General features: G+C 46.5%; 1 protein-coding gene, 1 non-coding gene and 1 pseudogene across 3 annotated transcripts; all 3 read left to right on the forward strand.

The window, feature by feature from the left end:
- Positions 1-6,317: 6,317 nt before the first annotated feature.
- TMEM242 (transmembrane protein 242) lies at positions 6,318-36,138 on the forward strand. Of its 2 annotated transcripts, XM_064360517.1 has the most exons (5): positions 6,318-6,455; positions 7,072-7,172; positions 11,859-11,996; positions 32,096-32,144; positions 35,615-35,710. In XM_064360517.1, the coding sequence occupies exons 1-5, from the start codon at positions 6,368-6,370 to the stop codon at positions 35,632-35,634; spliced, it is 396 nt and encodes a 131-aa protein (XP_064216587.1). In that variant the 5' UTR covers positions 6,318-6,367; the 3' UTR covers positions 35,635-35,710. The 2 variants fall into 2 exon arrangements, with proteins under 2 accessions (XP_064216587.1, XP_012307119.2); XM_012451696.3 differs by lacking the exon at positions 32,096-32,144 and having other exon boundaries at positions 6,328-6,455; positions 35,615-36,138.
- On the forward strand, positions 19,670-19,776 carry LOC135268475 (U6 spliceosomal RNA). Its single transcript, XR_010336792.1, has one exon. It is a non-coding gene; the product is annotated as a U6 spliceosomal RNA (small nuclear RNA).
- LOC105716856 (L-lactate dehydrogenase A-like 6B) lies at positions 27,322-32,088 on the forward strand (annotated as a pseudogene).
- Positions 36,139-71,250: the final 35,112 nt, after the last annotated feature.

Here is a 71,250-nt window from a genome sequence, read left to right on the forward strand (position 1 = left end):
TGTGACCCCTGGGAGATGTGCCTCTTGCTTTTGAAGTTTTTTTGTCTGGGCCTCAGTTGCTGAGCCTACTTCCAGAAACTAGTCCCTGCCCGACAGGCCCCCTCTGAATTCCGAGACAGGACAGTCTGACTTCCGCATATGTGCAGACCAACCTCTTAAGCCCTCTATATCCACATTTACAGTAACAGCTGATATTCAGAGAAGTGACTTAAAGCACTGCATATTTTTTAAGCAAGAATTAAACCATATTTTACCTTTTAAAGCAGAAAGTAGAAGACCTAGAAAGAATATCAACCACAAAGATTCAAACAAAAAGATATTTTGATGAAATTCTTACTTAGAAAATTAAGGGTTATGGAACTATAAGCTCCAATAAGCCAAGGATTGTTCCTCTTTACTTCACTAGAGTAAAACAGCCCCTAAGACCATAAGAGGTGCTCAGTAAATACTTGCTGTATCAATAAAAAATAAAGTCAATCTAAACATGGTATTTGGTCAGAAAAGGTCTTACTACTTTATATGGTCATGCTTTCATCATATATGTGACAATGCCTGTTTTTAAATCATTTTCTATTTTACAGTCTTTACATATCAGAATAGGATAGATTAATAAAATACAATAAATATAATATGCATTTAATGACGCAAGTGGTTGATATCACAGATTTCAATAGTAAATGTGAGTATAACATATGTCCTTGTATATTAAATACTAGCAAAATGATAATGCATAGATGGAAATATGTTTGGCTTTTGGGAATGCTAAGAGTCTTTTCTATAACTGGGACACACACAGGACTAAAAATAACAATGCTTTACATTGCCAGAATACTCAACAGTTTACAAAATGCTTGAACATCTGTGATCTTATTTGATCCTCACAAGAAGATAGAGAAACACAGTTAAAGGAAATTATATGCATCACTCTTTTGTGAAACGATTCTAGTGGCTTATGAAATATAACAGCTCTCAAAAAGATTTCTAGTCTGTCATTAACAGTAACAATTCAACTGATAGCACAGAAAGAGATAGGAAAGATACACTCTACAATAAGAAAAATGGAATGGAGGAATATATAATGGCAACTCTCATTTACTGTGATAAAGACAGACATATTATTCAACCTGAGACAGTTACAGAATATGATTCTAAAGGATAAGTAATGAGATACCAGAAATGAGTAATGAGACTCAAGCTTTGCACTCAAGCTAGTTTCAGCTCACTCCAGAGGAATTATTACCATATTTCGCATTTCTACAGCGCAGTATTGATCGTACTAATGCCATTTCAAAGGAGCTGTAGCTCTGGGGATTCAGAGCAGATACTGGGAAGAATTCAAGAGGCCCAAGAGCAGCAAACTGGAGGGGGCAGATATCACGTGGGCTCTCAGGCCAGCTGAGAGCTTCTCCTTATGACATAATGCATCTTGCTCTCTCGTACCCTTGCTCTCCAAGAATGTTGTCACTGGGTATCCTGCTGGAGAGTTTGATGAGTTACCCTGGAAACCTACATAATATTTCTATTTAAACAGAAATCCATCTTTTAAACAGGTGATACATTTTTAAAGTATTTTATTGTTTTCCTTCCCTTTTTCCCTTTTTTCTCACAGAAGTAATACATATCCCTTATTAAAAATGTTGCAAATATTATAGAAATATATGAAAATGTGGCTTTGGTCGGCATTTTACTTACTAAGGCAGAAAGCAGAAGAGATACAGATAGAACACTCACTTCCTCCTTTCTGTCAAAGTGGTCTCTGTTAATAATTTAGTATAAAGTCCAGATTTTTTCTACACACACACTTAATCTGGCAATAACTTTTAAAGATCTCTGCACCATATATATATATATATTTTTTTTTCTTTTTCTTTTAGACAGAGTCTCACTCCGTCACCCGGGCTAGAGTGTAATGGCACGATCTCAGCTCACTGTAACCTCTACTTCCTGGGTTCAAGCGATTCTTGTGCCTCAGCCTCCTGAGTAGCTGGGATTACAGGCACCACCACCATGCTTGGCTAATTTTTATATTTTTAGTAGAGATGGGGGTTCACCATGTTGGTCAGGCTGGTCTCAAACTCCTGAACTCAGGTGATCCGCCTGCCTCAGCCTCCCAAAGTTCTGGGATTACTGGCATGAGTCACCACACCCAGCCTATACTTTTGACAACTATCTTATATCAAACAGGAGTGAGAATGATTTGACCCTTATCAGATTTTAAAAATCAGTCAGCCTCATACATTAAACATGGAGAGATTGAAGATCTGAAGAAATGTTTTAAAAAGTGACGGGGACAAAGTCCATCAGAGTTCAAAACCAGCGAGAGCTCGGGCTATCCAAATTCTGGGAACTGTAAAGCTAACAGGTTTCTAGCTGTCAAAATTTGAAATAGAATCTACAGGAGCCAGAAAGTTTGAAGTAAGAATGTGGTCAAATGTGTCCCTGATATGAACTTTCCGCTGACTAAAACAAACACCAAAATAGCAACAGCATCCGTCTCAGATAAACCTGCTTTCCCAGCAGCCTCCTTTGCTTGCAAGAGATTTCCGTTACATTTTTCTAGAAGAGCACCATGCTTCCATGGAAACATCAGTCCTGCTGCTGCTGCATGAAGCACCAAAGCTCTGCGACTTTCTAACCTCTGGTTTCCACGCTTGGAAATGCTGCCCTGCTGTTTCAGAACTCAAGCCCCTATCTTGCAAAGAAACTGTGCGTGGAAGGTCTGCAACTCACCTGTTTGGAGCCTATGTCATATCTTTCTATAGAAATGAGTCTAGGTGGGATTGTGGAATTCTTAGAGCAGTGCAGTTAATCAAATTGTACCCAAAGTACCCAACTGGGTGTCCTGTAGAGATATGAGACCTTGGGAAACATTGCCTTTTTTTTTTTTTTGAGACAGAGTCTCACTCTGTCACCCAGGCTGGGGGTGGTGCAATCTTGGCTCACTGTAACCTCTGCCTCCTGGGTTCAAGTGATTCTTCTACCTCAGCCTCCCAAGTAGCTGGGACTACAGGCACATGCCACTCCACCTGGCTATTTTTTGTATTTTTAGTAGAGACAGGGTTTCAATATATTGGTCAGGCTGGTCTTGAACTCCTGACCTCATGATCCACCCGCCTCGGCCTCTCAAAGTGCTGGGATTACAGGCTGGGATTACCCTGACTGGCCCGGGAAACATTATTTTTAAAAAATGTTTTCTTTCGGCATTCCAACTTGCGATGCCTGAAATTTGGTCTTATCTCAGGGCCAGGGACTTCCCGTCCTAGTGCATGGCAGGCTTCCAAGGCTCTGGAAACACCATCTCCCAGGATCTGGCACAGAGTAAGTCACAGGGTAGGCGCTGGGGGCTAGTGAGAAATGGGGTCGCAATACTCTCCACCAACAGGTCTCGACCAAGGAGCTCGCCTCAAAATGCAAATTGCTCACCTAAGGCTGAAGTGTAAACCATTGTTTGTGTCAGTTGCCTTTTCAGCCCTGTGTATATTTGGAAAACAAGCTTTCAAGTAGAAAAAAGAGATTGTCTTTTACTTTGGGGATTTCGAAAGAAGGAAGAGGTTTGTGAGCTGCAACATCCAGAACAAAGCAGACACCAGTCTCAGGATGTGCAGTTACTTTCAGTGGAGATGGGCTTCAGAATGCAGGACTCTGTAACTTCCCTAGATTTAAAGATCTATCATCTTCCTTCTGTTCCTTACTGTAAATAGTGATATAACCTTTAAATATTATTATTATTATTATTATTTTGAGACAGAGTCTTGCTCTGTCATCCAGGCCGGAGTGCAGCAGTGCGATCTTGGCTCACTGCAACCTCTGCCTCCTGGGTTCAAGCGATTCTCCTGCCTCAGTCTCCTGAGTAGCTGAAATTACAGGTGCTGCCATCACACTCAGCTAATTGTTGTGGTTTTAGTAGAGACAGGGTTTTGCTGTGTTGGCCAGGATGGTCTCAAACTCCTGACCTCAAGAGATCTGCCCTCCTCAACCTCCCAAAGTGCTGGGATTACAGGTTTGAGCCACTGCACCTAGCCTAAACCTTAAAATAAAATAAAAAGTTTCTGTCCTTTTCTAGGGGGATAGCAAAAAGGGAAAGTGGAGGAGTCTGCACTTTTTTCCCTAAGCAGACTTGGGAAAGCAGATTTCCAAGTGTCAAAGTGTACGGTGTGGATTTTAAGAGGTGTCATTGTGAGAGGAAGGCACAGAGAAGACGTTCTCCAAGTGGAACCAGTGGCAACAGCATCACCTGGGAACTGAGACATACACGCTCTCAGGCCCCACTGAGTCACAGGCTCTGGGAATGGGGCCCAGTAAGCTGAGTGCAATAAGTCTTCCAGGTGATCCCAATATTCAAGCTCACACTTGAGGATCACTGGCACAGTGGATAAGGAAGGACCTGCTTTTAAATCCTGTCTCTGCCACTTAACAGCTGTGTGAGCTTGAGCAAGGCAGTCTTTCTGAGTTTCTGGAGAGGAGTGAGATAACGTACCTGAAGCACTTGGTGCAATGTCAGATACATAGAAAGCGCTCAATACATGTTAGCAGCTATGGTCACTATTACATATGAGGGGGAGGAAAAAGGAAAGGTCCTTCAACAAATTAGCACAGCATTTACCAGCTTAAATGCCCTTTCAGATACTGACATTGTGTTTCCAGGAAATCCAAAGGTCACATACATTCTGTGTGATCTCATCCACACAAAAACTGGAACAGAGCAGTCATTCTTTATCATCAGAACCCCCATGGAGCTTTTACATTCTGCCCTGCCGCCTGCCAGTCTTCAGAGCCGTCATCTCCCGTGGCAGACCCTGGTCAGCCATCATTTAAAAAAATCCCCATAGGCAATGCTGCAAAACAGCTGCTGGAATCAATGGTGGTAATAGTTAGAGCTAACATGTATTGAATATTTATGTGTGCCAGGTACTGTGCTAACTTCTTTATAGATGTTGCTAAATTTCATTCTCACAGCAATCCTATGAGATAGGTACTATCAGTTTTGGGGCAAGGTCAGGGGAATGGAGTTTTGCTCTAGTTGCCCAAGCTGGAGTGCAATGGCCCGATCTTGGCTCCCTGCAATCGCTGCCTCCCGAGTTCAAGCGATTCTCCTGCCTCAGCCTCTGGAGTAGCTGGGATTACAGGCGAGCACCACTAGGCCCCACTAATTTTTGTATTTTTAGTAGAAATGGAATTTCACCATGTTGGCCAGGCTGGTCTCGAATTCCTGACCTCAGGTGATCAGCCTGCCTCAGTCTCCCAAAGCGCTGGGATTACAGGCGTGAGCCGCCGCATGGGGCCTACTATCAGTTTTTAAATTTTACACATGAGGAAACTGAGATACAGAGGGGCTAACCCCAAGTTCACACACCTGAGAAGCGGTTTAGGCCCTGAGCCAGGTTTGAGCTATTAACTGCACTTCACTGATGCAAAAACAGATGCATTCATTTACTCATTCATCCAGCATGCATTTATTGTTCGTGGCCAAGTAATACCTGAAAGCTGGGGGATATAAACTGAGCAGAGTCCCATCTCCAACCTCAGGGAGCTCATGCCCTCCAGGGATGGGGGACGGGACAAATAGCAGAGAGATCATTTCAAAAGATGAGGCTGTAAAGATTTTCCATGGCCACTAGCCTCCTCCTCTCCATGGCCATTTACAGAATGGGCAAATCAGACTGAAGACCAGGCCTGCTAGCGATCAACGTTCCCGGCAACTCTGCAGGCCCTTCCAGCGGGCCTCGCTCTCCTCGCGGGAGTGTAGCTTCATTCGGTCATCCCGTGTGTATTCCACTTTCAGAGGGAGGCCGAGCAATCTCACCGGGACGACGGGGGCCCTCGTCAAAGAGCCGGGCGGCTGGCTCTCCTCCAGGGAGAAACCCTGTCACTTACATCTTTCCTCACCACTGTTAGGAAGTTTCCCAGAAAAGTACAGACAGAAGACTGAGGCCTGCGTTTTAGAATCGTGGAATGTTAGCGTTGGCCAAATCGTTGGACATAATGTAAGTTTGGTCGGGAAAATGAGCTCCAGGTCTCACAGCAGGCGGGGCCTGGAATCCTGGCGCAATCTGCGAACCTCACTGCCTCCTGTAGTCGGGGCTGAGCGTTCTTTAAAACAAAGTAATCCCTTAAGTCCAGCAATGACTACCTTGGAGAAAGCAAGTGATCCTCCCTGGGAGACGGCCTTGGAGGGCAGCCCCCACGGTGCTGGGCACACCACGTCTTCCCCGCCCCGGCGCGGGAGGAGGGTTTGGGGACAGCGGCCTCACCCCGGACTCTTCTTGAGGTTGCACTGGAGGAGGCGGCGCGGAACCTTTCTCTTGCGTCTCGCTCTCGCTTCCACCCGGGCCCAGTTGGAGCCGGACGCGATAAAGGCGACCTAAACATGGAGACAGCGGGCGCTGCGACTGGGCAGCCAGTTTCTCGACTGGAGGCTCCGGGGTCCACGGATGACCGGCTTTTCCTGGTTAAAGGTAAGGTGTGCTGTGGTGAGGTGCAGGCGTCGGGGCGAGCTAACCCCGGGCCCTGGCTTGCGCTGGAGCGGGCATTCCCACACCCATCCCGCTCTGAGTGCCCTTAGCTTGGGCTTGCACCTGAGTTTAGCCCGCGGAGTCGGGCAGCCCGGGACGGGTAAGTCGCTTGCTGGGTGGAGTCTCCCTTTGGGCGGGGCGGGGGGCAGATCCCGCGAGCTATTACTATCCCTGGCGTGCCATATTTTCCCTTCACCTCTGCAGTTGTTCTCGAACCTTGCCTTTTCTGATTGCCACCGTCTCTCTTTTCCTCCCTGTGAGAAACTTCACACCGTGGTCCCCTGGGGAGAGGTGAAGGGAACCTGAGCCTGTTCTCTGCGCTTGGGAATAATAACTCGGAATGATCCCAGGAACCAGAGGTCGTGAGGTCACGCGGGTTTCTCAGCCACTGTCATTTACTAACTGTTAGCAAGAGCTGCTTAGCCATGGTTTCTTGAATTTCAAAAAGTGATTTTGATTGTAACTCGAATAGTATTTTAAACTTACTTTTCTACATCTTTTTAACCTCTTTTTATTTAATTTTTTAAATATCCCCCCTCCTCCCCGAAACTCTTGGCAGGTGGAATTTTCCTTGGTACTGTTGCTGCAGCGGGAATGCTTGCAGGATTTATTACAACATTATCATTGACGAAAAAGAAAAGCCCTGAATGGTTCAATAAGGTTGGTGACACTGAAATCCATTCATAACATTGTTATTGTTGTTTACAATATGTGGCAGCTTTTGCATAGAAAAAAATAAGGAAAATATTGATGGCCTTTCACATTGCTTTAAGATGTGAATTTATATACGCTCATGGATTCTAGAAATATACAAATTAACCAACGGTCTTTATTTTCATTTAGAAAAATATGTGCTTTCTTAAATTTTAGCAGAACAAGACTGAAAGCTTATCTGGTACATTTCCTATTCACAACATGACTTTAAATCTAAATCTGGGCCAGGCGTCTGGCTGACGCCTGTAATCCCAGCACTTTAGGAGGCCAAACGGATCACCTGAGGTCGGGAATTTTAAGACCAGCCTGGCCAACAATGCGAAAACCCCTCTCTACTAAAAATACAAAAATAGCCAGGTAGCTGAGCATGGTGGCACACTCCTGTAGTCCCAGCTACTTGGGAGGCTGAGTCAGTAGAATCACCTGAACCTAGGAGGCTGAGGTTGTAGCGAGCCCAGATCGCACCACTGCACTTCAGCCTGGGCGACAGAGCAAGACTGTCTCAGAAATAAATAAATATTCACACAAATAACTGTGTAATTACAGTTTGATGTGTGCTGTGGAGGAAAGTTGTTATGTAAAACATAAAACAGTCAAGTTTCCTTTCCACTTACATTTATCTTTAATAATCATACTTAAGCCTTATTGATACCATAATGGCAAGAGACCGCCTTTAAAATGTGCTTGGATCCCCTCTGAATGGTCTAAGCTTAGTTGGAGCTTCCTAAATCACTGCTATGGACCTTGTGGATCATTTTCTCTCCATGTTATAGAATGTTTTTCAGAATAGAAATAATATTTTGTGGCAGAAATCAGAGTAGTGCTTTAACAGTAGAGTTTTGGTTGATTTCTAAGCCTAAGTTATCATGTTAATCCTTGGCTCACTGATCCTTTTTAATAATCTGATGAAAACTAGGGATTCTCAGGGGCTGGGGGAGCACATACACATATTCACAACTTTCCATCCTATTTTTTTGTTCTGAGATTTGATCATCACAGATACCCTTCAGGGTCTAACAGTGGTTTTCAAACTGTGGTCCACAGAACCCTGCTAATCCTTGATCCTTGGGTCCATGAAGTCAAAACTATTTTCATAATGATACTAAGATGCTTGCGCTAATGGTACAGAGGCAATGGAGAGTAAAACTGCTGATACCTTGATATAACCAAGGCAGTAGCTCCAAACTGTGCTGGAAGTCATTGTGTTCTCCATTACTAAGCACCTGTATTTTTTAGAGCCAGCATTACTTAAGAATATCCTCGCTGAAGAAATAAAATAGTTAATTTATTAAAACATGACTCGATTAAACCTCTTTTTAATATACTATGTAAAGGGAAATATATAGAGCATTTCTATTTTATACTGAAGTAAGATGTTTTTCTCTAGGAAAGCAATTGAATTGCAAGCTAAATTAGCCCCTTTTTTCCTATAGAATATCATTTTTACTTGAAAGAACAACTGACCAACTGTGGTTATTCAGAAGTGGGTATTTGACAGACATTTTGATAATGAACAAAAAGCCTGTCTTTTCAAGCAAGCGATTGTCAGTATTTATTGCCCCTGATAAAAATCAGGCTTTCATGTGAAAATTAGATTTTAGAAAACTTTTATCTGCCATCATGAGCTTCACAGTTGCTCAATATTTAATGGTTTTTCCAATGAGATTTTATGGTGATATTAATGATGTGTTTTTTAAAATACTGTTTTAACAGTGTCAACAATTGAAAATCTATGTAACTTGAAAGACCTGTATGACCAGTATCTTCTGAATGAGCATGATACATGGAATAAAAGTTCATTCAAAGTACAAAATAGACTAATGGATTTTAATGTAATAAATTACAAAAAAAATTATTGTTCGACTTCATGTTCCACGTTGCAACTAATATTTATTAAGTTATTTGTTTTGGTATATTATCAGAGAAGGAAAGCTATTACAATATTCTTCCATTTTCCAAAGACGTGACCATATATCTCTGTGAGGCCAGGTTTTATTCATTTATTTTCACAAAAGATAATATCTTGCAACAGATTGACTATAAAAGCAGATATGAAGATTCATCTCTCTTTTGTTAAGCTAGATCTTTAAAAGAGTAACAGGCCAGGTTTGGTGGCTCATGCCTGTAATCCCAGCACTTTGGGAGGCTGAGGCGGGCAGATCACTTTAAGCAGGAGTTTGAGACCAGCCTGGGCAACATGGTGAAATCCCGTCTCTACTAAAAATACAGAAATATACAGAAATTAGCGGGGTATGGTGGCATCCACCTGTAATCCCAGCTACTTGGGAAGCTGAGGCATGAGAATTGCCTGAACCTGGGAGGTGGAAGTTTTTCAGTGAGCTGAGATCATGCCTCTGCACTCCAGCCTGGGAGACAGAGTGAGACTCCATCTCAAAAAATAGAAAAAATTAAAAACAAAAATAAAGAGTAACAAAAATGTAAAACATTGTCTCTCTTTGCACAGTTTTGTTTTGGAAAAGTTATTTTTCATAAAAAAAAGGCCTATATTAGTCTAGAATGATTTACTATTTTTAAATTACTAATACAATTTAAGAATTTCTTAATTTTAATTTTGAATACATTAAATGTTGATAAATACAACCCACCTAATTGAAAGTCTTTAGGGTCCAAATATAAAGGGATCCTGAGAGCAGGGAGTTTGAGAACCACTGTTTTAGATGCTTCGGTCTCCCTCTGGGAAAACATTGGAATTAGAGTATTATCACTTACCCAGACTTTGTTTCAGAGGTAAAAATGGTTTGTAGGAGCACTCAGAGACTTTGGAGCACACAGTTAATGCATTTATACTGAGCAAGCACCAGTTTACAAATCTCACTTAGGCAGTGTACTTCACAGTTGCCACCTGGGAAGTTATAAAAATAAATATTTTAAAAATGTATTGTACATGTTATGAAAACACAGCCAGATATTTTGGTGATCCAAATACATCAAAATATTGTATCAGATAAGAGTGTTCTCTGTAGGGGAAATAATTAGATTGAACATTCATTTTAAAAATTCATTTGATTGCCAGGCACGGTGGCTCACGCCTGTGATCCCAGCACTTTGGGAGGCCAAGGCAGGCAGATCACCTGAGGTCAGGAGTTCAAGACCAGCCTGACCAACATGGAGAAACCCTGTCTCTACTAAAAATCTAAAATTAGCCATGTATGGTGGTGCATGCCTGTAATCCCAGCTACTTGGGAGGCCGAGGCAGAAGAATTGCCTGAACCCAGGAGGCGGAGGTTGCAGTGAGCTGGGATCGTACCATTGCTCTCCAGCCTGGGCAACAAGAGTGAAACTCCCTCTCAAAAAAACCAAAAAACATAAAATTCACTTGATTTAAATAAAATTCATCTCAGGATTAAACTGAAGAAAAGCTAAAATTGCGAACCATATTTGTAAGTATATAGTTGACCTCTGACAAACTGAACACTTAGGTTAATTTTGTCACCTGCTTTTTCAAGGGTTCTGGTAAGTGGTAGAAGATAAGGGGCACTTGTATCTTCAGGCCCAAGAGGTATTATAAATACAGAGTTCTCATTTAGAAAATAATTTTTCTGTTTCATCTTCGGGATTCTATATACCCTAATTGCAATGTGATTTGTTAATTTCAATTTCCATATACAGATGCCTTAATTTTAATTTAAATTAAAAAAAAGAATGGGTCAGTGAGGAATAGTGTAGCCATATATACATATATGCACATGTATGCTAGCATGTGTGTATGTGTCTAAAGATCTTTTAAAACAATGTTATTTTTTGGCAAGTCAGTCTTTTCCTGCAGCAAGTCAGCCAGTGTTCATTTTGAAAATTTTGAACATGGTATCTGAATGTCATGTGGCATTCTTCCTCAGAGAATAAAGCTTGTGACTAGCTTTTTAAAAACTTAATGGAACTTAAAAAAAACTAAAATAATGTAGAAAAAAACTTGATGACAGATCAACGTTTAACAATCAAGTTTCCACTAAAATTCATTTTGGATATAGGCAATAGCTAATAATAACTCATTTCAGGCTGAGGTGGGAGAATTGCTTCAGGCCAGGAGTTGGTACAAGAAAACAAAAATTAGCCAGATGTGGTGGTGCACACCTTTAGTTCTAGCAACTTGAGAGGCTGAGGTGGTGGGGGCGGGGGTTGCTGGAGCCCAGGAGTTTGAGGCTACAATGAGCTGTGATCATGCCACTGCACTCTAGCCTAGGTAACAGAGTGAGACTCTCTCAAAATAAATAAATAAGAACAATATAAAGAAAGTTATTGTAAAAAAGAAAACACTCTAGTAAATGGAAATGTATTTCCAGATGGAAGACAGGATGTTATAAATTTGCTATCTCTTATCGGATTAGGATTAATGTCATTCTGCGAAAATGCCAATGAATGGGGGATAGAGAGATCTTGACAAAATGGTCTAGGATTTTTCTGGAAGAATTAACAGGCAGTGTCTTGCATAATCAAATATTTGTGAGTCAGAAAGCATGCAGTTATTAAGTAGTAAAGCTAGAATTTGACCTTGGGTTGATCTAGCTTCCCAATATCATGTTGCTTGCACAGGGAGAAATTTGCAAACACTCCCAGAATGCTTATTCTTTCTGCACTGATTGTTTTTACCTGAACCTTTCTGTCTCATTTCAGGGAAGTATGGCCACGGCTGCATTACCGGAGAGCGGGTCTTCCCTTGCCTTACGAGCTCTGGGCTGGGGCTCACTGTATGCTTGGTGTGGGGTTGGTGTAATTAGCTTCGCAGTCTGGAAAGCTTTAGGAGTTCACAGTGTGAGTAACTACAGTTTTGTCACTGGTATCTAGATGTTTATTCTGCTTTCTGTGTTCTAAATTCTCCTGGTTTTCAAAGTTGCATGTAGTTTGGCCACTGTCTTGGGAAATGATGACAGAGTATGTGACTAAATTCTTACTAATAACTGGACAACTTCTTATTACTAATAAATCAGCCAGCTAAATTTTTGAAGGTGGTAAAACTTCAAATATTATTAATGACTAATTTATAGCTAATGTCCTATATAAATTGACATTAGGGCAGGTGCAGTGGGTTATGCCTATAATAACCCACTTAGGAGCCTGTGACAGGCAAATCAGTTGAGCTCCAGAGTCCAAGACCAGCCTGAACAACGTGATGAAACCCTGTCTCTACAAAAAAAGTAGCTGAGTATGGTGGAATAGACATGTAGTCCCAGCTACTCAGGAGGCTGAAGCAAGAGGATCACCTGAGCCTCGTAGGCTGAGACTGCAGTGAGCAAGATCACTGTACTTCAGGCTTGGCGATGGAGTAAGACCCTGTCTCAAATAAATAAATAAATAAATTGACATTAGCTATTTGTTTAATAGAATTATTAATTTGGAGCAACTTTCTATGCTGTTTGACATCATATATATAAAATCTTAGTAAAAAAGTTAAAACATTTTAAAAATAATTATTTAAATTATTAATGTGTTATTTACACATTTTTGGAAAAAAATCCTAAAAGCTTGTGTGTGTGTGTTGTGTGTCTATGTTGTGTATATATGTAAAATTTATGCCTCAAGCTACAGAGCATTACATAAAGAATTGACTGCCTTCTTTTTTTTTTTAAACAACTGGTTGCAAGTTCTGTGGACTGGGCCCTTCGTGACCGGTGAGAATTGGCAGTAGTTTGAGATAGGTGGTGGCGGTAACGTTGATGAAAAGAAATTCTGGATGTATTTTGAAGGTCAAGTCAGCAAAGATTTGTTGTCGATTAGATGTGGAATGTGAGAAAGAGTGAAGTTAGGCTGTCATCAAGACTTTTGGCCTGAGCAACTGGAGGATGGGTGGGGAGCAGTGTGAGGAACAGGCATTGGGGGATAACGTCAGGAGCTCGATCTGCGACTTGTGAGGTTGACACATCTGTTTTATAGCGAGATGGAGAGCAGTAAGCAGTTAGACATAGAAGCTGAGAGTTAGGGGAGAAGTACAAGGTAAGATTTAAATTTGAGACTCATTTAAAGCGATGAGACTAGATTAACTCACCAAGGCAGTGAAGGTTGAAAGAAAGAAGAGGTCTGAGGAAGGAACTCTTGGTTAGAGGTTGGGGAATGAGGGGAAAGTACCCTTGAAGAGGGAAATCTCCTTGGCTTGGTGACATAGACACCAGATAAAGAAAACATTTCAAGAAGTGAGTGTGCTGTATGCTGACAATAAGTTACATAAGAGGAGAACTGAGAATTCACTGGTTCTGGCAGTGTGACAGCCATTGGTGAAATGGTGGAGTAAAGCCTGAGAGATTCAAGAGAATAGACGAGAATCAGAGGCACTGTGTCTAGGTGAGTCTTGAGTTCTGCCACAAAGTGAAGGACGGAAATGGGATCATAGATGGAAAAAAGAAAGGGATCAAGAGATAGTTTTTTACTTGTTGTATTTTAAATTGGGAGAATTAGCAGCATATATATGCTGATGGGAATGATTCAGCAGGGAGGAAGAAACTGGGGCGAGTTGGCAGGGTTGCAGGAACAACCTCACAGGCATTATTGAGCTTTTCATATTTTGTTTAATTGTAAACAAACATTACTGTGCTTTTCACTCAGAATACATGGATAGACAGATGAGGGTGCTTTTCTCCTAGTCTAACCTTTTTTTTTTTTAATTGATTTTTATTTTTTTATTTTTTGGAGACAGAGAACTTCCTCTGTCGCCCAGGATGGAGTACAGTGGCGCAATCTCGGCTCACTGCAGCCTCCTGGGCTCAAGCCGCCCTCCCACTTCAGCCTCCTGAGTAGCTGGGACCACAGGTGCATGCCACTATGTCTGGCCAGTTTTTTTTATTTTTCCTGGACTCAAGCAGTCTTCTGCCTCAGCCTCCCAAAGTGCTATGATTAAAGGTGTGAGCCACCACACCTGGCCCTAACCTTTATTTTTGAGTTAACTTTGCTGGCTAGTCATTGTAATGCTGAATTAGAGATTTCTTGAAAAAACAGAAAATCTATGACTGAAAATTTTTTCATGATTTTTGCTGTTAACCTCAATTTTGCTTTTGACCAATATAAAATCTCTTCCTCCATTTCAGTCATTGTACAGACATTTTAGACATAGCAGATTATTTAATCTTCATAATATATAGCAGATATTAATATCCCCCATTTTATAAATGAGGAAATTGGGGCTCAAAGAAGTTAAATCACTTGCCCAAGATCACACAGCTTGTGATTGGCAGTGTCAAGATGTAAACCCAGGTCTGAATCTTCAGATTATTAAGTAGTACTTAGTAATAAAGTTATTGAGCTTCTACTTCCTATAAAAATGACAATTTGCTAGCACTTTGCATGAACTGTGTGGAATTGATACATAGTATTTTCAGTGCTTAGTAATGTGGCTCACAAACTTCATAGTAAAATTTTAAGGTATTTGAAAATACAAATAGTCTGACTTAGAAGAGTCAATCCTGGTTTTCATAAACCAGTAAAATTAGGTTATCTAAATTATACACTTGATAATTTGGTGTTTATGGACTAGACTGTGCTAGAATAATCCAATTGTTAATTCATAATTATGGAATTTCATTTCACATAGAACACCTATATTAAATATAAACATACATTTGCATTTCAAATGATTGCCAGGTGGTATATCATTTAATCAGAGGTTCCAAAGAAGGAAGCTATCTTGTTAGCAAACAAAGCAGGGACATTTGCCTAGCATTGAAGATGGGTAGAATGTGAACTTCGTTTTATGGCACTAATACGAGGATTGCAGCCTAAATAAGATATTTTGGTGAGAAAAAAATATTTTCTGGTTTTCACTACTGAATATAAGAATATGTGGAATCCTTTTATGTTGCATGTTTATGTCTAACTAAAAAGAGAGACTGCATGTACACTGTCTCCCTACATATAGATCATTAGGCCTATCAGTTTGATCTCCATGTTTGAGAAGGCCCACAGAATAATGAACTCACTGATACCTTTTCAAGGACACATCTTTTAAAGGTAGTAGCGTTTATTAATTTGCTGGTTTGTTCATTCTAACATCATTTGGGGGCCTCCCCTGAGCCATGCACTGTGCTAAGACAGGGCTACCCAGTAGAGTGGTAAAAGCCTTACCTGTTGACTTTCTAAGCAAAATCTTATAGATGACCCTGTGCTGAGGCTTGCAGACAGCAACGTGGTATATTTAACTCTGCGTTTAGAGAATATTGATGATAATTGTGAGGTTACCCTGAGTCCAGTAAGAACTTTTGTCACTGTGTACTGTCTCATCTTTTTATGACTAAGAAAACAGTCTCAGTCAGAAAATATTGAACAGAAATGGTCCAAGTCTACATACTCAATCAATAATTAATGACGTTCCAGATAAATGCAGGTAAATCAAAATCAACTCCAGTGTCAAATTTTAAGTAGCTAGCTTGAACTGTATTAAATCTCTGATAGAAACCCAGTTCCAATACAAAAGGGTGCCATCTGATGGCTAAGCTAGAGCAGCTTGATGGAAGTGCTGGTAGTTCCTATTTTAATTCACAGCTACATCTACTGGCCTAAAAGGGAACATGTTTAAAATGCTTAAAGTGAAATTAGTTCCTTAAAAGTATTTTGGTTTTACTGTTTGTTTATTCATAATTATTCTGGAATTTCATTTCACATAGAACACATATAATAACATTAAATATAAACACACATGTGTATTTTGCACAATGGCATGTCATTTAATCAGAGGTTCCAAAGAAGGAGAGGTAGGGGAAGATGTCTTGTTAGCAGACCAAAGCAGATAAGTTTGCCCACCATTGGCAATGAGGAGAAATCAGTGCCAGTTCAATATTTACCCTGCTCCCCTGCCCAGCCTGGCCAGCAAGCACGTCTTGACCATTCAGTTTGTGTTCATTGATTACTTTCAAATATGGCATTTTATCATTTGATTATGATTAAGATAGCACTAATCTTATTGCAATAACTTAATTGTGGAAAAAAAGATGAACATTTCCTTTGGGTTTATAGTCTCCTAAATCAGCTGTGTACATGATCCTGGGAATGCACGCTGGGGCACTATGATGAGGCCAGGTGAGTGCACGCTGGGGCACTATGATGAGGCCAGGTGAGTGCACATGGGGCACTATGATGAGGCCAGGTGAGTGCACGCTGGGGCACTATGATGAGGCCAAGCGAGTGCACATGGGGCACTATGATGAGGCCAGGTGAGTGCACGCTGGGGCACTATGATGAGGCCAGGCGAGTGCACATGGGGCACTATGATGAGGCCAGGTGAGTGCACGCTGGGGCACTATGATGAGGCCAGGCGAGTGCACATGAGGCACTATGATGAGGCCAGGTGAGTGCACGCTGGGGCACTATAATGAGGCCAGGCGAGTGCACATGGGGCACTATGATGAGGCCAGGCGAGTGCACATGGGGCACTATGATGAGGCCAGGCGAGTGCACATGGGGCACTATGATGAGGCCAGGTGAGTGCACGCTGGGGCACTATGATGAGGCCAGGCGAGTGCACATGGGGCACTATGATGAGGCCAGGTGAGTGCACGCTGGGGCACTATGATGAGGCCAGGCGAGTGCACATGGGGCACTATGATGAGGCCAGGTGAGTGCACGCTGGGGCACTATGATGAGGCCAGGCGAGTGCACATGAGGCACTATGATGAGGCCAGGTGAGTGCACGCTGGGGCACTATGATGAGGCCAGGCGAGTGCACATGGGGCACTATGATGAGGCCAGGCGAGTGCACGCTGGGGCACTATGATGAGGCCAGGCGAGTGCACATGGGGCACTATGATGAGGCCAGGCGAGTGCACGCTGGGACACTATGATGAGGCCAGGCGAGTGCACATGGGGCACTATGATGAGGCCAGGTGAGTGCACGCTGGGGCACTATGATGAGGCCAGGCGAGTGCACATGGGGCACTATGATGAGGCCAGGCGAGTGCACGTGGGGTACTATGATGAGGCCAGGCGAGTGCACGCTGGGACACTATGATGAGGCCAGGCGAGTGCATGCTGGGGCACTGATGAGGCCAGGCGAGTGCACATGGGGCACTATGATGAGGCCAGGCGAGTGCACCATGGGGCACTATGATGAGGCCAGGCGAGTGCACGTGGGGTACTATGATGAGGCCAGGTGAGTGCACGCTGGGACACTATGATGAGGCCAGGCGAGTGCATGCTGGGGCACTGATGAGGCCAGGCGAGTGCACATGGGGCACTATGATGAGGCCAGGCGAGTGCACATGGGGCACTATGATGAGGCCAGGCTAGTGCACATGGGGCACTATGATGAGGCCAGGCGAGTGCACATGGGGCACTATGATGAGGCCAGGCGAGTGCACATGGGGCACTATGATGAGGCCAGGCGAGTGCACATGGGGCACTATGATGAGGCCAGGCGAGTGCACATGGGGCACTATGATGAGGCCAGGCGAGTGCACATGGGGCACTATGATGAGGCCAGGTGAGTGCACATGGGGCACTATGATGAGGCCAGGCGAGTGCACATGGGGCACTATGATGAGGCCAGGCGAGTGCATGCTGGGGTACTATGATGAGGCCAGGTGAGTGCACGCTGGGGCACTATGATGAGGCCAGGCGAGTGCACATGGGGCACTATGATGAGGCCAGGCGAGTGCACACTGGGGCACTGATGAGGCCAGGCGAGTGCACATGGGGCACTACAATGAGGCCAGGCGAGTGCACATGGGGCACTACAATGAGGCCAGGCGAGTGCACATGGGGCACTACGATGAGGCCAGGCGAGTGCACATGGGGCACTGATGAGGCCAGGCGAGTGCACATGGGGCACTATGATGAGGCCAGGCGAGTGCACACTGGGGCACTGATGAGGCCAGGCGAGTGCACATGGGGCACTAGATGAGGACAGGCGAGTGCACACTGCGGCACTATGATGAGGCCAGGTGAGTGCACGCTGGGACACTGTGATTAGGTTGTTTTATCAGGACAGATAGTTTAAGTTTGGAGAATAGTTGAGGTAAATTATCTAAAGAATTCTTGTACTAACTGGTAATTCCCTAACTATCAAAGAAGAAAAAGAAACCTTGCTGTTTACATACAGTTATTTACATGTAACTCAAGAGCAGTGACTTTTAAACTTTTTTACCTTTTATTATTTGTAGTAGGTATTGATACTTGAAGGATTCTTAAGAGGTTTAGGAAAAAAATAAATAAAAATAAGTAAAATTTTAAAAAAGAGGTAGGTTATTTATAGCTAGACTACCTTGACTTTTTTCCTCCCCTTAAAAGGGGAAACATTAGATATCTAAATAATTCCTAGTTTGTATGAGTAGAACTTTATCAAGGGTGTATGTGCTATGTCTGTGGACCTGTGCTCTGTGTTTGCGAGGAGGTGGTTATCTCAAAGGATAACCTTTATTGTGGCTTCTAGAGAATGTATTCATGATGCCTAGTGTAGTAGGAATTTATAGATAATTTATAGCTGTTGTTCTCATAGGAGCTGAAACCTCAATTGTAATAAAAACCATAAATGAAAATGTTCCTAGTTATTGTGAAATACTTTAAATTGTCCAGAGATTTAAATTTTAAAATTAATATATAAATGAAGGGAGTTTTTGATTTGTTTTTTACCCCTTTAGCATGGGATAAGAAGTATTTACGTTAGTCTGGGCATGGTAGCTCATGCTTGCAATCTCAGCACTTTGGGAGGCTGAGGCAGGAGGATTGCTTGAGTCTGGGAGTCTAAAACCAGCCTAGGCAACACAGTGAAACCCTGCCTCTACAAAAAAATTTTAAAACTTAGCTGGGCATGGTGGCACATGCCCGTAGTCCCAGCTACTCAGGAGGCTGAGCTGCGGGAGGAGTACCTGAGCCTGGCTAGGAGGTTGAGAGTGTAGCAAGACAAGATTACACCACTGCATTCCAGCCTGGGTGACAGAGAGAGACCTGTCTCAAAAAAAAAAAAGTATTTGTCTTTTATATATAGAGAGAGAGGACCTTTTTACTCAAAATTTAAAAAAAAAAAACTGTCGGGTATTTTTTGTAAAGATATGTACACATTTAAAAAAATCAGTGTAGGAAAGTACAAAAAAAGAAGCAAAAATCACCAGAAATCCTACTAAGTTGTAATCACAATTACAGTAGAAACATCTTTTTGGATCATCTTGTGTAGGATATTCATAGAACTGTAGAGAAATGCTGTTTTACTGCCTGCTACTCTGGAATCTTTTTTCACTAAACAGTCACAGGAACATCTTTGCACAGCAGAATATATAAATCTCCATCACTTTTAATCACTACATGGAACTCTATTGTATATTACAGTCTATTTAATCAGTCTCCTGCCAATGGCATTTAGATTGTAATTTTTTGCTATTAAATACCATAGGGAACCTGTAGGCATACATCTTATTGTAGAAGAGATGCTATTGTTTGTTGCGTCAAAGTGCATTTTATAAATGTTTTTGATATTTATTGCTAACCAGCCCTCTAGAAAAGTTTATACAATTGTGCTCGCTTCGACAGCACATATACTAAAATTGGAACGATACAGAGAAGATTAGCATGGTCCCTGCGCAAGGATGACACGCAAATTCATGAAGCGTTCCGTATTTTCTTTCGTTTTCTAATGTCCAAGATTGGAGAAACTGAGGCTCCTTTAACTGAAGTCACTGATCCCGCTAAGGAATGTTCCTACATCCAACCCCATTTCCACCTCCACCTCCAAAAAAAAAAAAGAAAAGAAAAGTTTATACAATATAGAATATGTCAGAAATGCATGAAAGTTTCCTGGCATCCTTGCCCTGAGTGGCTTCTGATTGATAGAAAATAATCTACCCCCACCCCCAACTCTTTTTCTTCCTGTATCTCTCCTGAGCCCCTGCTGCTGGAAAGGCTTTAGGGAAATGATTTGTGATTGGAATCTTGCACACCTTTCCTGGGCCCTGTCTTGCCTCTTCTTTTGCTGATAGATGTTGCTGCTTTCTCAAGAGCCCAGACCTCCTTTTCTTTAAAAAACAAAAAGTAAAATGTGAATAAAACAGATATATTTTAAATATGTCTCTATACATGGACATTATACTTTCCTATGATAAGAGAGAGTCTTTAAGGGAAGTAATATTGTGTCTTTCCTCTAGGACAATATTGGATGCACTCTAATAAAATTTATTTTCTTCAGTTTTTTTTTTTATAGCTGCTCCTAGGTGTAATTTTTATGATAATATTTAAGCTCACTTCTTAGTAACCTCATGACCAGCTTGAGGGCTTTAGCTAATAATTACAATCAAATTTCTTTTGGCTGTTTGCTAATTTAAGTTTCACTGGTAGTCTGCTGTTTCTCTTATTAGTACATTTATTCCTGCATTATTTTTACCTATTCATCTCAAATGAAGCAGCATGGTAGAGTGACTGTTAGAACCCTATATGTAAATGGTAAAACTGTGAAAAAGCTTAGAAATGTTGAACTTTGACAATCTCTAAGGAGGGAAATAGACTTTCAGTGCTATATACTTTCATTGACTTAGATTAAAGATTAAAAATAAACCTGAGTCTCCTGGCCGGTTGTTTTAATGGCAGCCACTTTTGAGGGATCTGCAGGGGAAGTCTGAGAATCAGCTGATACATTTCCCTCTGCCTCCTTGCCTAATCTAATTTCAGTGCTTCTGGAGGTCTCTACCAGCTTCTGTCTCCAGGAAGCAAGCCTCAGTTTCTTATTCTGATACACATCAGTGTACTCGGCCTCGCTTCCGCTTCTTCACAGTGCTCGCTGGAACTCTCAGAGCAGTCATCATGATCCTGCAGAGGTAGTTCCATCTGTCACCCTCTTGGGCCTTCAAACAGCTTGAGGACTGGGGAGTATTTTCCCAGAATTGTTTTTAAATGAATTGGAAGTAGCACTGAGCATCAGTGAGGAAGTTCAAGTCAGCGGTGACAAGAACATCTCTATATCCCTTATTCCCCATTCTGTTGCAGCTCTAATAGGCTTAACATCGTAGTGGGGAGAGGCACTTGATGTAAATGTGGACAAGCAATTTGGTGACAGAGAACGTGAATCACAGGGACCTGCTCACTTTAAAATGGACAATAATGACCAATGTACATTTTTAAAAAGCCAAGCGGGAGATCAGCTATTTTGGCATATTTCCAAAATATCTCTTTCATAACTCACCAGTTTCCTTGTATAAGTAAAATAGGGCCCCAAGCATTTTATAAAGTGGGAATTTACGACAAGGACTCGGACAAATCAGTTCTGCTGTAAAAGCTTTTTTGTTCGGAGGTCTGACACAGATCAGACTTTGTCATCTTGATAATGTTCTCAGCTGCATCCCACAGGAGGAAGGTAGCCTTGATTTCACTTGGATTTTCTTTTTCTTTGTCCTTACTTCTTAGACCGAGCTTAGAAAATTGGGCACACATTAGCAGATCTCTCTAAAATAAAGCATTGTGGACTGAAGACTGATAGCATTTGCTTTCCCCTTAAGCTCAGTTTTAAAAGCTACTTATGATTGATTGGTCACTTAGAAATATCTAAAACTGCGGATGGAACAGTATTGTATTTAGTTGATATGTACAGTTTGTAAGTATTCACTTACCAGAATATCAGAAAATGATGTTCTCTCAAATGGATTTTTCTACCTGAAATGTTTCTAACAATTTTAAGAAGAAATCATTTTTCTAATGTGCTATGTATTTTTCCACTATGTAAATTGCTTACCATTTAACTTTTTCTTGATGACTCAGATCAATCATTTATTGTTTGCTTCTTATACTGACAGATTCTAGGCTTTTATAGTTCTTTCTTCTTTTTATGAGTTTTCCTGATTCCTGTTTGGCTCTTATCTGTAACTTCCAACTGTCCCATTTATTTGTGAAATGCTGCTACTTTATGCACAGTTAGTTACGCTTAAGTTATGCTTAAGGTTCTTTTTTTTTTTTTATTCCCCATCTTTCCTTCTTAACAGGTTCCAGCCACTGATGCCTTCATTTACACCCTGAGCCCAGGCCCATGGGCCCCTTGCTGGACCCAGGTGCTTGGATGTCCTGCAGGCATCCCATGTGTTCCTCAGTGAACTGTCATTTGTCCCCAATTGCAACCTACTCCTAATTCATTCTCCCCATGAATAGTAGCATCACCCACAAAGCTGCCCAGAGAGAAAAGCCAGGTGGCCATTCCTGACCAGTCTTTCTCCCCGCTGCATCTAATTGGTCACCAAACCTTGCTTCTCCTCAACCCCCACAGCCGCTATAGTTGAGGGCACCTTCTTACTCCGAGATGATTCTGACAGCTCTCTGTTCTCCCTGCCTCCTGCCTTGCCTCTCTGCAGCTCTTTCTCCACACTTCTGCTGGGGTGCTGTGGCCTTCACCTTCTCTGGGCTTACCACGCACACTGCCTTTCTTCCTGTTAACAGGGATGAAAGGTCCATGCTGCTGCCAGAGGCCCACCCCTGCCATTTAGGCATTAGATCCTGCCCCTTATCATCTACAAGAGACCTTGCCCTCATTGTTATCCTCAGCCTTAGCTGATTGTCATGTGTTCCTTCTCTGCTGCGGTGTGTACAGACATGCTCTAGTTTCTCCCACCTATAAAAGTTCTCTCTCGAGATTCCTTAGCCTCCTCCAGCTACCAGCCTATTTGTCTGCTCCCCTTTACACAAAAAAAACTTCCCAAAAGAGTTGTCTGTGGTCACTGTCTCCACTTCCTCTCCCTTCTGCTCTCAGTCCAGCTCCTTGCCCCACCGCCGCACTGGAATTGCTATTAAGGTTGCCAGTTCCCTCCTTGTTGCCAGATCTTACTTTATCCTCTGTTACTTGCCCTCCCAGCAACGTTTGGCACAATGGAGCCCCCCCACCCCCGACCTCCTGAAACACTGTCTGTGGCTTCCGAGATACCTTCCACCTCACTAGCCACTTTCCTTGTCTCCTGGGCTAGCCCCTGCCCTGGCCAGCCTCTAAACATCACTGTCCAGTAGCTCCTACTTAGACTCTTCTGTCCTCCATCTGTCCTCAGCCCCTTGGCTCTTTCATCCAGTCCCTGCCATGTTAAAGCAAATGGTACAATCTGATGCCATCCAGATATATAGCTCCAGCCCTGACCTTCAGATTGGCATCTCAGCTTTGTATTATGCACCCTCACACATGTCTCACAGGCGTGTCAGACGACCCATGTCCCAACTAGAGCACTTGATTTCAATTTATTCCCAACTTGCTCCTCCCTTGTCTTCCCCATTTCATAAATGCTGCCATCATCCCATCCTTCCACTTCAAACCAAAAACTGTGGTGAGAATCCTCTTGGATTCTCTCATTTCCCTTCGTTCCTGTCATCTGATGCACGCAAGTCCTGCTGGTCAGCACTGCTGCTGAACACGGCCTGCCTCCCTTCATCTCTCCACATCCATTCATCTATTGCCTAGTGTTTTAAGAGTTTCCTGTCTAGTCTCCGGCCTCTTCCTTATTCCCTCTGGAATTTTTTCTCCACACAGCAGCCAGAGATATTATTAAAATGTCAGTCAGATCATGCTACTTCCTTATTTAAAACCCTTCAGTGGCTTCCTCTTGAAGAAGGTTTACATGACGTAGCCTCACCGACCTCACTGACCTCATCTTGAACCACCACAGTTGCCTACCCTGTCCATCCCCGCTGCACTCCAGCCCTGCCAGCCTTCGTATTCCTTCAGCACACCGACCTGTTCCTGCCTAGGGCCTTTATTCCAGCTTTGCCCAGGAAACTGCTTCCCCAGGTCCTTGTATTGCTGGCTGTTTGTTGCTATCCAGGGTTTCAACCCAAACTTAGTTCAGAGTAGCTTCTCCAGATGTCTTCATTCCCACCACCCAGTTACTCTCTGAAATTATCCTATTTTCTTTGTAGCACCTCTTGCAAAATGAGATTATATTGACTATTGTCTTGTTTTATCAGTCTTCACAAAAAGAATGTAAATTCTGAGAGTAGAGACCTCCTTTATCTTGGTCATTGCTGCATCCTCGTACCTGTAACAGTGCCTAATGCACTGTAGGTGTTTAGTAAGTATTTATTGAATGCAATCTGATCACATCGCTTCTACCATTTTATTTCAGTGGTGCTCTCTTTTTTTGTTTGTTTGTTTTTTGACAGTCTCGCTCTGCTGTCCAGGCTGGAGTGCAGCAGCACAATCTCGGCTCACTGAAACCTACCTCCTGGGTTCAAGCGATTGTCCTGCCTCAGCCTCCCGAGTAGCTGGACTACAGGCGCACACCACCACGCTGGACTAATTTTTGTATTTTTTATAGAGACAGGGCTTCACCATGTTGTCCAGGCTGGTCTCAAACTCCTGACCTCAAGTGATCCACCTGCCTCGGCCTCCTGAAGTGCTTGGATCACAGGTGTGACTCACAGCACCCAGCCTAATGAATTTTAATTTCCTTGATTTCCATGTTTTATGCCACATTATAAGTTTTCCTTTTTAATGATTAATACAAGTGGCTCTTTTGCATTACATCAAAAATTATGTATAAGATGCTGCTTTCAAAGAACAAAAATGTGATTGGGGTTATTTATTAGAAGAGCTTGCCAATTCACTTTATATTTAAATACCATAAACAGGAAGTTATCCCTGTGTTGTTTGGATTGATGTTTTGCCTTTATTCTATTCTTTGTGGGCCTCTGTTGGTCTTTCCTCCAGCCTTCCCAATGTTGTTGACAAAGGAAAATATTTTCATGTGCTGGGATTTGCAAAGACCCCCATGTGAGAATTACTGAGCAATAGAATTAGAGCCCACTAATTTATTTTAAAACTACAATTTGTATTTTATGATTTTTCAAATCATGAAGATGACTTTCAAAATAATTGTGTTTATATAATGTTCCCCTTGCATGCTGGTGAGTTCATGGCTTATTTCAGATCAGCTTATAATAATTAACACTGCTTTCATTGTATCCCTTTTTAAAGTTTTCCAAAGAACAAAACATTTTTAAATAACTTTAAAGGATAAAAATAGTCTCTACCACTGCATATTTGTTTCACTGCATTTCTAGCACCGTAGGTTTTTTTTTAACGTTTTAACTTGGTAAAGGTGGCTACGGGCTTTGAAAATAGCCACAAAATGTTTTAGCTTAGCCAAAGCTTTACTTGAAATTATGCATCAACTTTCTGAAGATGCTCCAGTGGGTGCCACCTACCCATTTTACTTACCTGGATTTTTGGAACTCTTTCTAGGTGGGGTCTGTAGCCCCGCCTTTCTGTCTCTCTCACCTTTTAGGCCACTCTCCAGCCTTACTCAGCTCTGCAGTTACTCATTCTTTTCTACTACATTTACCAAATCCCTATTCATGTGCCCAGCTCTGTTCTGGAGGACAGGGATATGCTGGTAAACAAAAGGTGATCCTTCTTGCAGTGACACATTGATAAGTATTTTACATTTAACTGTGTGTGATAAATCCTATAAAGGAGAGGTACAAAGTACAGTGGTGACATAGGCTTTTAGAAAGTCAGTTCTGCTTAGGGGATTGGCAAGAGAATGGAGTATCAGAACTAGACTCCCAGATAGGAAAAGGAGGATTTGAGAGCTGGGTGTGAATCCAGGTGAAAGGAATAATGACTTAGTTGCAGCCATTCTTGGCCCAGGGGCTTGTTGGTTGTTTTCATTTCCTGTTTCCTCCCTCCTAAGCAGTATAACCAAAAGTACCGAGGTGTAATCGTCCATTAGCTGTAATACTGTACTGCATTTTGAATAGATGATTTGAGTCAGGTTTTCAATTCAGAAGGAATAATGAGCCACCTAAGATAGGAGGTCACTAGGGAGCTGGCTAGCTATATTTGGCTTGCCACATCTTTCAGTAGACCTAAATCTTCTCTGGAGGTCACATACATCTCTTTGTCTTTGTTAGTGCTTTCCTTTTTTTAATCTCAGGACTTATTGTAAATAAAAAAACTGCTTTGTTTGGTGTGTTTTTATTTTGAACAGTTTTTTTCCCCCTTAAGATTGATTTAGTAGTGGCTAAGGGGAAAAACTGAAGAGGCAGCTATTATGGAGATTGTATTTCTGAAGAGGTTCAAACTCTAGAAAGAAAATGACTATAGAAAGTAGCCATCCAGCGAAGAGTCTTTATGTCCTTGAATTTCATTTTCAAGAGCACTTATCTTGGAAAATGACTTGACTGGTGAAAGGAATCATTATAGGTGGATGGTGGGAACAGGCACCAGGTTAAAACATTTCAAGTTATGACTGAGATAAAAGAAATGACAGCTATCAAAAGTTGTTGCTTTTAAAAGATTTCTCTAAAACATTGGCCACCATTAAATAAAGATGTCCCTTTTAAAACTGCAGTTTTTAATTTGACAAATGTTAACCATAAATCTGACTACCAGTGCTAAGAGAATTCATGTACCTAGTGCTCTTACGATTTGGTGTGTCATGGAGTTTGTGGCTCTGTCATCTGAACAGGGTGTCTGATCCCTACTGATAAGGAAAACACGGCCAGCAGTTTGCCCTGAAACAGGATGCCAGGAATTCAGCTGATGGCACACCTTTCCCACCCTCACCAACTCCTTTGCTTATTGTTCCTCTCCTCCTGGGCTGCCTTTTTTCTTCTTTTTTTGAGGCGTGGTGGCTCAAACCTGTAATCCCAGCACTTTGGGAGGCCTAGATGGGCAGATCACCTGAGATCAAGAGTTAGAGACCAGCCTGACCAGTATGGTGAAACCCCATGTCTCTACTAAAAATACAAAAATTAGCCAGGTGTGGTGGTGTGTGCCTATGGTCCCAGCTACTCAGGAGGCTGAAGCGGGAGAATCGCTTGAACCTGGGAGGTGGAGATTGCAGTGAGCTGAGACCACACCATTGCACTCCAGCCTGGGCAACAGAGCAAGACTCTGTCTCAAAAAAAAAAAAAAAAAAAAAAAGAATTTCAATTCCAAATATAAAGTATTCATTTTGTCAGTATTCAATACTCTGAAACAGAAATCTTTTTTTTTTTTTTTTTTGAGACAGAGTTTCGCTCGTTACCCAGGCTGGAGTGCAATGGCGTGATTTCTGCTCACCGCAACCTCCGCCTTCTGGGTTCAGGCAATTCTCCTGCCTCAGCCTCCTGAGTAGCTGGGATTATAGGCATGCACCACCATGCCCAGCTAATTTTTTGTATTAGTAGAGACGAGGTTTCACCATGTTGACCAGGATGGTCTCGATCTCTTGACCTCATGATCCACCCGCCTCGGCCTCCCAAAGTGCTGGGATTACAGGCTTGAGCCACCGCGCCCGGCCGAAACAGAAATCTTTTGCTGATGATGAGGGGCTGCATGTTCCTAGGAGCCCATTCCAGAAGAGCATACTGCTTTGAAATAACATGGGGAGGTTTTGAGGAACCGTTACATGGTCAGAATGCTGTGTATAAGTGAGGAGGGAGTGCCACTGTTTTTATTAGAGCTTTTGTAATTTACTGGGCTTATTAGGGTATGCATCTCATCAGATACAAAGTTGACACCTCCTCAGAAATGTTAGGGGAATTTAGTTCTTAAGATTGCCCAAAGAAATGCAGAAGTAAGGCATACTGATGCCACATTGTACTAGATAATGTATTTCACTACTTTGGTCAGTAATCTGATTTGTGCATTGGTTAAAATTTGCCATTTTAAGGACATTTGAGAGATATCCTCATTTTAATTGAGGGCTACATCACCAACTTTCACCTGAGAAGTCGTTTTTCTTCGGTAGGCACAATCGAAGCCTTTCCTCCATCATGAGAAAAGAAGTAGCATTCTTGCCTGGTGAGTTTTTAGTGCTGGAGTGACTCCCAGCCAGCTCCTACCCCGCTCAAGCTCCAGCTGACTGTCCCAGTGTGGGTCCTGGCCAGAAGTGGCACCAAGGCAGTGGGATATTTTATAAATAGGCCTCCAGCACAGTACGCCAGAAAGCAGGAGCCCACTTCTGGGACACTGGGAGATGGTGCAGGCAGCCACCAGTTCACAAAGCACAGGGCCCTATCGTTCCCGGCAGGGTCACAGTTCAGAAGATGTAAACTGATTTCCTTGGCGTTCATACTAAAAATAGAAAACTAGTAATTCCAGGGATCTGGGTTAGCCTCTTAAGCATGTCAACTATTGATGAGAATATTCTTAGTAAAACTAACTCCGGAAATCACTTGCTAGAGAAACAGCCCTTCACCACCATAGTCTGAGCACCCATGGAAAGCACATGTTGGAGGCGCTGGCAAGGCCCTCGCAGCCATGGTAGAGGGACAGGGGCGGGTCGTGCACACCCGCCTTAGAGGGTTGAAGGTGCTGCCCACGGCTCTTGGAGTCTCAACATTCTGGTCAACGGTTTTTTTCCATTCTCTTCCCTCCACTTCTTGAGTGAGCAACCATGAGTTGGACTGTGCCTGTTGTGCGGGCCGTCCAGAGAGTGAGCTCAGCAGGAGCGAATTTCTTGTGCCTGGGGATGGTCCTGTGTCCCCGTCAGGCAGCGCCGATGCTGCTCAAGCGCGCCTGGCTCTTCACCCCTGTGAGCAAGAGGGCGACTGTGAAGAGTGAGCTTATTGAGCGCTTCAGTTCCGAGGAGCCAGTTAATCACAGTAAGGTCTCCATCATAGGAGCTGGATCGGTGGGCATGGCCTGCGGTATCAGCATATTATTAAAAAGCTTGAGTGATGAACTTGCCCTTGTGGATCTTGATGAAGGCAAACTGAAGGGCGAGACAGTGGATCTTCAACATGGCAGCCCTTTCATGAAAATGTTGGATATTGTTTGTAGCAAAGATTACTTTGTCACAGCAAACTCCAATCTAGTGATTATCACAGCAGGTGCATGCCAAGAAAAGGAAGAAACGCAGCTTAATTTAGTCCAGCAAAATGTGGCCATCTTCAAGTTAATGATTTCCAGTATTGTCCAGTACAGCCCCCTCTGCAAACTGATTATTGTTTCCAATCCAGTGGCTATCTTAACGTATGTAGCCTGGAAGTTGAGTGCATTTCCCAGAAACCGTGTTACTGGAAGTGACTGTAATCTGGATACTGCTCATTTTCGTTTGTTGATTGGACAGAAGTTTGGTATCCATTCTGAAAGCTGCCATGGAGACTCAAGTGTTCCTGTGTGGAGTGGAGTGAACATAGCCGGTGTCCCTTTGAAGCATCTGAACTCTGATATAGGAACTGACAAAGATCCTGAGCAATGGAAAAATGTCCACAAAGAAGTGACTGCTAGTGCCTATGAGATTATCAAAGTGAAAGGCTATACTTCTTGGGCCATTGGCCTATCTGTAGCTGATTTAACAAAGTATTCTGAAGAATCTTAGGAGAACACATCAGTTTCCACCACAATTAAGGGCCTCTGTGGAATAGGTGAAGAAGCATTCCTCAGTATTCCTTGTATCCTGGGAGAGAATGGTATTACCAACCTAATAAAGACAAAGCTGACCCCTGAAGAGGAGGCCTATCTGAAAAAGAGTGCAAAAACACTTTGGGAAATTCAGCAGGAGCTTAAGCTTTAAAGTTGTCTAAAACTACCATTCTGAAAGTATTGAAGAGATCATAGATACAGATTATATATCAGAATTTTTAATAAACTTGAATTCCTAAAAGATGGAAACAGGAAAGTCGGTAGAGTGACTTTCCTATTTATTTAGTCCTCCAGCTCTTTTATTTAGCATCCAGGTGCTGGACGATACTTATTTACAATTCCTAAAGAAGTGTTTTTGGTACCTCTGATGTAGCAGCACTTACCTCGTTATATATGTGTAGTTGGCATTTGGTTCCCAAAAAGTAGGATGTAGGTATTATTGTGTTCTGGAAATTCTGATTCTTTTCATTAGATATATGCTATTTCTTTCATTCTTACTGGTTTATACCTATGTTCATGTATATGCTGTAAAAAAGTGGTAGCTTCCTCTACAATGTAAAAGTAAAAGTATGTACATACAAGTATTTTTTGTAATGGCTCCGTTTTAAGACCGCCTTCATTCCTCAGGGATGGCCTTTCAGCTTGGTCATTAAAAAGACATGAAGTGGGGACTGTAGCTGCATGTTGGTCATGTGTGTACATGCGCACATGTGTGTATGTGTGCACACCAGTGAGGCAGGATCATTAGGTTAAGATATGAAAATAATGATCTGATGGTAGCTGTTATAAAATGTTTAATGCAGTAATGGAGAAAGCTTTTAGAAAGAGGCTTGACGGGCTGGGTGTGGTGGCTCACACCTGTAAACCCAGCACTTTGGGAGGTCGAGGCATGTGGATCACAAGGTCAGGAGTTCAAGACCAGCCTGGCCAAGATGGTGAAATCCGTCTCTACTGAAAATACAAAAATTAGCCAGGCATGGTGGCACGCGCCTGTATTCCCAGCGACTCAGGAGGCTGAGGCAGAAGAATCACTGGAATCCAGGAGGCAGAGGTTGCAGTGAGTCAAGATTGCTCCACTGGACTCCAGCCTGGGTGACAGAGTGAGACTCCGTCTCAAAAAAAAGAGGCTTGATGGTTAGAGGTGTGGTATATTTACTGTCATTTGTTTGGCAGGGAGGAAACTTCCCTATATTTTGCAGTTACTAAAAATAAAAGCCTGACTGAATGAAAGTCATTTTAGAATTGCCCCTGAGAACCTGACCTGTTAGCACACTAAATCAAGAAGCATGTTAGAAATCATTCTTACTAGGCTGGATCTTAGCCTCAAAGTGGTCCTGGTTCTAAGAGGCTCCTGGGTTATTCCTCCTGTTCAGTTTATTTCATGTTTCCAGAAAGTTTTTGCTTTTGAATTGTGCCTTATTGTTACTATGATAAAAATTGATCATTTTGATGCATGCTTCAGGATTGTATTTCTCAGAAAGTTACAAGTTTGCTTTGTATTTCTAAATCAACTTCACTACAGATTCTGGCCTTTATGTATGTCATACAGTAAAAGTTGGGGAGAAAGTAAAAATGTCTATCTGACATTTACCTAAATGATAGCATTAGTAGCTTAGAAAATGGAAAGCTGAGATGTAAAAATTCACATTAGCTTTCTAATGCAGTTGAATATTAAATAAATAATATGGTATATTCAAACACATTTTATCTCAGGATCCAGTTTGGATAGCAACAAAACTAGTCAAAAGTGAAAGATATCACTATTTGCCCTCTAAACCAGACCAGTCCTGCTTAGTTCAGTTTTATCAAACAGGACAGTGATCCTCCAAAAAACTGCCCCTTTTCTACACTGATCAGAGCTCCCATACTACTTTTTTGAAAACATCTAGAAATGTAGATTTCTCAGGAAGTGGTGTCATGCAATGGGACTCACTGATGTGCTGAGCTCCTTGAAAGTGGGAAGAGAGGTGGTTCAGTTCTAGGCAGTTTTAAGAGCTTTTGAGAGCTCAGCTGCAGAATACCTGCTCCCTCTTATCCAGCCTTTTAGTTTTTATTCGTGTTTCAGCAAACATAGTGTACTATTACAGGGCATCAGAGCATGCCTTAAGTCTATTTTATAATTCTCTTCACCATCTTTGCCAGCCAGAGTAGGATGGGTTATGCTATAGTCAAAACTAGTCTCCAAATCTGTGGCTTAAAATAACAAAGGTTTATTTCTCAACTGTGTAACCCCCCGCCCCGGGTTTCAGCAACTCTTGAGGAAAAAGCTGTCCTCACATGCTGCCTCAGCACCTCAGATTGCTTTGATCTTTGGCACCACCATAGCAATACAGATTTCCATGACTGCTATGGAAAGAGTCGAACCCCTGCGAATAAGTGCTCAGCCTGGGAGTGACACACATTCTTTGCTCCTATTTCATTAGCCAGGGCTAGTCACATGGTTACTGAACTTCAAGGAGGTGGGGAGGTACAACTCCCCTATATGCAAAAGTAGGTGAGTACTGGCTACATGTGAACATATACTATTCAAAATAAAATGGTCACCATTAAAAGAGACATCTATGCTTTTTATGTAATTTTTAGTGAAAGCTGGCAAATGGGTAGAAGATACAGAGGTACTTTGTCTTTCTAGGTACTGAGCATCAGCCAGGCAGTTGTACTTATAAGCCATGTCTCTGTGGGTAAGTTAACCTCTCTGACTTCTGGTTTTTATATGTAAAGTGGTGGTAATAATTTCTGCCATATAGAATTGTGAAGATTGAATCATAGCCTAATGCTTTGTCCAGTGCCTGACACATAAGTGATCCCAAATGGCAGGTATTATTCCTGTTCAAGCAACATTTTACAACCTAGCTATGCTTTTTAATCTCCTAGTACTAGTATTATATAGTCTTATTCTGTTGTATTTTATGAAGAAGCTGAATTCCCACATTGTTGAAGATTACCATTGACTCTGTAATTATTGACATTATCCAAAGGTTTTTTCGTCAGTAGATCCGATAGAGCTTTCATCATTGTCGCCCCCAGCATTGAGGGCAGTAACAGTCCTGCACCAACAAGCGAAGAAAGAGAAGCTAAATGAGCCAGAAAATGGCAAAAACATTTCAAAACTGAGAACTTGTAATTCCAACAACTGCCCATTTATTCCAATTGATGGTTAAGGATTTTCTGAAATTAATTAAATTGGGGACATAACCTGAAGCTTTTAAGTAATTTTTCAGCACACTGTATATTAGACCAAATGTTTTTTCCCCTACCAAGACATGCATGGTAAATGCGTAGCAATGTCCCGTGTGCATATTCAAGTAGTATGCAGAGTAAGCACGTGGGCTGTGTGGTCGGATCTGCTCTTACCAGCCATGGCACAACACATTGTTTAGTTTCTCTGAGCTTCCATCACCATATCTTTAAAAGAGGGATGATATTTACTCCACTTGGTTGTTGGGAGGGTTAGATGAGAAATATGTCTGGTATACAGTAAGGACACTCTAAGTGGCATCAGTGGTTGGTCTCACTCCTGGCCTACTGGCTATATGGCCCTTCAAGAAGCTATTAAAATGTTAACGAGAATAACATTATTAGAGGCATAACCCTGAATCTGTTTTAATCTCTAAAAAAGCCATTGTATCTACAGAATGTCCATATTTGTGACAAATTGCTTATAATACACTTTCCATTTGTCACGACACTCCATTTGAGCACTACTAGCTGAGACAGCGGTATTTTCTGTGAATATACAATGCAGCACTGTGGACACCAAGGCACTGAGACTCACAGGTGAGGATGGTGGGCCCATAGCACTAGGGAGTACTGTTCGTGTCTTTGTTTTGTTTTGTTTTGCTTTGCTTTGAGATGGAATCTCACTCTGTTGTCCAGACTGGGTGCGGTGGCATCCTCCGCTCCCCTGCCCCGGCCTCACCGCCCTTCACTCCCCTCCTCTGTCCTCACCACCCTTTTCTCTCCTCCTCTGACCTCACCACCCTCTGCTCCCCTCCCCGGGCCTCGCCTGCATTTCCCAGCCTCTCCCTTTTCAGCAGCTGACCACATTCGGGACCACTGGAAGGGAGACTGGTGAATGATTCTGTTGATGTCTTGGCCATCTGACATCCTATTTGAAAACTGTGTCATCTGGCTTAGTTGTAAAAGACGTTCAGCCAGAAGAATGAAGAGAAAGAACCAGGCAGCACATTGCCAACCCTGGCCAGAGAGATGTCTGTTTCAACTATAAAAGTCTATGCAAAGTTCCTCAGTGGGGGCGATATTAATGTTTTGGACAAAGCAACGAATTCTTTATGGAAAAGGGAGTGGGGAGAGAGACATCCATGAGCTGTGTATCTTCAGCATTAGTGTCTGGGTCCAGAACATTGAGATGGTTGGCACGGTTACAGACAGCATATAATATGTAAGAAAGACCTTACATATCTTCCAGTGACAGAATACGTAAACCAAAATGATATATGGCTATAAAGTAATGTACTTAACAGACATTCCATAATGTTTATATCCATGTGAGCTTTGTTCTTGGAATACAGCACACTTATTTTGATAACACAGCAGTGATAATAGCTAATGTGTATTGAGCACTTCCCATGTGTTAGATGCTGTGCTTTAGATGCGCCTTAATCCTCACAACTCTTTAAGCAGGTAATTACTGTCTCTATTCTACATGTGTGGAAACCACGGCTTAAGAGAGTAAGCAGCTTTCGCAGGTGGAGCTAGGATTTGAGCAGAGTCCGTGCTGCTGACAGCAGTGCTACAGTTTGCAGCAGTGCTAGGAGTAAATGCCTAGGATTTACAAGCCCCAAACCAGATGCACAAACCAGGTAAAGATTCAGCCTCAAATTGAAATAAATAAGCATCAACGTTAAAGAAATACTAGCTGATTCTCAAAATAACCACTCTAAGAAATGACTTGCATTTTGCAGATGAGTCCAGGGTACTTCACAAACCTGATCAAGGAAATCTCTGTCCTTAGGAAAATATGACTGGTAGATGGCTGATGAGAAAAATTTGGAACGCAGCGCTGTGGCGGTGCTGAAATATCTTCATAGAAGGACCGTATATAGATTAACCAGGATGAATCAGGGAATGTTACTAGTACTGTCCAGTGTAAAGTTCACCTAACTTCCATAAATTAGTGTTCCCACCTTATGGGGTTGTACACCTTAGGTGGATCCAGGTGCTCCAGGTGAACTGTAATAATACTGTGTTGACACTGCGTGTTACGATCTCTTAGGCTGGGCACAGTGGTGCACGCCTGTGATCTCAGCACTTTGGGAGGCCGGGGTGGGAGGATTGCTTGAATTCAGGAGTTTGAGACCAGCCTGGGCAACATAGCAAGACTCCATCTCTACCTAAAATGCAAAAATTAGCACATGCCTGGAGTCCCAGCTACTTGGGGGCAGTGAGGTGGGACAACCGCTTGAGCCCGGGAGGTTGAGGCTGCAGTGAGCCATTGTGCCACCACTCCATCCTGGGCAACAGAGTGAGACCCTGCCTCAAAAAAAAAAACAACACCACTATCTGACATCCAAGAACATTCTACTTTATCTACCATTCCTTGATTTATTCTTTACTAAATTACTAAGTTTCTTCTCTGTGTCCTTTCTCTCTGTCTCTAAAATTCTAGTTTTGATTGACCTAATTATTTGTTCAGATAGAAATCCCATCCTCAACTGCATCTTTGTATCTGAAAGCCAACAATACACATTCTTCTCCTGGGAGGGAATAATTATTATGAAGGGTTGACAGTTTAGGACATATTGCCTTGCAGATTATTAAGAGTGATTTGTGTTTTTAAAGAGATGGAGTCTTGTTGTGTTGCTCAGGTTGGACTCGAACTCCTGGGCTCAAGTGATCTACCCATCTCAGCCTCCTGAGCAGCTGGGACTATAGGTGTGAGCCACCATGTCCAGCTAAGAGTGAAGTTTTATGTTAAATTTAATAATAAGTTTATACTCGAAGAAAGGAAGTATATTTCATTATCTTTCAAGGTACCTAGAATATATATAGTCCCTAACTTTTATTGATATTCCCTAGCCCTTTTACCTGTGAGCCGTGAAGTACTAGCCAGTCAGCAAAAGTGCCTTCTCTAGTAGCTGTTTTCTCCTTCTTTTAGCATTTGATAACTTGATTGTTTTTCTTCTTTTAGATGAAAGAATTTCGAAGTAAAATGCAATCAATATTTCCAGCAATTCCTAAGAACTCCGAATCGGCTGTTGAGTGGGAAGAAACATTGAAATCCAAATGAGATGAGCATGAATGAATTTCAAAATGCTTGTTACAGAAAGGGGTGGCTCTGGAGACACCATGACAGCAAAGGGACTGGGACTGATTTCTCCCCAGAAACATGGCAGATCGCTGACTGAACCATGCGCTGGATAGCGTTTGGCCTCCTCATCACGGGAGAGTATGTGTGTGCGTGTTGGGGAGGGTAAAGTTTTCTCAAAGTTAAGAAGACTATTTACAAATAGTAATTACAGGGATAACTTCCTTATGTGGAGGGGATCCCAGAGGAAATAATTCTATTTGTAACAGTTGAACCAAGTTTCAGTTGAACCGAGTTTCATACCTAAAAAAAGTTTATAATAAAAGTATGATTAAAAAAATTTATGAAACAGACTCCCTAATAGCAATAGTACTGCAATGTGTCTAATTAAAGGAGTTTCAAGAGCCTTTCTTGTCAGTGTATAACAGAATTTGGAAGTCTTATTCCGATTAGCCAGACTACAAAGTGACAGTCACCTGGTAAGTCCTGTATAGTAGGAGGTGGGTGTGGCTCTCGTGTCCTGAGTGTGGTCTGTGATTTACAGCCAGCACACACATGTGAGTTACTTACCTGATGCCCTTGCTTGAAGGCCCTGCAAATTCTTAGACTTAAAAAGCCAGTAATGAGTTATGATCACTTCAAAAGGCACAGTTGGGCTAAAATAATGATGATATCAGAGGTAAAAATTTTTTGAGAAGTTGGTCTGGATCTCTGAACATTGACAATTTGTAATTTTGTCTCAGTTGTCAAAGTGAAAAAAAGCCCAATTATCAGCTGTCTTCAATATTTTTAACCAGAAAGTCACCTGAGTACTGAGTCCCAATATTAATTATTTGGTGCCACCTCCCCAATGAAGCGTTAGGGTAAATTCTACGTGCACATCCAACTCACTCCTGTCTTCCCTGATCTCCTACAAAAAACAGACGGAGAATAATGTCTACATGCAGTTATTTTTAGTGCATTTGCATTTTTAAATATTTTTAAAAAGAGAAATACTTTAATATGTCAATATGTCCAGAGAAGTAACCTCTAGTTAAGTATCAGTTGTGCAGTTTCTTTCTACTTGCCTAGGCTCTAATTAGTCAGCAATCAGGTTTAATAAAGGACATCTGAAATTTCTATTATCATAAAACCTTTTATTCTAAGGGAGATTTTTAAATGAAATGTCAAGTACATAATGTAACACTTTTCTCTAGACCATGTTACCCTGTTAAAATTGCTGTATTGTTAATGAAGCAGGTATCGTCAGCATCTGGAATTCATATGTAATCGGTTAAAAATCCAAGACTGAAAGGAAAGGATTGGGAAATGGGTTGGTGAATGCGGGGAGCAAAAACTCTTCACCAGCCTTTCATGTTAACTAAATCTCTGAGAAGAGATCTTTAGCCTTTGAATGAGGAAGGAAAGGCAGGAGCCAGAGGAACAGGTTTTCGTCCACGCAATTAGTCTGAGTCTAGATTCCCCTGAAGAGAATGCGCACCACCTGATCCTTTGGTGCTTCAGAACCGTAGGTTTCCAAGCTCGTGCATGAGATGGCCCTCCAGTCTTATTACAGCGGCTGCACTGAATTACCCATCTGATGTGGGGGAAGAAAAGAATGGGCGCTACCTAAAACTGTTACAGCTGGAATCTGGGTTTTACTTTTTGTAGATGGAGAATGCTGAGTGGTTTCTAAAGACCTCCACTGGGTAGGAAAAAGGAGACTCTCCCGCCTGTCTGGAGTGTTAAAGGAGAAATCATCGTTGACTGTGGTTCTGTTTCATGGATTCCTGCCTTGTAGCCTCCCTGAGGGTAGGGACCCATCTCAGGGCCTTGTAAACTGGTGTCAGCACTGCTGGGGAGGCTGCTGCACATCGGACTGAAGGCAGCTAGGCCCTAGGAAGGAGCCAGGGGCCATGGTGGGGTGCTGCTTTCTCACAGAGCTGGCGCAGAGGACACCTAGACATGTGTTGCTGAAGGAGTGTCTGAATACTTACTAGAGTGGCCTGCCTCGTGTCTACAAAACCCTCATACATCACCTCTGCTGTCCTTGACCCATGGCAGGGAGACTCCCGTAAGAATAACGATGAATCCCCTGCAGAGGGGAGGCTGGCAGGGACCAATTCCATAGAAGAGGGAACAAGCCTCAGCTCCAATTGCATTTTAAAAGCAAAAGTGAAGTCACACACAGATGAAAATTAAAAGAGAAAAGCAGTATGACTCAAGTGGTGTTCTCCACAGTCAGAACTTGAGTATCAGAAGGTTTCGTCATTTGTCTATTCCTTTTGTACCGGAGGCATATTGTTAAATTGGTTAATGGAAAGGAAAAATGTTTAACAGATAATGTTATTCTTTATGAGACGTACCATCTGTGTATTGAGCTCTGAATGTCCCTGGATATGGAAGAGAGGAAATGTGATGGAATTTCAAGTTTGCCTTCTTTGCTGTCTTTATCTTGGGTAGAGTTTGACAAACATAATCACATTTATCTCCTGGAGCATAAAGAGTTTTAATCACCCTATTAACCAGGATGACATTTTTCACAGACTTAAAAAGGAATAGAACAGACATTATCTCCCTATAAGCAATCCATTTCATGGAGGCTGAGCACTAGAAATGCTTTAAAGGATGGATAACGCAAGCCGTTTCCATTTCCTGCCTAAGCCATCATTAAGGAGGCTTTCGGGAAGGCTGTTCCTTCCACTGGGTGAGTGTTAAGCTTTACACTTAGAGTCTCAGCACCCAAAAGAGCTATTAGAGAAAGCAGGCAGGAAGGAGTGGCTTCTGAGACCTCGGGATTCATTCAAGGGAAAACATGTATCCTGGCAAGTTACTGCTGCCCTGTGAAAAAGAATCCATGGGCTGCTGTTATGTTCAGAGTCAAGAGAGTGTGATTTCCGGACAACCTGAGAGTAGAAAGTAGGGGACGGGAGCTGCCTCCCAAGACGGCGGGCAGCCCATCACTAACAGGACTGTGGTCTAAGGGCATGGAAGCGGGCGGCTGCTGAGAGGGCCATGGGCCATCCCCACCGCCACCCTCCCACCAGGGCACGGGCATAGGCTGGTGTTGAAAAGGACACTTGCCTGCTTAGTCAAAAGGTGGCACCGAATCATCTCGGCTGTCACACGTTTTGTTTAGTTTCATGGATAGTATGGGACCAAACTTGAAATTAATGATTGCAACCTAACTAAGGTGGGGGCGGGGGAGCCCATGGGGACAAAAAGTAATTAAAATCCATTGAATTCAGCTGTTTCACTTGGGGCAACATTTCATCTCTCCTAGGTTTGGTTTATGGGGAACATTGTATATTTTCATCTCATTTTCATGTATCATCTTTAAGATAAATTAAGTACAAATGAAAATCAGCCAAGTAATATACAAAGGCATTTCATCAAATAGTTAAATTTCCCATGAAAGTTAGTAAAATACATATTTTTAAAATACCGTGTTCAAGTGAAGTGTTTTTCCTCTCTGCCAAGAGTCATTAAATGATACAGCAAGTATTTGGGTCTCTCTTGGTGTTAGCAGGATTAATTGCCCAAGGCTGCGATTTTGTGAGCATAGAAGAGGATAGCAAGCATCTCTCGCAAGCCGTGACATGAATCTGTAATAATGAGTGAGGCTATTAGCAAATTTTGTCTGATGGCAGATAACTCAGTTTTGGAGAAAATTAGAATCACAGTTACCCGGAAGCACATATAGTTTCAACTTTCCTACCCAATTATTTGTGATTTAGGACCTTGATTTATATTTCTTACATAAGCCGGCTTGAGGTCTTCGTCCTCATTACTGTTTGATGAGGCATGATCACCTACTTAAAAAAAAAACAACAATAGTAAAAAAAAATAGGCAGGTGAGTGTATTAAATGTACTTAAAGACGTAAAGGTAAAGGTCATTCTTAATAGATTCCTAAGAAGCTAAGTCAGGCAAACTGAACTTGGCATGTTCATAACACCAATTACCTGCTCATCTGAAAACACTCAAAAAATGTACCTTCATGCTGCCTCTGACACCCCAGGCTTAGAGTGGCCTTCCAGGTTTGCAGCCTAATAGGTGACCCTCCTCAGGACACCTCCAGATGATGTCTACACTGCCAGCCCTCGCGCATGCACGCCCTGCCTTCAGAGGACAAGTTGGCAAAACTGAGTTTCTAAAAGCTTGAATTTGGCGGTCTGCATAGAGTTGTGCCAAACTGCAGTTTGCCCCTTTGCTCTGCCAAGCTGGGTGATGGGAATGTGTTGATTTTATTGCTGCTGGCTGTCTTCTCCCACTGACCCTGTTGTAGGGGCTGACTCCCCCACTGTGTTTCCTACACTGGAGCAGAGCCTACGTGGCAGACCTCTCCATTCAGAGCCTTTGGGGAGTGTTACCAGGGGGTGGACGTCCCTGCAGCTGCTGTCTCCCTGTCTTTCCATCTCCCATCAGGCCACGGTGGCCACAGCTACTCTGATCCTTCCTGTGTGACGTCAGGAAAGAGGTTACACAGCTAAGACAACTCTAGTGAGTAAATCTCATGAAAACTCAAGACCTCTTGTCAGAAGATAAGAAAGACTGAGGAAACCTCTGCGTTCAGCTTGCTCGTGGGCCAGCTCTGGTTCTCTTTTCAAAAGACTCGTGACAAATGGTGTGGAATTGGCACCTGACCAATCTGTCAACTTCCTGTGTCACAGAGATGCTTGGATGTGGCACGAGATACAATGACTGACAGGGAGGCTTGGCTCCGCAGTGGAGAATGTGTGCAGGAGGGCCGGGTTCAGGTTTATATGGAGTAGGATGTAAAACTGCACTTCTGCCTGCCAGGGTGTGGCTCTGCGGCAGACCAGCCGCATCCAGGTTCTCCTGTCTTTCCAAGTGTCTCCCACATACAGAGATCTTCCCTGGGAACTGGGAAAATGTAAGGGTTCTGAGTTGGTGGAATCCATATTCAATGAGCATGGTTAGCTTTCACTTCTTAATATTCTAAATGTTACTGAAGGAACCGGGAGTGAAGGGCGGGGTTAGAAAATGCAGGGTCAGGTGAGGCCCTAGAGAAACATCCACAGCCCTGATGGGAAGAGGGCATTCACCTAGGGCTGATTCTTTGGGTTCAGGACTAAGCCCATCATAGCCTTTAGCAGACTCAAGAAGGAAGAACGGAAAGGAAGGAGGGGAGAGAGGGGAGGGAGGAGCTCCTCCCTGGGAAGAGGACCCAAGCAGTTCCTGGGAGACTGACATTTGCCTTCTTGTCTATGCTGACCACATTTGCCTTCGCCACCAAAACACAAGAAAACGAAAATCACATCAAAATGAAAATGAAAAAGCAGTTTTGGCAGGGGGTGGGTGGGGTTGAGGGGTGTCCTGGGCTTTTACAGCCATAGGCTTTAAGGTTAGGGGTTTCTAACTCCCAGCCCCTTGAGCTGATAGTTTAAAGATGAAAGGCATCTGGTAAGATCCCATTGCACTCACCAGCTCTGACCTACTGAGCAGAAGGAAATACACAGATCTGCAGGACGATCCATATAGACAGATAATACTCAGTGGCCCTGCATCCAACCGAGGAGAAGGTGGCGGTCTTGCTTCACAGGACCGGCCAGCATCCTGCTCGGGCACTGGAGGCACGATGGGGGCCAGGAGTAGGGGGTGGCACTCTCCCTAAAAGCAAAGGACTTAAAAAAAAATCCCTACACTTCTCTCTTCATTTCAGAAACCTCATTATCTTTCTATTTGTAGTATCAGTAACACCGCCTAGAAGTCAGGCTCTTTCCTCGTCCTCTAGGGTGGAGAGTTCTATTTTGTAGCCACAGAACCTAAGTCAAAGTTTTACAGAGAGTGCCTAGGATTAGGCAGGGCACACAGAAATATCTTGGGCCAGGGTCACCTGGTCACATTCACTGAAGAAACTAGACAGACACCAGCCCACCATCTGCCTCCCAGTGAACCTAACCTGCCCTAGAAAGTCCAATAATTCCACCTAATCTACCCAATTTGTGACTTTGATATAAGCTTCAGTATTATATCTTACTTTTTCACTGGTCGCTAAATCATACTGAATGGAGTGCCATCACACATTAATTACCTTGCCTGAAAAACCCCAGGGCAGCCGGTTTTCCTGGGCTGTGTCTGCCAGGAGGCAGCGGGAGTTATTAGAAAAGTTCGAGCTGCCAGGTTACTATCCCTTCCAGTATCAATGTGTGATGCCCTTCTCCGTGCCTGGGCTTTAAGTACAAAAATTAAAAACAGCTCTCTCAAATACATGACAGGCTGAGAATCTTATGGGCCCTGGGCCATTCTGACTGGATGCAATGACTTTAGTCTCTGTGGTTCCAAACTTCTAAATCACTGCTCATAGTAACTGCCCTGTGGCCAAAGAGCTATGCCACCTCAAGGCCTGAGGCTGGGAACCCCGTGCCATGCTGTTCAGCGGTGATATCCAGCATTGGCCAGTGACAGGCAGGCCAAAGGGAGGCAGAAGCCTTCTCAAAGACAGTGGCATCCCCAGTAAGGACAAGGAGCTAAGTCACAGTCCTCAGGAAGCATGCAGCTCTGAGTGCTGCTCCAGGAAACCTTCCTTTGTTTTTTTTGTTTTGTTTTGTTTTTTAGATGGAGTCTTGCTCTGTTGCCCAGGCTGGAGCTCAGTGGTGTGATCTCGACTCACCGCAACCTCTGCCTCCTAGGTTCAAGCAATTCTCCTGTCTCAGCCTCTGGAGTAGCTGGGGCTACAGGTGTATGCCACCATGCCCGGCTAATTTTTGTATTTTTAGTAGAGATGGGGTTTCACCATATTGGTCAGGCTGGTTTCAAACTCCTGACCTCAGGTGGTCCACCCATCTCAGCCTCCCAAAGTGTGGGATTACGGGTGTGAACCACTGTGCTGGCTTCTCAGGAAACCTTTCTAAAGCCATTTGGTAGCTTCCTGTGCATGCTGCTAAATCCAAGTTTCCTCCAATCAGGGAGCAGCACTGCTGGGTGTTGGCTTCCCCGAGCTGAAGCTCCCCCCACGCTTTCTCCTTATTTGATCCTTGGTTGCCAGAAAAAGTTATCACACCTCCCTCTGGGTCTCCTCAGTCTCCAGACTCACCTAGATTTTCTCTATCTTCTTGCCTGACAGTTCCTCCTCCTGCTGCACAGAATGCCTGGGAAGGCAAGATGTGAATTTGATTTCATTCATCAGAAAAGGAGCATTCGTGGTCCACTCGCTACAAACTATGGCATCTCCCCAGCCTCTTAGTGGGAAGAAGGGCAGGGCAGGGGCTCACAGCCCTTGGGTTTTTTATGACTTCTCGTATTTACCTGGGTGCCCGGCACCCTCACTTCCAGAACTTTCTTCACATATCCTGCAGGGATCCCTTAGCTGGGTTCTATAACAGGGCCAGCCCCAGCTCTCCGGAGAGGAGAGGATGAGGCAGATGAATAGCTTCCTGGCAGGTCAGTTGGCCCCAGCCTTTTTCCCTTCCTCTTTCAGAACAAAGATGTTGACCAGTGACTTGGCAATGTGTGTCCAATTCAATGTTTCACCTGTTCTTCTGCTGTGCCAACAATCTGCCAGCCACATTTTTCCCTTCAGATAAGTTGTTGATTTTTTCCCAGCAGGCAGCCCACTCTCCAGAGCCCCATGCTCTGGGCCCCAGGGAAGGCCTGTGAGTTCCGGCCAATGCCCTTTGCTCAGCTATGAGCATCCTTCCTGGACCTGGAGCAGTCACCTCCCAAACCTGATCTATTTCCTATCCGTTATTAACAGTCTATTCAGCACTGCGCTATGCCAGAAACATTGTCTCTGCGGCTAACAGTTCTTTATGACAAACCTCCCATTATAAACATTTGAAACACTTGAAAATTGCGCAGCACCTGTGTAACAGGCAGTGCACCCTGACAGGGATCCCCAGGGCCACTGGTGGGTGAAGGGGAGATCTGTGTCCCTTCACTCCAGCTCCTCTGCCACCTGGCCCCAGCCCTCAGGCCTCCTCCAGCCTCCCAACCACAATGGTACATTCTAGGCATCTGCTTGACTGGATAAAGCAGCACACAGAAACCAGAAACCTGATGAGGCATTATTTTGGGGTGTGTCTGTGGGGGTGTCTTCAGAGGAGACTGGCATGTGAGTCTGAGTGGAGTAAGTGGGGAAGATGCGCTCTCAATGTGAGTGGTACCATCCAGTCAGCTGGGGGCCCAGATGGGCAAGTTGGTGTCTCTCCCTCTTGAAGCTGGGACGCTCTTCTTCTCTTGTCCTTGGACATCAGAACTCCAGGCTCTCCAGCCTTTGCACTACAGGACTGACACCCGTGGCTCCTGGGTTCTCAGGCGTTCAGACTGGGACTGAGCCACACCACCAGCATCCCAGGGCCTGCAACTTGCAGAGAGCCTGTGGTGGGACTTCCCAGCCTCCACAAATGTGTGAGCCAATTCTCCCAACAAATCCCTTCTCATCTGGCTATCTAGATAGGTGTAGACAGATACTATTGGTTCTGTCACTCAAGAACCCTAATACACAACCTTAACTTCCAACCAGGGCCCCTCCATCCACAGGCATACCACTGACAACCAGGATGGCTTTGGACAAATGGCCCCATGAAGGCCTGTCTTCAGCTCTGAAACAAGCACCTGCTCCCATGGAACCACATTGTGGGAGGGTTAAATGAAGGTTCACACAGCATCCCGCTCTGGAAAGCCCCCAGCCTGGATTGCTGGCCCACTGGATTTGGTGTTGGTTAGCAGGATAAAACCCCAAATGCACCTACCACAGCACACTATTTACACCATCAGGGAAGGTTCCTCCCAACACTTGGGCCTCCAGACCTTGCCCACCCTTCACCTGACATGCAGCAGGTGGGAGCTCCCTCGGACCTGGGCTTCAGAGGCCGCATCTGCTGAGGCCCAGGCGCCATCAACAACAGTTCCCGCTCCACCCTAGTACACCTGAGCTCTCAGAGACCACGGGGCTCCTGAGGGGGACAGGAGAAGGCTTGGCACCCGTGTTGGGGTGAATGGGACCGTAGTTTCACTCAGTGGGAAAGGCAGGGGCTTACGCACCCGCAGTGTCCTGCCTGGATTCATGGCTCTCAAAGTTTAGCCTGAATCAGAAGCAGCTGGGGAGCTGGTGAAGACACAGGTTCCTGGCCCCACCCTCAGAGCTTCTGATTTTGTCAGTCTGGGATGGGGCTGGAGAGTCTACATTTCTCCCACGTTTTGCCAGGCTGCTGTTGCTGGAGAGCCGCTGCCCTGTGGTGTGGTTCTGATGATGGTGCTTTTGACTTGATGTATTGCAGGAATGCCTCTTTGCTAATCACTCACTTGGTAGCACAGACAACTTCGTGAGGCCTCTGTGGACACTGGCCCCAATTCTCCCGAATCCAAAGTGACTGCATTCACTGGACTGAAAAACACATTGGTGGGTGTCACTCTCCATGGCCGCCTCCCTCTCCTGTCACCTCTGGACTCGCTCTCCTGCAGCTGCAGGAGCCGTGCTTTCCCCCAGGCCGCCCTGCCCTTGTGAGCATCTGAGGAGTGGGGAGGAGCACAGGCATGACAACATGAGACCTGGACCCCTTCAGGAGCCACGCGGAAGGACGTGGGGAGGACCTAGGAGGGCCCCCAGGGTGCGACCACAGGTTATGATAAAATTGGAGAGGCAGACAAGGTCACACTGAGCACTGCCCAAGACCTGGGTGTGGCTGATGACTGAAAAGGGAGAGGACAGTGCAGATGAGAGTCTGAGAGAATGACCTGGAAGAGGCCAGAGAGGAAGGGGCCTTGGGAGATGGGCTGAGATGGTATGAGGCAGAGAGGGGCAGGAGAAGCCCAGAGAAGCAGGAGAAGCTCAGAGAAGCAGGAGAAGCTCAGAGGAACGGGAGAAACTCAGAGGAACAGGAGAAGCTCAGAGAAGCAGAAGCTCAGAGGAACGGGAGAAACTCAGAGGAACAGGAGAAGCTCAGAGAAGCAGGAGAAGCTCAGAGGAACAGGAGAAGCCCAGAGGAACAGGAGAAGCTCAGAGGAACAGGAGAAGCTCAGAGAAGCAGGAGAAGCTCAGAGGAACAGGAGAAGCTCAGAGGAACAGGAGAAGCTCAGAGAAGCAGGAGAAGCTCAGAGGAACAGGAGAAGCTCAGAGAAGCAGGAGAAGCTCAGAGGAACAGGAGAAGCTCAGAGAAGCAGAAGAAGCTCAGAGGAACAGGAGAAGCCCAGAGGAACAGGAAAAGCCAGGGGGAGCAGGAGAAGCTCAGAGGAACAGCAGAAGCCAAGAGGAGCAGGAGAAGCCCAGAGGAACGGGAGAAGCTCAGAGGAACGGGAGAAGCCCAGAGGAACAGGAGAAGCCCAGAGGAACAGGAGAAGCCCAGAGGCGCAGGAGAGGCCCAGAGGAGTGGGTGAAGCCCAGAGGAGCAGGAGAAGCTCAGAGGAGCAGAAGAAGCTGGCGCAAACAGCAAGAGTTGTTGGTGGCACAGTGAGCCTGAGACCAGGTAGCGACAGTGCTAGGACAGGCGGGATGGAGAAGGGGAGACAGGTAGAAAGGTAGGTTAAAAGCTGGGCACTGTGGCTCACGCCTATAATCCCAGAATTTTGGGAGGTCAAAGCAGACGAATCCCCTGAGGGCTGGAGTTTGAGACCAGCCTGGCCAATATCAAAAAACCCTGTCTCTGCTAAAAGTACAAAAACATTAGCCAGGCGTGGTGGCACGCGCCTGTAGTCCCAGCTACTCAGGAGACTGAGGCAAGAGAATCACTTGAACCCGGGAGGGGGAAGCCTGGGTGACAGAGCGAAACTCTCTCAAAGAAGGAAAAAGAAAGGTAGGTTAAGGCCAGGTCATAAAAGCATAAAAGGCCTTGACTGGAGGTTTGGGCCTTGCCTATAGCAACAAGAATATAAAGTTAATAATGTTTTCTGAGCTTTCTTTTCCTTTTTCTTTTCTTTCTTCCTCCCTCCCTTCTACCCTCCCTCCCTCTCTCCCTCCCTCCCTCTCTCCCTCCCTCCCTCTCTCCCTCCCTCCCTCTCTCCTTCTCTCCCTCTCTCTCTCTCCCCACCCTCCGGCTCTGTTGTCCAGGCTGAAGTGCAGTGGTGTGATCATAGCTCATGGAAGCTTCAAATTCCTGGCCTCAAGCAATCGTTCCACCTTGGCCTTTCAAAGCACTAGGATTACAGACACGAGCCATTGTAACCAGCCCAATCTGGTCTTTAAATGCCAAGCTCTAGACCCACAGGACCTGGACAAGTGCAGGTAAGAGCCCTTTTAGAAGAGAAAATGGACTAGTCAGGGTGGCTCACACCTGCATTCCCAGCACTCTGGGAGGCCAAGGTGGGTGGATCACCTGAGGTTAGGAGTTCAAGACCAGCCTGGCCAACATGCTGAAACCCCATCTTTACAAAAAACACAAAAATTAGTCAGGCTTGGTGGCAGGTGCCTGTAGTCCCAGCTACATGGGAGGCTAACCTGGGAGGCAGAGGTTACAGTGAACTGAGATTGCGCCACTGCACTCCAACCTGGGCGACAAGAGCAAGACTATCTCAAAAAAAAAAAAAAGGTGGGGGAAACGTTAATCTACTGTAGCTTACCTAGCCTAGAGGAAGACTATGTGTTTTCAGGGTGGTGCTGCTTTTTCACAAACTCTCAAATAGCATTATAAATATAAATGGCAGAATTATGCAGTGAATCAGAAATAACCATGATTATAGTAACAAGCTTGTGGACCACACAGCCTGCGGTCCATATTCCAAATTCCCCTGCACCCCACTGGCCGTCCCGGCCCTCCCCAGGCCCTGAGGCATGAACACCTGCAGGCCACTGGAGAGGATGGACCCGGGAAAAGGCCAAGCCTCAACGGTCTTGGCGCTGACTGAGCAGGAAATGACAGGTCCTAGCCTGTGGATTCTCCACCCCAGGGTGGGGCAGCTGCGGGAGCAAGCGCTCCACAGGGAGGGCTGGGCCGGGCCCCTTGTCTGGGGTCTGGTGAGGCTGGTGTCACACTCTAAAGCCCAAGCTGGCCACAGGCAGGAGAGCTGGACCCTCTCTGTCACCTCACTCGAAGGCCCTGGTAGGAGTCACCAAATGAACATGCTACTGGAGACACCCTGATATCCCTTGGAGACGGGTTACGATTTTATTTTCTTTACTGAGATTCTGGAGCGCATGCCAGCCTTCACATTTCCATCTTTGCTTTAGCCACCAGAAAGCTCGGAACTAACTCCAGTCCTGCGTCCTCATCGCCTTACCTTCTTGCCTCCCTCCTTCTTCAGCATGAGTTTTCAATTTTCGGTTCCCATTTTAGCAATCTTATTGTGCATGTGTCTTTTATTGGAAGCTGCCTCCAATCCTTTTTAGAAGCTGACAGGGTATAAATTGTAAATAAAAATAAATGCTGCTGAAATCTTCCCCTGGTAGCTTTCTTATTTCAGGAGGTATCTGAAATCCTGACTGGGCATTTGTCAAATTCAACACAAAACATCTTGTGCACCAGCTCAGTTTTCAGTTTCTACTTCTGGAAAAGATCCTGGGTTACTGTAACCCTGAGCTCTGAAATGAAAATTTTCAACGGCAAGTTGTTTGTAAACCCTTATCTCAAGTAGTGGCTGTTTGAGACAACCCTGCTTTCATCCTAAACAAGCATTGTTGAAAGTTTGGGGATTATGCTTAGCTAGCTGGGAGTAGCTGGAGTGGGAGGCCAGGAAATGTGGAGTCACTTGTGGAGGAGGAAACAGCGGGGGAATGTATGTGCTCCTACGGAGATTCCGTGTCATTCCTGACTGTCTGCCACGAGTGGGACCAGAGGAAAGCGGGGCATCCCTGCCAGCTGGAGTGCAGGAGAGAGAAATGAAATCTCCTCTGCTGTGGGTTTAACTCTAAAGAGAGTTCGGTTCTGGCTGAGCGGAGACCCCTGAGCTTCCCAGGTTAGGACAAAGGAAGTTTCTTTTCTCTCTCTTTTTCTGAGACGGGATCTCGCTTTGTTGCCTAGGCTGGAGTGCAGTGGCATGATCTTGGCTTACTGCAACCTCTGCCTCCCAGGTTCAAGCGATCCTCCTGCCTCAGTCATCAGGCCCAGCTAATTTTTGTATTTTTAGTAGAGATGGGGTTTCACCAGGTTGGCCAGGCTGGTCTCGAACTCCTGACTTCAGGTGATACACCTGCCTTGGGATTACTCAAGAGGGGGAGAACACACCATGAGAGAGAGCCCAGCGGATACCTTTGTTTCAGTCCTGTATTTTTTGAAGTCTTGTTCTATGAGTTTAGATACTTTGTCATTTAAGGCTATTGGTATGTAGCAGTTGTAATAGAGAATGCTACATTGTTCAAAAGAAGCAGTCAACAGACACACACACACACACACACACACACACACACACACACCCCTCTCCCGTGCAGCCCCTGCACCCCGTCTTTCTCAACTCTTTCACAGCCAGTCTGGTCCTGCTTTTGGGCTGTGAGACCCTGGGGTCTCTTCCCCACCCCCGTCCCCTCTGGACACTTAGGCCCTGCTCTTCCAACAGAGATCCTGCTTATTTACCACGGTCGTGTCTCCTCAGAAGTTCCCATCTCCTGGTTCTGCCAGAGCATGGAGCCTCTGGCCAAGGGGCATCCTCTCCAAGCTCCCCTCCTCAAGGGAGGCCCAGAGTCTCCACGGCTTCTGAGACACACAAGCAGATCACCTGCCACTTACAGAGGCACTGCGTCCTAACCGCAGGCCAGATTTTGAGAGAGCAGCCCTCTTGATGAGTCTATGAAAGGAAACCTAAAAAGTGATGGCAAAAGTCATCGTTCCAGAAAGGCTAGCATGTGGTGTTATTCCACTGTGGACAGTGACATCCACCCCACTTATGTAGACAGATGCGCCTTTCATGTGCCGCCATCATGGGGCAGTGGTATTTTAAACCTTTATCATCTACTTTCTCCATTTTCCCTCAGTGAACTTGGTTCACTCTTCTAACTAAAGAAAGTGAAGGAGGGGTATTTGTGGGATGATTGTTTTTTGAGAATAAAATAATCGTTGCCTACAATACACAGATTGATCTCAAACCCCAAGCCGTCCCCAGGCCTGTCCCTCCCTGAGGAGTACAAGGGCTCGGAATCCTCCACTCCAGTGAGGTGAGGTCATGGCAACTTTCAAGGTTCTCTCTGCCTTGGGAGTGATGCCTTGTGGACTTTGCACGCCCACCCGGAACACCCAGAACTGTGTCCCCACAAAAGGTGTGTTCAAGTCCAAACTCCTGGTGTTGAGGCTTTCAGTGCTGAAGACTTCTTTGAAAATCGGGCCTTTCCATATATATTTTGTGAGGGGGTGGCTGAGGGATGGAGTTTTGCTCTTGTCACCCAGGATGGAGTACAGTGGTGTGATCTCAGCTCACTGCAACCTCCACGTCCTGGGTTCAAGCGATTCTCCTGTCTCAGCCTCCTGAGTAGCTGGGATTATTACAGGCACCGGCCACCAAGCCTCGCTAATTTTTTGTATTTTTCTTAGAGACAAAGTTTCATCATGTTGACCAGGCTGGTCTCGAACTCCATACCTCAGGTGATCCACCTGCTTCGGCCTCCCAAAGTGCTGGGGTTACAGGCGTGAACCACTGCGCCCGGCATATATGTGTGTGTGTGTGTGTGTGTATTTTATTTCTTTTTTTTTCTTTTTCTTTTTTCTTTTTTTTTTTTTTTTTGAGATGGAGTTTCTCTCTTGTTACCCAGGCTGGAGTGCAATGGCGCGATCTCGGCTCACCGCAACCTCCGCCTCCTGGGTTCAGGCAATTCTCCTGCCTCAGCCTCCTGAGTAGCTGGGATTACAGGCACACACCACCATGCCCAGCTAATTTTTTGTATTTTCAGTAGAGACGGGGTTTCACCATGTTGGCCAGGCTGGTCTCGAACTCCTGACCTCAGGTGATCCACCCGCCTCGGCCTCTCAAAGTGCTGGGATTGCAGGCGTGAGCCACCGCGCCCGACCAAAATGAAGCTGTATTTGATGAGAGTGGGCTCTACTCAGACCACCGTTGTCCTTGTAAAAGGAGGAGAGACAGACACAGGGACACAGGGCCGTGTGGCCACAGAGGCAGACACTGGAGTGACGGGAGACAAGCCCTGAACACCGAGGACCCTGCAGCCCCAGAGGCCAAGAGAAAGGCCTGGCACAGATTCTCCCCGAGCCTCCGGGGACCTGGACTGACTCCGGACTTCCCGCCTCCAGAACCGCGTCTGCTGCTGGAAGCCTCGGTGTCTTGGCGGAGCAGAGGAGCCCCAGGCCTCCAGGGCCTCCCGCGCCCTCCCACCGCCCCCGGGCAGTCCCTCGGAAGCCGCCTGTCCGCCGCCGCGTCGCACAGGGCTCGGGACGGCCCTGCCCGTTCACCCGCTGTCCCTCCCATCCTCCCGGCTCCTCAGCCCTCCCCGTGCGCTCGGCGCCCCGCACGGCCCACGCTGACAAATGTTACCCGCCCGCTCCCCGGACGCCCCCGAGGCCCCGGCCCTCCAGGCCGAGCCTCCGCCGCCGCCGCTTCCCCGCGCTGGGCGCTCCCGGGGCCGCCGCTCGGCCGCGGTGCTCGCTTGGCCCAGCAGAGGGCGGCCGAGGTGCGGGCCGGAGCGGGGCGGGCGGAGCGGGGCGCGGGCGACCTGACAGCCAGGCCGGGCGGCGCGTCCCCACCGCGGCCTCACCCCCGCCCAGGACCCCGACTGCGGGGATAACCCCTCGCCGGAGGCCGTGGCTGCCTTTTGCTCTTTCGTTTTCTGCCTGGTCTCCTGGAACCGGGGCCACGGGAGGCTCCCGGAAACGCCCAGGCGACATCTCCCCCTCTGTCCTCCTCAGAAGCCTGCGCCGCCCGGCCCGCCCGCGCGTCCTGAGGGCGTGGCCGCGGGTCCGGAGGTCCCCGGGTCGCGCGTCCGGCCGCGCCCACCCGGCATCTCCCTGCACGCCCCAGGCGCAGAGGCCGAGCCTCCTCCCGGCTGCAGCCTCGGTCCCCGGGCGTAGCCGCCACTCCCCTCCTGGGGTCGCCCCTGCCCCCCGCGTGCTTCCCGGAGAGCTCAGGCCTCTGCGCCCGCAGCCGCACCTCCGGGAGTCCCTCATTTACCCACATGTATCCCGCTCCCGACCCCGGACCGCTCAGCCCCCAGGCCCGCCAGCTTCACGGTGGCTGCCAAAACCCAAAAACCACGTGTCGGCTTTTCCTAAAGCCTCTGAGATCTACGAGGTGTTTCTGAAGTTTGGGTTTTAAGGTGCTATTTCCTGCCTACTTTCTTTACTTTCTCCAATGACTTTTTTTCTTGCTATAAGTAACTACATATTCAAGGTCAAAAAATGAGAAAACACAAGCAAAAAAAAAAAAAAAAAAAAGGCACCTGAAATCCTAGCTGCCACCAATAACTATAGGAACCTTTCGGTGTCTGCTGCCACATTTTCCCCTCTGCGTGTGAGTGTGTGTAAGGTGATACATGTTATTTTTCCAAAATAGGGATCACTCCCATCCACCCCTGCAACCTGCTTCTCCACGGACCAAGGCAGTGAGAACGTCTCTCCGTGAACCAGTGAAGAGGCACCCAGCAGTGGTGGGAGCTGGCTGGAAGGACGAGTGTGGGCGGGGCAGAGCCGGCAAACCCAGCCCACCGAGGCCTGGCCTCCTGGGGGCCCATAAGCCCTGTCACCCACCTCATCTTGGTTGGTGAGGTCTCATCCGTGGCTGCAGCTCCCAGGCTTTAGGGTGTCCTTTTGAAGCGGGAGCGGTGACTCACGCGTGTAATCCCAGCGTGGGATTACACTTTGGGAGGCCGAGGCAGGTGGATCACGAGGTCAGGAGTTCAACACCAGCCGTGGCCAACGTGGTGAAACCCCTGTCTCTATTAAAAATAGAAAAATGATCTGGGTGTGGTGGCAGGCACCTATAATCCCAGCTACTTGGGAGGCTGAGGCAGGAGAATCATTTGAACCCAGGAGGCGGTAGTTGCTGAGCCGAGACCGTACCATTGCACTCCAGCCTGGGCAGAAAGTCTGCCTCAAAAAAAAAAAAAAAAGAGTACCTCGAAGAAGAAAATCCCATCCCTTCCTCCGGTCCTCGCAGAGTGCATCTGCAGTTGAAACAACTCTGCTCTTTGTAGAATGGCTCTTTCTTGTGTGGATTTAAATACAAGGAACACAAAATAAATCAATATTGACCCCAAGGAGCCCCATTTCTCCCTCCGCCTCCGGACAACTAGTTTGCCTCCAGATCGGCAGTTCTCAATGAGAGGCTAGGGGCAGGGGCTCTGGGGGTGCAGTTTTGCCTCTCTTTCCCCAGGGGACCCTGGTATTAACTAGAGCCATTTCCCCACTAAGAGGGTGCTACTGACCTTGTGGGTAGAGGCCAGCATGCTGCTTTGCATCCTGCGATGCACAGCACAGGCCCCCACGAAAGAATTCGCTGCTACAAACGTCGGTAGTGCCCAGATGGAGAAATCTTGTCCAGATGCTTCTCAACACTCTTCCTGGGGCCCAAGAGCCCTGAGGCCTAGGTCTGCCTACAGCACCGTCCAAGGGGCTGTGCCCTGGCTGGTCACTGCTAGGCCATGTCCATTTGCCCAGGACCTGAAATGGCTGGTGACCAAGAAGGGCAACTGGAGGCTGTGGAAATGAGATGCCCTGGGCAAGGGGCGCCAGGGGAGGAGAGGAATTCAGTAGCTGGGGCGCTGTTTGGTTTCGTTTCATTGTGCAAAGATTCAGGTTGTTTCCTAAGGCACTGGGGGAGAGATGTGCCTCATGTGTGAGTCTTTTCCTTTGAGATGATTCAAGCTGTCCCAGCATTTCAACCCTCTGCAAACCCCACATTGCTAGAGCTCAAAGGAACCTTAGACGTTTCCACCCCAACTGGCTGGTTTTCCAGACGGGGGCCTGACTGCGGTTTACACACAGCTTTAGTGCCTCGGTTTCTTCCTCAGTAAAATCACAAAAATGACATCTTCTTTTTGCCAGTCCCCCCACCTCCCGCCCCATGCCTTGGGCACTTTCACACATATTATCTGTGATACGTCGACCCTGGCAAGGAAGTTGCCCCTCCCATTTCCTAGGTGACAGTGCTGGGCAGTCCTGGGCAATCGGACTGTGGGGAACTGACCTGTGACCACACAGCAAGCAGGTGGAGGAGGGGAGCACCAGCCCTGGGGTTCTCTCGCCCTAAGACCAGACCTGGCCATGGGCTCTCAAGCTTGGCTACCCATCGGAATCCTCTGGGGAGTTTTAAAAACCCTGATGCTTGTCACACCCCATACCATTGTCATGGATGTGATGGAGGCCAGGGAAGAGTCAGTTCCAGGAAATGGTGAGATCTTTGAATAGCTTCTTGGTACCAAGCCCATGTTTTTTGAATTGAGAACTATTAGGATTAGCTCCAAATGAGTTTTCTCTCCATCTGAATATTGATACCTGTGTTTTCTGGCTGCTCTTTCCTCCCTGGTGTTTGCAGAGTTGAAAAATCAGCTAAAAATACACACAGGGGCCACACAAGGCAGGAGGAGTGAGTCCAAACACCCACCTCTGTGCGGGAAGCCAGGACCAGCAGCTTCCCCAGGCCGAAGGGCATAAGGCACCACATCTCCCAGGGATATTTGCATTTTAAGCCGAAACTCTGGAACATGGGAAGGTCTTCAGATGAAGAGCATATCAGAAGGCAGATTTCAGGCACCAAGAGGCTGAGGGAGGTGACTGGGTCTGTGTGGGGCTCACCCACCCCCCATGCCATCTTTCCAGAGCCCCTTTGCAAGTCTGTCTGCTCATCCCTCTTTAAGACTGCCTCAAATCTGAGCCAAAGCATACATCCACCTGTGAGCGGGCTGTGCTTCTCTTGAGTTGGATGTACCATCTGCATTTTAGTTTCACTGTTGGTAGGAAGAGCGCTTTGAGCCTTGCAGAGCAATTGGGCAGCTGGCAGGCTCTGACTGTTGGCATTGTGTGTCATCATGGAGGGGCTTAGTGAGTGCTAGTGGGTGACAAGGGCCAGGCTTTCTCCCACCGCTCTGCCATACCCCTCAGCTGCTGGCCTCTTTCCTGGGGCCTTGGTCTTGTCTGAAAACAGGTGCAGGCTGTGCCAACATTTTGCAATGCTGCTGAGCAGGTCACCAGGGACACCGTGTTCACACCCCTCCCAGCCCCTCCTTCCTTCAGCAGGGATCCTCCCCGCCCACCGCTGGGCCCCGACCTCACTGCCTGCTGCTTTTCAGCTCCTCCACGGCTCTACCTCCATATTCCAGCCACTTCTGAATGGTTCCATCTCTGTCCTAGCATCAGAAAGGTTTCTTTGACCTCAAAACTTCCTATTTTCTATATGTCTCCAAAATTTACATCTCTGGGTCAATCATATTATAGCATTACTTTAATTAGCTGGTTAAATGATTTTAACATGTCTTTAACTCTCATTTTATTTTTCATTTCTCCACATTCTCTAAGCTCTACTTTGACAGAAACTTTTACATAAAAAAAAGGTTTGGTTCATTCTGCAAGTGTTTCTCTCTCTCTGTGTGTGTGTGTGTGTGTGTGTGTGTGAATGTGTGTGCTTCACCTACTGTACTGATTCTCAAGTGTGGTCCCAGAGCCATCGCCTGGGAACCTGTTGGAAATGCAAATGAGCCAGGCGCAGTGGCTCATGCCTGTAATCCCAGCACTTTGGAAGGCTGAGGCGGGTGGATCACCTGAGGTCAGGAGTTCAAGACCAGCCTGGCCAACCTGGTGAAATCCTGTCCCTACTAAAAATACAAAAATTAGCTGGGTGTGGTGGCAGGTGCTTGTAATTCCAGCTGCTCAGGAGGCTGAGGCAGGAGAATCACTTGAACCTGGGAGGCAGAGGTTGCAATGAGCGGAGATCGCACCACCACACTCCAGCCTGGATGACAAAGTGAGACTCTGTCTCAAAAAAAAAGAAAAAGAAAAAAAAGAAATGCAAATGATTAACCCCAAATCCAGACCTGCTGAATCAGAACTCCAAGAGCAGTCCCAGAATCTATGTTTTAACAAGCCCTCTGGGTGATTCTCTTACAGGGTGAAGTTTGAAAGCCACTTCTCTATTTTTGTTTATAGGATCTGCTCCTTACCAAGGAAAGAGGGAAGTTGTGCCTCTGTTAAGACAGCAACGTGTAAATAATAAACATTCTCGACACCATTGCAGGTCAGCAAACTTTTCCTGCAAATTTCTTCATTCACTATTGAACTCATAAAATATATATGTGTGCGTGTGTGTGTGTACACATGATGATGGGTAGTGATGGACGTGGAAGTGGTGGTGGTGGTAGTGTTGTTGGTAGTAGCAGTAATAATGGTTTTATTATTGGTGATGGCGGTGGTAGTAATGATGCTGTTGATGGTGATGATGGTAGTGGTTGTGATGGTAATGGTGGTGATGGTGGAGGTAGGGATGGTGTTTGTGGTGGTAACAGTGTTGGTGTTGTGATGGTGATGGTGGTGATGGTGGTGGTGGTGATATTGATAGTGCTGGTGTTGGTGGCAGTGGTGGTGGTTGTGCTGGCGATGGTGGTAGCAATGGTGTTTGTGCTGGTGTTGGTGGTGATGATGTTGCTGGTGATGGCGATTATGGTCATGATGGTTTTGGCAGTGATGGTGATAGTAGTCATGATGGTACTGGTGGTGGTGGCAGGGATGGTGTTGGTGGTAATGGTGTTGGCATTGGTGGTAATGGTTTAGTATTGCATCAGTGAGGATGGTGGTGGTGGGTAATGGTGTTGTTGGTGGTGATGGTGTTATGGTGATGGTGGTAGTGGTGGTGGCTCTTGGTGGTATTGGTGTTGGTGTTGGCAGTGTTGCTATTGATGGTGGTGGTGGTAGTGTAGGTGGTGATGGTGGTGGTAGTGATGGTGTTGATGGTGGGTGGTAATGGTGGTGATGGTGGTGGTAGGGATAGTGCTGATGGTGATAATGGTGTTGGTTTTGTTGGTAGTGATGATGTGGTGGGGATGGTGGTTGTTATGGTGTGTTTGTGATGGTGGTGGTGGTGGTAATGATGCAGAGATGGTAGTTGGTGGTAGTTAATGGTGTTAATGTGGTAGTAGTATTGGTGTTGGTGGTGATGGTGTTTTAGTGCTGGTGGTGATGGTGTTTTAGTGCTGGTGGTGATAGTGGTGCTAGCAGTGGTGGGGATGGTGGGGGGATGGCATTGGTGTTATTGGTGGTGATGGTGGTTATGATGGCAATGACAGGGATAGTGGTGATAGTGTTATTGTTGGTGGTGGTGATGGTATTGGTGGTGGTGGTCATAATGGTGTTGTGTGATGGTTTTGGTTTGTGGTAGTAGTAGTGTTGGTATTGATGTTGGTAGAGATGGTAGTGGTGGTGATGGTGGTGGTGGTGATGGTGTTGTGGCTGTGGTAGTGGTGATGGTGTTGTGGTGGTGGTGATAGTGTTGGCAGTGATGGTGTTGGTGAGGATGGTGATGGTGAGGATGGTGGTGATAGTAGTGATGTTGGAATTGGTGATCATGTTGATAATTGTGCTGGTGGTGGTCATGGTGTTGTGATGGTTTTGGTGGTGGTAGTGATGGTGGTGGTAGTGTTGGTATTGATGTTAGCAGTGGTGGCATTGTTGGTGATGGTGATAGTGCTGGGGGAAATGGTGGTGATAATGGTGTTGGTGATGGTGTTGGTACTGGTGGTGGTGGTGACCCTGATGTTGTAATGGTTTATGGTGGTGACAGTGATGGTGATGGTGGTAGTGGTAGTATTGTTGGTATTGATGTTGGCAGTGATGACATTGCTGGTGATGATGGTGATGATAGTGATGGTAGAGATGGTTGTGGTGGGGGTGGTGGTGACAGTGGTGGTGTTGGTGTTGGTGATGATGGTGGTATTGATGGTGGTGGCCACCATGGTGTTGTGGTGGTTTGGTGGTGGTGGTGATGGTGGTGGTAGTGTTAATATTGATGTTGACAATGGTGGTATTGTTGGTGAAGATGGTGATGGTAGCAGTGGTGGTGGGGATGGTGATGATAGTGGCAGTGCTGGTGTTGGTGATGTTGGTGTTGGTATTGGTGGTGGTGGTCATAGCATTGTAGTGGTTTTGGTGGTGGTGGTGATGGTGGCGATGTTGGTGGTAGTGGGGATGATGATGGTGATGGTGGTGATGGTGATGGCTGGGGTGGTGGTGGTAGTTTTGGTACTGATGTTGGCAGTGGTGGTGGTGGTGGTGATGGTGGAGGTGGAGGTGCTGGTTACATACCATTCCCTCAGATCATATTGCCTGACTCCCCCACATCTCACCCAGAAGGCATGCCCAGCTTGTGGCATGGTGTATGTGATGGTGTGTGTGATGGTATGTGCCATGGTGTGTGCCATGGTGTGTGCCATGGTGTGTACCATGGTGTGTGCAATGGCATGTGGGATGTTGTGTGCCATGTTATGTGCTATGGTGTGTGCGATAGTGTGTGTCATGGTTTGTGCAATGGTGTGTACCATGGTGTGTGCCATGGTGTATTTGATGGTGTGTGTCATGATGTGTGTCACGGTGTGTGCAATAGTGTGTGTGATGGAGTGTGCGATGGTGTGTGGTGGTGTGTGCCGTGGTGTGTGCAATAGTGTGTGTGATGACGTGTGGGATGGTGTGTGCCGTGGTGTGTGCAGTGGTGTGTGCTGTGGTGTGTGCCATGGTGTGTGTGATGGTGTGTGCCATGGTGTGTGCAATGGTGTGTGCCGTGGTGTGTGCTGTGGTGTGTGTGATGCTGTGTGGGATGGTGTGTGCCATGGTGTGTGCAGTGGTGTGTGCCGTGGTGTGTGCCATGGTGTGTGTGATGGTGTGTGCCATGGTGTGTGCAGTGGTGTGTGCCATGGTGTGTGTGATGGTGTGTGCCATGGTGTGTGCAATGGTGTGTGCCATGGTGTGTGCAGTGGTGTGTGGTGGTGTGTGGGATGGTGTGTGCCATGGTGTGTGCTGTGGTGTGTGCGGTGGTGTGTGTGGTGGTGTGTGGGATGGTGTGTGCTGTGGTGTGTGAGATGGTGTGTGCCGTGGTGTGTGGGATGGTGTGTGCTGTGGTGTGTGTGGTGGTGTGTGGGATGGTGTGTGCAGTGGTGTGTGCCGTGGTGTGTGTGATGGTGTGTGCCATGGTGTGTGCAATGGTGTGTGCCGTGGTGTGTGGTGGTGTGTGGGATGGTGTGTGCCATGGTGTGTGCAGTGGTGTGTGCCATGGTGTGTGCCATGGTGTGTGTGATGGTGGGTGCCATGGTGTGTGCAGCGGTATGTGCCATGGTGTGTGCAGTGGTGTGTGCCGTGATGTGTGCCGTGGTGTGTGGGATGGTGTGTGCCATGGTGTGTGCAATGGTGTGTGCCGTGGTGTGTGTGGTGGTGTGTGGGATGGTGTGTGCCATGGTGTGTGCAGTGGTGTGTGCCATGGTGTGTGCCATGGTGTGTGTGATGGTGTGTGCCATGGTGTGTGCAGTGGTGTGTGCCATGGTGTGTGCAGTGGTGTGTGCCGTGGTGTGTGCCGTGGTGTGTGGGATGGTGTGTGCCATGGTGTGTGCAGTGGTGTGTGCCGTGGTGTGTGCCGTGGTATGTGGGATGGTGTGTGGGATGGTGTGTGCCATGGTGTGTGGGATGATGTGTGCCATGGTGTGTGCAGTGGTGTGTGCCGTGGTGTGTGGGATGGTGTGTGCCATGGTGTGTGCAGTGGTGTGTGCCGTGGTGTGTGCGGTGGTATGTGTGGTGGTGTGTGGGATGGTGTGTGCCATGGTGTGTGGGATGGTGTGTGCGATGGTGTGTGCTGTGGTGTATGAGATGGTGTGTGCTGTGGTGTGTGGGATGGTGTGTGCTGTGGTGTGTGAGATGGTGTGTGCCGTGGTGTGTGGGATGGTGTGTGCCGTGGTGTGTGCCGTTGTGTGTGGTGGTGTGTGCCATGGTGTGTGGAATGGTGTGTGCCGTGGTGTGTGTGGTAGTGTGTGTGGTGTGTGCCATGGTGTGTGTGATGGTGTGTGTGGTATTGTGTGGGATGGTGTGTGCCATGGTGTGTGTGATGGTGTGTGTGGTAGTGTGTGTGGTGGTGTGTGCTGTGGTGTGTGCCACGGTGTGTGTGTGGTGTGTGCCATGGTGTGTATTATGGTGTGTGTGATGGTGTATGTGGTAGTGTGTGTGGTAGTGTGTGCCGTGGTGTGTGCCATGGTGTGTGTGATGGTGTGTGCCATGGCGTGTGTGATGGTGTGTGTGCATATGGACTTGTGTGAGTGTTTCTGGCCACTTCAGCCTCAGTGCCTCTGAAGTTTACAAAAACCCCCAAGTTTTAAAATAAAATTGGGGTTAAACCATTTGGATCCTGTAAATTAGAAAAAATAAATGAACCACCCAGCTGCAGTTATAGGCAATTAATGTGATTCTGGGAGGGCTTCACTGCAAGATAATGGGAAAGCTGATTATAAATGAGCCAGGAGTAACAAGGGAGGTCATGAGTCCCTTAACTCTGAAGGAGAAGCCAGGGCTGCACTCTGGCTGACGCTGGCTGCTTTGAGGTGCACACAGGTCTCTTTCCACGCAGGCTTCCAATCCTAGCTGCTGGCCCGTACCCAGCTGGGCAGGCAGGCCAGGCCAGTAGGGAAGGGCTGAGCTCAGCCTGATTTACCACAGCAGGGAGGGCCTTAGGAGTGCTGGAACATGGACTCTTCTGTGCTGTCCCTGTAGCTTCAGAAGAAAATGCTTCTGAAAATAAACCCAGAGAAGGGCCAGGAAAATGAGGACAGGAAGGGAGTGCATGGGAGGGGAGGTTCCTATGAGAACAGACGGGAAGCAGGACTTCTGACCTGGAAAGGCCCTGGCAGAGACAGCGTCGGAAGCTGAGAACCAGGGAGACTGGAAAACACAGGCATCTGGCTCCTGACCAGATTTCTCTTTTCACTCCTGCAATGAGGAATCTCAAAACCAAACGTGCGTGCGGGCTGGCGAGGGGCCTCAGGCGGCTTCCTACAGCGTGCCTATTTGCATTCTCATTTTATCCTCCTCTTGATTTTGTTTCTAACCACTCTCCTGGGTCTTTTAAATAGATTTGACATCTTTTGTGTTTTGCTTGCACATATCCTACTGCAAATTCTTTTCGAACAACAATAGCGTGTGAGTGAATAGCTGATGATGCAGGCCACGGCCCCTCGCACCCCGAGCGCCCACTGCAGGCTGACCAAGCCCACCAGGCAAGCCGGGATTCGGGGCTGAGCGAGAGTGATCTTCGAGAACAGCCTCGTTTTCTGCAGAACCTGCAGGGTGGCTGTGTTCTCTCTGGAGAGCCGGCCTGTGGTCAAGGGGCCTTGACCCTGGCCCAGGCCTTCTGGTGTGGGGTAGGATGGAAAGACCTACTTTCTGGCCCTATTCTAGTCTCAAAGGAGTTCTCTGTCCTCAAACTCTGTAGTTTTGAGACAGAAGGAGCTTCATCCTCTTCCTCACACAGTTGGGGTGCAAGAAGCACCCTCACCCTGCGCCAAGCCCCTCAGGGCACAGAAATTGCTCTCAGGGGAGGAACTCAGATGGGATCCTTATGGGACGTCATTGTCCTCTGGAGAATGAACACGTCACTCCCAACCTTGGCTTGTCATGCTGGACCTTGTGAATCATGTGTGGGGAGGTTTGTAGCGTGTGTGGGAGTGAAGGGGCAGCTCATGTCCACACATCACGAAGCAACAGCCTGACCAAGTGGCTCAGAGCCAGACTCAGTCTCAGGTCAGGCTGCCACCGCCTCCTCGTGCCAGCCTCTCTGCACACCACTGTCCTCCCTGTCAAGTAGGGATAGGCCTACCTCACAGGGCTACTTAGAGTATTTACAGACAAGAGACTTAAAGTGCTCAGTGCAGGCTGGGCATGGTGGCTCACGCCTGTAATCCCAGCACTTTGGGAGGCCAAGGCGGGCGGACCACCTGAGGTCAGGAGTTCTCAAACTCCAGCCTGGTCAACATGGTGAAACCCCATCTCTACTAAAAATGCAAAAATTAGCTGGGTGAGGTGGTTAACGCCTATAATCCCAGCTACTTGGGAGGCTGAGGCAGGAGACTCGCTTGAACCCGGGAGCTGAGAGTTGCAGTAAGGTGAGATTGCGCCACTGCACTCCAGCCTGGGTGACAGTGAGGCTCCGTATCAAAAAAAAAAAATTTTTTTTTAAGGTGCTCAGTTCAGCACTGGGCAGTCTGCAAATTATGGCAATCATCATGTTTATGGTGATAGTTTTCCCTGGGCAGCAGTCAGACACCAGCCTAATGGCCTGTTGAAGAAATTGCACCATTAGTAGCTCCACCGGGGATCACAGCAGGGGCCATCAGGAGCCACAGGGCCTGGTACTGGGACCCGCACCCAGAACTCCCTGGTCGGCAGAGGCTACCCAGCTCCACGCTGCTGGCTTAGAACAGCCAGGCCTGCTGCCCCCTTCCCCACAGGCACTGGGCAGGCTCCCATGGAGGTCTATGCCCAGGGGCCTTGGACGCAGAAGCCAAGCCCTCCACCTGGGTGAAGGACACTTTCTGAAGCTTCCTGTTATTTGTTGGTTTCCTTTGCGTCTCATGCTCCCTGCAGCGCACAGCACTGGGGCCGTTCCTGAAGGCACAGAGTTCCCCATCAACCGCACCTTACGACAGGCCAGCTCATCCTGGGTGTCACGGCCCCTCTTGCTCCAAATAACCTTCTGGAAGAGATGTGCGGGAACTTCTCTGTCAGCTGCCCGGGAGCGATGTGCGGGAACAAGGTCTGTGGACTTCGTTTTACTGGTGCGGGTGGAATCAAGTGCCCCTTGTTCTCGTGGTGACAGCAGTTGGGGCTGCAGTGGCCTGGGCTGGCGCTCCCAGCTCCATACAGAAGCCTCATGGGTGCGGGTGGCAGTGCGGCGGCTGGGGAGCTGATTTTCAGCACTGATCCTGGAAGCTTGGTCTTGACCTGTCTCTGCAGCCCTCACAGTGGTCCGGTGGACCATCGCATACACTTTAATAACACCCCTTCTGCACAAACTGGTCAGGGTGCGTTCTGTTGTTCAGAACCGAGACAGCTGGCAGAGAAGCCACGGCTGCGTGCTGAGCCTCCCACACGCTCCCCAGCCTTTTCCTACATCACCCCCTGTAGTGCTCACAGTTTAGAGTGCAAACAGCCGCTTGAGGATTCAAGCTGCCTTGGGGCACTGTCTGGGGCCCAGTGTTAGGCCTCTTGGAGGAAGACTAATGTTTTGTCCTCAAACCTAAAATCCACTCCTAGCCTTCTCTAGAGGAGACCAGAGCGCAGGGATGGGCAGTGGAGATCACGCTGGATCTCAAAGGTGCTGCCAGGGGCTGGGTCTGAGGGCAGAGGCGGCAGGACCTCAGCATCCTGGAGTCGGGGAATGTGAACCTCACTCGGGCCCACCCGCCTTTGCCCTTGGAGCCCCTGCCAGACACAGGTCAGGGCTGTGTGTGGTCTCTCTGCAGAGCACCTGCAGCCACTCAGAAGAGATGTGGCCGCCCTAAACTCGTGTGTATGTGTATGTGTGTACAAGTGTGTATGTTTGCATGTGTATGTGTGTACATGTATGTGTGCATGTGCGTTTGTGTGTGTGCATTTGTGTATGTGCATGTGTGTGTATGTATGTGTTTGTGTATGTATGTGTGTGTTTGTGTATGTCTATACATGTGTATGTGTATGTGTGTATGTGCGTTTGTGTGCGTGCATTTGTGTATGTGCATGTGTGTGTATGTTTGCGTATGTGTGTGTTTGTGTATGTCTATACATGTGTATGTGTATGTGCGTTTGTGTGCTTGCATGTGTGTGTGCATGCATATGTATATGTGCATATGTGCATGTGTGTGTGTATGTTTTTGTTTGTGGATGTGTGTGCATGTGTTTGTGTATGTATGTTTTTGTGTGTATGTAAGTGCATGTGCTTGTGTGTTTGTGTATGTGTGTGTATGTGTTTGTGTATGTGTGTTTTTGTGTGTATGTATGTGTATGTGCTTGTGTGTTTGTGTATGTGTGTGTATGTGTTTGTGTATGTATGTGTACGTGTATGTGTGCATGTGTTTGTGTATGTGTGTATGGGTGTGGTATGTGTGTATGTGTATGTATGTGTATGTGTATGTTTGTGTGTGTGTGTGCATGCACGTGCACACTCACTAGTGACTCTTCTGGGCATTGTCCTTTACTTCAGTCCTAATTTGATTAAAGCATTAGAGCTGCTCACCGAATATTTGGAATACACAATTAACCACATCTTTTGAGAGGCCAGTGCCAGCGAAGCAGAGACGGGCCACACTGATTTTCCTCTCCTTCAGTGACCCCTGTCCCAAATCAAACCCACAGAATATTAACTTACTTCCACTAAGCCTAAAACAGAATGTAAATTCTGGAATCAGATGGTTGCATTATGCTCTTCATTCATTCATTCATTCATTCATTCAATGGTTTTCCTGAGTGCATGCTCTGTCCATGTGTGCCACCTGCTGTCTTAAGTGTGGGGACCCCAGTGTATACACACAGGTGGCACAGCTCACCTGGAGCTTGGCATGTCGGGGAAACCAGATGCCACAAATAGAGAAGATGGCTTATGAGGAGGGCAAGGGCTGTGGGGAACAGGGCCACGAAGTAGGGCCTGCTGGGTTTCGGGGTAGTGGCGTGCAGGGGAGTCTGCGCTGGGAAGGCAGGTCCACTCCAAGGGCTGGGGAACAGTCCTGAGCCCCAAGAAAAAAGGGAGAGCTTGGGTGTCCAGAGACCTATGGAAAGAGTGTGGGGACAGGACAGAGTCTGTGGTGTCAACTGCAGAAGGAAATGTGGCCTCCTGTTCAACAGTTGGTCAGAATTTCCAAAGAGCAGCAGAGTGATGACCAGGCTGGGGTCCCTAGGTCACAGCCCCTGCAGATGCCAAGAGCCCCGAGGCTGGCCCTGTGTGAGAAGAGGGGCCTGAGGGGTAGCTGGGGCCAGATCACAAGGCCTAGGGGCCAGGGAAAGGTCTGGACTGTGTTCCTCTCGCAGTGGAAGCCTCAGGAAGGGCTGGGCAGCAGCAAGCTCTGGCACGGCCTCTGTCTGCATGGTCAGCGGGAGAGGCTCTTCTGGGCCTGGGGAACAGACAGGGCCTACTGCAAGAGAGTGAGCAGGATAAAGAGGATGAGATGAGAACAAGGTGAGAAGAGTTCAGCTCAGGCTCTGTTTAGGGAGGCGGCGGACGGATCCGCTGTGGGGAGAGAACAGGAAACCCCCGAGTTCAACTTGAGTTTGCAGATTCGAGTCACCCGTTAGACTCCAATAGGGCATGAAACAGGCCACCCTGTCCAACGGCATCAGCACCTTCCCTAAGCAATGCCCTTTTTCTCCCCTCACAGGAGGCCGATTCCAGCACATGACCCACTACTGTGCTTGTTAGGACACTCCTCGCAGTTAGAGGCTGTGTTGCCAGATGCTCAATCTCCCCCATAAGAAATCTGAAGACAAAATCGCAGCAGCCATTGTCCAAAACCAATATGTACAGAACAGCCCAGAGCCTCGTTAGAGCAGCAGGTGCCGCAGCCGTAAACACGCGAGCCGAGCATGTTGACTTTGGCAACGCTCATGCGTGTCTTGCCGTGGAAATGGAGTTTATCGAAACTGAAACCTGGGAATAGACGGCTGGGCACAGACCATGCCCCCTCCACCGCCGTCCACAGTAATGTCAGGAAGAGCAAGCGTGCACGCGTGTCCTGGTCAAATGTCTTGGATGTCGTCCACATCTTCTTCCCAACGGCCCCATGAAGTGAGAACGATTATCCTGTTTTTCAGATGCTGGAAATGGTGCTCACGAATGCTGAGTGAATGGTTCAGGCTCACACAATTAAATGAAGCCCGAATTAAAATCCAGTGTAGCAGATCCCGTTAGCTGCCTACCAACTTCCAGGCCCCCCTTTTTTGTTGAAACAGGGTCTCACTCTGTCACCCAGGCTGGAGTGCAGTGGCACAATCATGGCGCACTGCAGCCTCCCACTCCCAGATTCAAGCAATCCTCCCACCTCAGCCTCCCGAGTAGCTGGGACTACTGGTGCATGCCATCACATCCAGCTAATTCTTTTAATTTTTTGGTAGAGACAGGGTCTCACTGTGCAGCCCAGGCTGGTCTTGAACTCCTGGACTCAAGTGATCTTCCTGCCTCAGCCTCCTGAAGTGCCGGGATTACAGGGGTGAGCCACTGCACTGGCTGCACCTCGTTTTTTATGGCAATCTGGCTGGCCCCAGGGGATGGATTGTGATTGCTCTTAGCTGTTCACAAGAATCCTGTTGCCCTTTGGCAGGGGTGGTATGGGATGGGCATGTAACCCATTCTGGACAATGGGATGGAAGAGAACGCTTTGGAAGAAGGGGCTTCTGGAAAGATTTTCTCCCTGGTAAAAAGTGGGGAGAAGTTCAAGGACCAATGCCTCTTGAATTCATGTCTCCACTCTGCGTGTGGACGTGTTATGGAAGTCAGGTGTGTGGCCAATGTCAGCCTTCTTAGACCCATGAGGTGACAAGGAGAAAGCCAACAAGCTGAAGACATAAAATGGAAGCTTGACTGTGCCCAGGTTCAGAATGGCATCATGGAGTTGTCAGACCAAGCTGAGGGTCACCTGCCTCCAGACTCCTTGGTGAGAAAGGGATACATGTCCTATGGTTGAAGTCACCATTAGGTATTTGTAAGTTATTTTCAGCCGAACACCTCCTAACATAAACCCCGGGTTGGTCTCACTTCAAAGCCCATGATCTTTGTCCCGTTACACTCTGATGTTTGCATGGGGGTCCAGCTGTCATCCCACATCCATTGTCGATGCCCAACAATTATAGCAACCATCAGATTTAGAAACTGAAAGGAAAACTGTCAGGTTAAAGAAGGAGAGGTGGTCAATTCAGCAAGATCAGAAATCTGGCTCTGGCCTTAATTGTTCTTGGCGTGAATCCTGGGTCACAGAACTTCAAAGCTGGAATGGACCAAAAATATCATCTGATCCAACCCCCTGTTTTGTAGAGGAGGAAATTGAGGCTTTGAGAGGCTAAGTGATTTGCCCGGCGGCCCACCAATGGCATCAGCCTTGACCGTGGAAGGCAGCTCTCCCAGACGGCTCTCTGCCAAGCCAGCCCTTCCTTGCTCAGCACTCAAACTCACTCAGCTTTGTTCCACACTCTCATTGGCCAATCGCCTCAAATCAAAAGGAAGTTCTCAATTTAATCAAACTCTTGCGACAGGATAAACTTTGAGGGCATTAACTGAAGTTTCTTTCACATACATTTTCTTATCATATCACATTACCACCGTCTTCCAATTATTATTTATTTATTTATTTAGAGATGGAGTCTCACTCTGTCACCCAGGCTGGAGTGCAGTTGCATGATCTTGGCTCACTGCAACCTCCACCTCCCCGGCTCAAGCAATTCCCTTGCCTCAGCCTCTCGAGTAGCTGGGATTACAGGCACCTGTCACTATGTCAGGCTAATTTTTGTATTTTTAGTAGAGATGGGGTTTCACCATGTTGGCCAGACTGGTCTTGAACTCCTGACCTCAAGCAATTTGCCCACCTCAGTCTCCCAAAGTGCTGGAATTACAGGCATGAGCCACCACTCCAGGCCTGTGAGGGGCAGTTCTGACCAGTGGATCTCACTGGGAATAGAAGCTATCAGTAACTAACTACAGGAAGACCTTCTAGCTCTGCAAGAAGGGCAGACATTTCTCCTAGATTGCACAACCTCCTGTGTGTTGCCCCTTCACTGCCATGCTCCCTAACCACAGGAAACACGCATTTAGCTCTGAGCTTGCCGGGCTCAGCCCCTGACGCAGGCTCTCCCACGAGCCTGCAGTACCTGTGGGCTGCTCTGTCATACGTCTGGGGCTGCTGGCTACAGTGGTCTCCATCCCATCCAGGTGAGCTGGCTGTGCTCCACCTGCCTCTCTTTCTTCTCCTGGGATCTGCAGGCTGGCAGGGGCATGTCCTTCTCCTGGCAAGGGCAGAAGGGAAGAGCAAGCTAGTCTAATCATGCAAGTGCTTTGCAAGCCTCCTAATGCTTCACACTTGCTGATATTCCGTTGGCCAAAGCAGGTCCCACGATGGAGGCCGGCATCACCATGGCGGACACACGATAATTATGTGGCAAAGGGCAGAATAGAGGGAGAGGTGAAGTCAGGTCACGCTTGCAACTTACCACACCAGGTAAGCCACCACCCATCCAACCGCCCCACGATGAGCTAGATGCTAGCAAGAAAACTGGCAGAAAATCCTGCTCTTAACTGATCTTATGCACAAAAAAGGTTCATGAAATTGTCTGAGTTTATCCGCAGCTGACTAGATTAGGTTTTCTAACCATTAGCAAAGAAGTTCAGGATAAAAATTTAGCTTAATTGTATAAACAAATTACAATTTTTGCTTATGTAATTTTGTGACTGCAATGTGTGTACACTACATTCTTGAAGCCAAAGTTCAAAATCAGCAGATAGATCAATGAGTCAGCCTTACACATTCTAGAAGCCAGCCTTCAGAAGACCTCCAGCCAAACCAGGAAGTGACCTCCGACGCTGACATGAGCTGACTTCCAAAGAGCAGATAGAGAGGCGAAGAAACTGATTAAACATTCTGGCCGGGCGCGGTGGCTCACGCCTGTAATCCCAGCACTTTGGGAGGCCGAGGTGAGTGGATCACGAGGTCAAGAGATCGAGACCATCCTGGCCAACATGGTGAAACCCCGTCTCTGCTAAAAATACAAAAAATAGCCGGCCATGGTGGCACGTGCCTGTGGTCCCAGCTACTCGGGAGGTTGAGGCGGAAGAATCGCTTGAATCCAGGAGGCAGAGGTTGCAGTGAGCCGAGATTGCGCCATTGCACTCCAGCCTGGCGACAGAGCAAGACTCCATCTCAAAAAAAAAAGAACATTCTGAGCTGGCTACAAGTGTGGATTCTGGAGCAAAGTTTCCAGGAGCCTCTGACACTTTTCCTAGAATATCACCTTTGCAATGACAGCCATCTCTGTAATTATGACGATAATTGCTTCCAAGGTAAAATACCACTTATCTGGCTAAAAGAGCTGGCTGGGTCAAGGCAAAAAAAAAAAAAGAAAAAGAAAAAAAAAACATTTCAATTGCTTGTTGTCAAGTGAATAGTGTTATCATTAAACCAATCCTAGAGGATAATCTGGTGGAGGAAGGTGGCTTAATTTAGGACTGCCTGGGACATCAAACTAAATAGGAGTGTTGTGTGTTGTTTCACACACCTGAGGTCCTTCCTCGACGTTCACAATGAAACACTGAAAGTGAAAGACAGGACTCAAGCCCAGGGCACTGGGAGGGAAGTAGGAGGGGATTCATACGCCACAGAATGGAAGGCAGGATTCCACAGATGTGAACAATTTATCTCAAAACAAGCATTTCACAAGGCTCTGAGAGGAAAAGAGAAAGGGAGAGCGCAAGTGGGCCCTTGCTCCCACCCCAATTTTCACAGTGATAAAAGTGGGCTGCCTGAGGGTCCCCAGTCCAGAGATCAGGGCATTCAGCCTTCCCAGGAAGGGGACTCTTCCTCCAAGCCCTTGGAAACTCTCTACCAGGAAGCTGGGAAAACCCAACCGCACCCACAGCAAGCAGCCCAGGAATCACTTCCAGCCCTCTTCAGACCCCAGGATGCTGTCAAACAAGAGGAGGGGAGCCCAGGGCTCCTAGTGGGCCTGCCTGGAGAGAAGTGCACAGTGATCGCATGACTCCTGAAATCGGCTGTGGGTCCCCAGTACAAAATGCTGGAAGCCCCCCGTGATAACCCGCAGTGTGGAAACTAAGGACCAACCCTGCACCTCTCCCTCTGGCATTAAGCTTGTCCCTTAGCCATTGTGACATCCCAAGCCCGCTGGGGATGGTGTCGATGGCGATGCTGGTGACAGATGATGGTCATGGTGATGGTGGTGGTGATGGTAATGGTGATGATGATGGTGATAATGATAGTGGTGATGGTGTTGGTGATGGTGATGGTGGTGTTGGTGATGGTGTTGGTGATGGTGATGGTGGTGTTGATGGCGGTGGTGATGGTGGTGATAGTGGTGTTGATGGTGTTGATGTGTTGATGGTGATAGTGATGATGGTGATGGTGTTGATGGTGATGATGGTGATTGTGGTGTTGATGATGATGGTGTTGGTGATGGTGTTGATGGTGATGATGGTGATGGTGGTGTTGATGGTATTGATGTGTTGGTGATGGTGATTGTGATGATGGTATTGGTGTTGGTTATGGTGATGGTGATAATGGTGATGGTGTTGATGGTGATGGTGGTGATGGTGTTGATGGTGATGACAGTGATGGTGGTGGTGATGGTGATGATGGTGGTGGTGTGATGGTGGTGATGGTGTTGAGGGTGATGATGTTGGTGATGGTGTTGATGGTGATGGTGTTGATGGTGATGATGGTGATAGTGATGGTGTTGATGGTGATGATGGTGATGGTGGTGTTGATGATGATGGTGTTGGTGATGGTGTTGATGGTGATGATGGTGATGGTGGTGATGGTGGTGTTGATGGTATTGATGTATTGGTGATGGTGATTGTGATGATGGTGTTGGTGTTGGTTATGGTGATGGTGATAATGGTGATGGTGTTGATGGTGATGGTGGTGATGGTGTTGATGGTGATGACAGTGATGGTGGTGGTGATGGTGATGATGGTGGTGGTGTGATGGTGGTGATGGTGTTGAGGGTGATGATGTTGGTGATGGTGTTGATGGTGATGGTGATGGTGATGGTGTTGATGGTGATGATGGTGATGGTGGTGGTAATGGTGTTGATGGTGCTGGTGATGGTGTTGATGGTGATGATGGCAATGGTGGTGGTGATGGTTTTCTGCATTATTCCTTGGAGGAGTGAATGGAATGCAACCAGTGTAAGACCCCTAAACCAGATGGCCCAGGAGGGGAACCAGAGGCTCTCATATGGTAGATAACGTTGGAGATGATTGTCATGGTGGTAGAGGAGGTTATGATCAATGTGCCTACTGGAGCTGTGGTGGGGACTGTAAGGGCTTCCAAGGGGTCAGGGGTGTTGGGGACAGAGGTGGCTTTGGCCTTTGGCAAGATGGACTTGAGGAGGGAGCACAGACAGGCTTGCAGGGAGAGGTTGTATTAGCCTGGCTCCCGATATTCTGGAACCTGGAACCATTTTCCTTCTTGTATCCAGTGTTACTCTTATTACTTTGTAGCCTTCCAACTCCTGACAACATACAGGTTTTTTGTGCTGGACTATGCAATTGTTCAACCTCTGGTTCCCATTAAAAAACACCATTTTAGTTTTAAAAAACCTCTGTGTGTGTGTGTGCACGTGCGCATGTGTGTGTGTATTATATAATTCAAGATGGAAAATGCAGAAAAGGCTCTGTGGGTCTTTTCTCTTTCATCTTGATATTCATTTTATTATTAATTTAATGTTTTTCTGAGTGTTGAAGTAATACATGCTTATGGCAAATATTTCTAAAATACATAAAAGTATATTTTAAAATGATGGAAAATCTGTGACTGCTGGTCATACATTACCATGTAGGGTTAGAGCTGTCTCAAGGTTAGAGTTTCAGAATCTTTTTCTCTGCTATTTGGATATACATTATTAAAAATCTATCTCTCTCATACCTTATCAGAGGGCTGGAAGCAGAAGGGCTTCTCTGTCTCTGGAAGTTTTCTATATTCTCTGTTGCTGGAAGACCTGCACAGTA

This window comes from Aotus nancymaae, unplaced genomic scaffold (assembly GCF_030222135.1).
Source record: "Aotus nancymaae isolate 86718 unplaced genomic scaffold, 86718_ANA_hifiasm-v0.15.2.pri h1tg000040l, whole genome shotgun sequence".
NCBI lineage: Eukaryota > Metazoa > Chordata > Mammalia > Primates > Aotidae > Aotus > Aotus nancymaae.

What these genes read in the sequence shown, in the direction of transcription:
- TMEM242 (XM_012451696.3), top strand. Translation starts at nt 6,368, where the DNA reads ATGGAGACAGCGGGCGCTGCGACTGGGCAGCCAGTTTCTCGACTGGAG. An exon ending in CCGGCTTTTCCTGGTTAAAG is followed by an intron (nt 6,456 to 7,071) that starts GTAAGGTGTGCT and finishes AACTCTTGGCAG; the next exon opens with GTGGAATTTTCCTTGGTACT. An exon ending in GCCCTGAATGGTTCAATAAG is followed by an intron (nt 7,173 to 11,858) that starts GTTGGTGACACT and finishes GTCTCATTTCAG; the next exon opens with GGAAGTATGGCCACGGCTGC.